The sequence below is a fragment of the Oncorhynchus tshawytscha genome, linkage group LG20 (assembly GCF_018296145.1).
Source record: "Oncorhynchus tshawytscha isolate Ot180627B linkage group LG20, Otsh_v2.0, whole genome shotgun sequence".
Lineage (NCBI taxonomy): Eukaryota > Metazoa > Chordata > Actinopteri > Salmoniformes > Salmonidae > Oncorhynchus > Oncorhynchus tshawytscha.
This window is the reverse complement of record NC_056448.1, coordinates 38,481,644-38,542,591: the sequence shown is the minus strand read 5'-3', so window position 1 is coordinate 38,542,591 and position 60,948 is coordinate 38,481,644. Positions and strand designations below refer to the sequence as shown.

Here is a 60,948-nt window from a genome sequence, read left to right as displayed (position 1 = left end):
TCCGATGTAAAACTCACTAATGTCATGATTTGACTTAGTTTTCCCCCTAGTCGTCTTCAACGCATAACATATGATGTGGTTAGCTGATACGTAAAATACATGTCTTGGCATGTGTCAGCAACGTCTGAGCAGGGGAACACAACCCTAGACAAACGGGAACTTGACACCTATGAAGTGGTGTGGTGCTGCCCATGGTTCTAATCTAAACGGTCAGCATAGCTCAGTGAAGAAGGTTGGGGGGAACTCACTTTCTATTCAAACCAGCTTTCATACTACTTTTAAAATGTTATTCTTTTGATATAAATGTATCCAAAAAACTTGGAAGTCAATCAATCTGCCATCATTGACACAATGGAAAATCAAATAAGTTATTATTTAAATAGCATGGGCGCCCATGCCATTTCAATATTTAAATAACTCATTTTATTTTCCATTGTGAAGAAAAACAAATGTGTACAATTTAAGGCCAAGTGGCAAACAATAATGCATGCACTAGGGATGGGAGCATGCGGGGACAGACGACGGAGTCATTGTTTTTGTGTCTGTTAAGTTGTATGTATACGTTTGTTTTTGAAATGTAAAAAAATGTATATATAATTATTAAAAAATTAAAGAAAATGTGTGTACATATACCAGACTTGAAACTTGGATGATTTTTACAAACAATTGTTTAATGTTAATAACCAGCATTAAGTACATAACCAGTGCTATTTACAGCATTCAGAACCCAGACAGACACACAAGTACCTTCAAAATTCAAATGTCTGTATTTACCAGTGTTGGGGAGTAGTGAACTACACATAGTTCTAGTAATTTAACTACATTTTACAGTATTTACATATACTTATTCACAAAGTAGTTTGGATGTAGTGAACTACTTTTTCAAAGTAACTATAGTTTTATTATGGGTAACTTCAGTGTAGCTTACCTTCTTCCAGTGTGAAGTAACTGGTAGCTTGGTAAACTATATTTGAGTAGCTTCACCAACACTGGTATTTACACAATTAGTGTAAAAAAATTAAAAGGAAATCCCAGAAGGCAAGGCAGGTACAAAGTTCCAGTATCCCACTCAAACACTTGCTCTTCCAAATAACATGCACTGTATTTGCTACAATCTCAAACATACTGTTCTTAATTTAATTATACACAATTTAAACACAGCCATAATGATTCAATCTATTTTTAGTGATCCACTCCACTCCTCAAACTATTTTGCTAACCTGTTTCCAGATCCGTTTGTGCCGTCTTGCCAACACCTATGGTCTTGTGCAGAAATAAATCTGGGACCAGGCTATTGTTTTGCCACAGGCTCATCCACAATGATGATTGCAATACAAAGAATACGATTCGATCTGTACAAGTAAACCTGCATAATTTTTTTGATGAACAATGAATGTGAATTTAAGTCTTAATATTGCAGTCAATAAATCTTTCAATCTGTCATATAAACAACACGCGATCAAACTGATGTTGTACACCAAACCGCAACTGTAATGATGGCAACCATGTACTAGCTAAAACACCTGACTCTGGTCTGAAGCGGTATTAATCGATCTTGTATCAGTTTGTGGTGGCCTGGCCGGGCTCTGAGGCGAGCAGTCAATGGTGGCATAGGCCTTGGACCATCTGAAGCGGTCTTAAGCGGTCTTGTATCAGACAGTCTGTGGTGGCCTAAGTCTGGAACAGGGTTCTGCCAAGCCTAGTCTGACCCTGAACTAGGTCTATCTTGGTTTGCCTCTCACAGCTTGGCCTTGGGGGTGCTCTCCAGCAACATCCTCATGTCCAGCAAGGCCTCCTCCAGCCTCTGGGCCATGTGGGCGGCATTGGTCTCATTGCAGCTGTTGAACGCCGACACGGCAAAGTTGATGTGTTCTGCCATGGGGTTGTAGCACACGCCATAGCCGTCGGGTGCCACGGGTCCGAAGCACATCACACAGTCAGTCTTGGCTGGCACCTTTGGGGGAGGAGAAAGAAGGGGGGAGCGGGCAAGCTTACTCCTTATGGTATGAGCATTAGCTAGTAGCCTCAGTAGCTAGACCCCCTAAGTAGCCTCAGTAGCTAGACCCCATAAGTAGCCTCAGTAGCTAGACACCCTAAGTAGATTCAGTAGCTAGAACCCCTAAGAAGCTTCAGTAGCTAGACGCTTATGTAGCTAACTTCTAATGACTAAGCTTGCTAGTGTAGGTATGAAAATGAGCTAACCAAGATGACACTTGGCTGACCCTAAGTGTCAGCTACTGACAACATTAGCTCAATAGCTAATTGTTAAGCTTGGCAACACCTGTCCCAATCGTGCAGGGCAGACAGACACGCAAGGAAAGAGTACTTCAGCACTACGGCACAGTGTTTTATCAACCAATTACGTCAGACTAGCAGTAATTCAACCAAAATGGTTTAATAAAACACTGTCACTGCATTGTCATATGGTTGTTCAGCCACCATATTGTGTTGCCAGATCGGAAAACAACAATGAGCGTCAATGAAAAGTCCCATAAGATAGCTATTTACCTGGCTAGTGGAAAGATTGTAGTGGTTGGCCACAGCGTACGAGGTGTCCATGAAGATCTCAGGCATGGAGGTCAGGTCTTCGATGGCCTGCAGCTTCAGCCCCAGAAGGTGTCGGTCTATGGCCTGGCCATGGATCGCCTGGACACAGCCAAACCATAGACATACATATTTATATCTAATATTCATGCATATTGATGATGTGTTTAGGCTATATCATTGATCCAAACACACTGGGCAAACACACTTGACTTGTGCACTTCAAACATTTCAATGTATTTTATTATAAGGGACTGATAGTGCTCAGCGAATGGTGATTTTTGAGGTCGGCTTGGTTCTTAGAAGATAATCACTTTTTAAAAATTTTGATTCGTCAAAAGTTGAGTTTTTACCAAAAAGTTATATTTTGGTTTCATCTGACCATCTGACATTCTCCCAATCTTCTTCTGGATCATCCAAATGCTCTCTAGCAAACTTCAGACGGGCCTGGACATGTACTGGCTTAAGCAGGGGGACACGTCTGGCACTGCAGGATTTGAGTCCCTGGCGGCGTAGTGTGTTACTGATGGTAGGCTTTGTTAGTTTGGTCCCAGCTCTCTGCAGGTCATTCACTAGGTCCCCCCTGTGGTTCTGGGATTTTTGCTCACCGTTCTTGTGATCATTTTGACCCCACGGGGTGAGATCTTGCGTGGAGCCCCAGGGGAGATTATCAGTGGTCTTGTATGTCTTCTATTTCCTAATAATTGCTCCCACAGTTGATTTCTTCAAACCAAGCTGCTTACCTATTGCAGATTCAGTCTTCCCAGCCTGGTGCAGGTCTACAATTTTGTTTCTGGTGTCCTTTGACAGCTCTTTGGTCTTGGCCATAGTGGAGTTTGGAGTGTGACTGTTTGAGGTTGTGGACAGGTGTCTTTTATACTGATAACAAGTTCAAACAGGTGCCATTAATACAGGTAACGAGTGGAGGACAGAGGAGCCTCTTAAAGAAGAATTTACAGGTCTGTGAGAGCCAGAAATCTTGCTTGTTTGTAGGTGACCAAATACTTATTTTCCACCATATTTTGCAAATAAATTCATTAAAAATCCTACAATGTTATTTTATGGATTTTTTTTTCTCATTTTCTCTGTCATAGTTGAAGTGTACCTATGTTGAAAATTACAGGCCTCTCATCTTTTTAAGTGGGAGAACTTGCACAATTGGTGGCTGACAAAATAGTTTTTTGCCCCAATGTGTGTGTGTGTGTGTGATATATAATATATATATATATATATATATTGAATGTACTATGCGGATTGAATGCTGGAACACAGAAGAAAACAATTAATAAAATGATGGTAGTGACTGTCCATTACTGCTAATCCCTTATTAACCATCATTTATTCACATTACTTTACATTTCAGTTGTGTATATTACATTGGTGTAATTTGATGACTATTATTTCATTCAGTCATCATCTCATCTCTACAGAGTTGCTGCCTATGCTGTCTGACAACATCACTATTTTAGTAATTCTTCAAAGTAAATAAGGCACACTTTTATGACTTCTGAATACTAACTATCAATCACTTAGATCACGTATTTTCAGGAAGAGATACCTTGAAGTAGCTGCTTTCTATACCTCTCCATTACACATTCTCTGTGTCTGCTCCACACCACTGAGGTATAGTAATCTCCACACAGACCGGACGAGTAGGCGGGCGCGCAATGGATTATGGTCATTGTAGTTAATTACCATGTTTTCTGTGCTAAACTATGTGGAATATTGGCCTCCCTACTACATTGCCTAGTTCGGGCTTGATCTTATTTATCTCTACAGAAACTACAGCGCAATGTGCGCATTGAGCTCACAGAAAAAGAAACAAACTAAATTCAAATGATTAAACCAACGTTTGTCAATTAGATGTTTAAAAAAACTAAAACTACCTACAGTAACTAACTATCGGTTAACCGCTCAGCACTAGTGAGTGCAGTACTCTGTCACTGATGAAGGTTAAGTAAATAGGGTGCCATAGGGTTGGGGTCAATTCCATTACAATTCTCCTCAGTGCTTTTCAATTAGGAACATATGGAATATGGTTTAATTTCTGAATTGACTTGTTGGATTCAAACTTCTAACTTGTAATATCTACTGAGTAGATGGAAATCTACTGAGTGAGAAAGTTTCCATTCTGTCAGAACATCTTATGGTTAAATCTCATGTATCCTATGGAGAGAAGGGCAACGGTCTGGTTTCAGTCAACAGATAAGGTAGGACAGCCGTGGATTAGGCAGGAGTGAGGAATGTGGGCCAAGGCAGGGCCATGACTACACAGAGGAGAGGCACCACTGAAGTTCCTGCCTAGCAACAGTTTCAAGCAGACCACCATAGTCCCTATGCCCAAGAACACTAAGGTAACCTGCCTAAATGACTACCGACCCGTAGTACTCACGTCCGTAGCCATGAAGTGCTTTGAAATTCTGGTAATGGCTCACATCAACACCATTATCCCAGAAACCCTAGACCCACTCCAATTTGCATACCGCCCAAACAGATCCACAGATGATGCAATCTCTATTGCACTCCACACTGCTCTTTCCCACCTGGACAAAAGGAATACCTACGTGAGAATGCTATTCATTGACTAAAGCTCAGCGTTCAACACTATAGTACCCTCAATGCTCATCACTAAGCTCAAGATCCTAGGACTAAACATCTCCCTCTGCAACTGGATCTGGGACTTCCTGACGTGCCGCCCTCAGGTGGTGAGGGTAGGTAGCAACACATCTGCCACGCTGATCCTCAACACTGGAGCTCCACAGGGGTGTGTGCTCAGTCCCCTCCTGTACTCCCTTATTCACCCACAACTGCATGGCCAGGCACGACTCCAACACCATCATTAAGTTTGCAGACGACACAATAGTGGTAGGCCTGATCACCGACAATGACGAGACAGCCTATAGGGAAGAGGTCAGAGACCTGGCTGGGTGGTGCCAGAATAACAACCTATCCCTCAACGTAACCAAGACCAAGGAGATGATTGTGGACTACAGGCGAAGGAGGACTGAGCATGCCCCCATTCTCAACGACAGGGCTGTAGTGGAGCAGGTTGAGAGCTTCAAGTTCCTTGGTGTCCACATCAACAACAAACTAGAATGGTCCAAACACACCAAGACAGTCGTGAAGAGGGCACGACAAAGCCTATTCCCCCTCAGGAAACTAAAAAGGCTTGGCATGGGTCCTTAGATCCTCAAAAGGTTCTACAGCTGCAACATGGAGAGCATCCTGACGGGTTGCATCACTGCCTGGTACGGCAATTGCTCGGCCTCTGACCGCAAGGTACTACAGATGGTGGTGTGTACGGCCCAGTACATCACTGGGGCTAAGCTGCCTGCCATCCAGGACCTCTACACCAGGCGGTGTCAGAGGAAGGTCCTAAAACATGTCAAAGACCCCAGCCACAGACTGTTCTCTCTACTACCGCATGGCAAGCGGTACCGGAGTGCCAAGTCTAGGACAAAAAGGCATCTCAACAGTTTTTACCCCCAAGCCATAAGACTCCTGAACAGGTAATCAAATGGTTACCCGGACTATTTGTATTGTGTGCCCCCCCCCAACACCTCTTTTACGCTGCCGTTACTCTCTGTTTATCATATATGCATAGTCACTTTAACTATACATTCATGTACATACTACCTCAATTGGCCCGACCAACCAGTGCCCCCCGCACATTGGCTAACCGGGCTATCTGCATTGTGTCCTGCCACCCACAACCCACCACCCGCCAACCCCTCTTTTACACTACTGCTACTCTCTGTCCATCATATATGCAGTCACTTTAACCATAGCTACATGTACATACTACCTCAATCAGCCCGACTAACCGGTGCCTGTATATCGCCTTGTTACTTTTTCACTGTTGGTTAGAGCCTGTAAATAAGCATTTCACTGTAAGGTCTACACCGGTTGTATTCGGCGCACGTGACAAATAAACTTTGATTTGATAGATATGCAAGGAGTTGACTCCACCCAGTAGAGATTCTACATATGTACTTGTGTAAACATGTCATTGTCTTATGCAGCTGTGTGACCCAGTGGGTGAATAAACTTGGTTTGAGCTTTACTAGTCGTCCGTGAGTTTCTTTGTTTGTCAGCCTGGAATCTAAAGGGAATTGACCCCAAGCCTGTTGTGCGGGTATCTATCCTTTCTATTAGACAGCACTCACTCACCATGTCAGTGTATGCCCGGTGGGCTTTCACAGCCTTCTCCAGTAGGGTCACTTTTTCTATCTTCTGTTTGGCTGGGTCGTCCATGGCCTTGACGAAATTAGCAGAGTCGATGGAGCAGGAGCGGATGGTGTCGGTGCGACCCAGCTTGAACATACGCAGAGACGCGCTCTCATAGGTGGCACAGCACCGCTGATACATCCTGAGAGAGAGAGAGCGATCCCAGTTATATTGCATTGGTACAGTTTAAGGCTAGTAGGAGTTAGGTTAGGGAATATTTTTCTCTTTGGAGATCCTACTACTACAAAAGGAGGCTTACTGGATATCCTATCCTAAAACATTGCCATCTAGTGGTCTGAATATTGACATTCTTATCAACAATTCTCTATTTTATGAACAAGTCTTATAAATTGATGTATTCTTTCTATGTTCCCCCTGTTGATGCTTATTATGCATTAAGGTTGAACCAAACAAATATCACGTAACAAATATAAATGAAATAGGAAACAATTAAATGTCAAATTTAATTAAACAATAATGTATGTTTTTTTGTTGTTGAATTTGACCCCCTTTTTCTCCCCAATTTCATGGTGTCCAATTGTTGTAGTAGCTACTATCTTATCTCATCGCTACAACTCCCGTACGGCTCGGGAGAGAAGAAGGTCGAAAGTCATGCGTCCTAGTAGCTACTATCTTATCTCATCGCTACAACTCCCGTACGGCTCGGGAGAGAAGAAGGTCGAAAGTCATGCGTCCTAGTAGCTACCATCTTATCTCATCGCTACAACTCCCGTACGGCTCGGGAGAGAAGAAGGTCGAAAGTCATGCGTCCTAGTAGCTACCATCTTATCTCATCGCTACAACTCCCGTACGGGCTCGGTAGAGACGAAGGTTGAAAGTCATGCGTCCTAGTAGCTACCATCTTATCTCATCGCTACAACTCCCGTACGGGCTCGGGAGAGACGAAGGTTGAAAGTCATGCGTCCTCCGATACACAACCCAACCAAGCCGCACTGCTTCTTAACACAGCGCGCATCCAACCCGGAAGCCAGCCGCACCAATGTGTCGGGGGAAACACTGTGCACCAGGCAACCTTGGTTAGCGTGCACTGTGCCCGGCCCGCCACAGGAGTCGCTGGTGCGCGATGAGACAAGGATATCCCTACCGGCCAAATCCTCCCTAACCCGGACAATGCTAGGCCAATTGTCCGTCGCCCCACGGACCTCCCGGTCGCGGCCGGCTGCGACAGAGCCTGGGCGCGAACACAGAGTCTCTGGTGGCACAGTTGGTGCTGCAGTGCAGTGCTCTAGACTACTGCGCCACCCAAGAGGCCAACAATAATTATGTTTGCATATAATAATAGCCTAATATATTTAATATGCCATAAACTATTGTTTAACAGTTTCACACAATTCATTCTAATTAACTTAATAATTATGACACACCCCTCACTATTGTCATTGGTTGCACTGTTTGTCATCATAAGCTGGTTCAAGTATTCATGACATTACCCTGAAGAAGGCACAGTGATGCCGAAACGTTTGTGATTTACCCAATAAATTGGGAGTTTATATACTGTGCGACTCTTTCTATAGTTTATTCGCCATTAGTCAGCACCTCCACCCAAAATCATCTTTCTGGGTGTGCGCCAGCTCATGTTTTTTATTAAACTCACCATCAGTACGACCAAGAATATGATTTTCGCGACGCGGATCCTGTGTTCTGCCTTTCAACCGGGACAACAGAATGGATCCTATGCGGCGACCCAAAAAAACGACTCCGAAAAAGAGGGAAACGAGGCGGTCTTCTGGTCAGACTCCGGAGACGGGCACATCGTGCACCACTCCCTAGCATTCTTCTCACCAATGTCCAGTCTCTTGACAACAAGGTTGATGAAATCCGAGCAAAGTTAGCATTCCAGAGGGACATCAGAGACTGTAACGTTCTTTGCTTCACGGAAACATGGCTCACTGGAGAGACGCTATCCGAGGCGGTGCAGCCAGCGGGTTTCTCGACGAATTGCGCCGACAGAAACAAACATCTTTCTGGTAAGAAGAGGGGCGGGGGTGTATGCCTTATGGCTAACGAGACATGGTGTGACGAAAGAAACATACAGGAACTCAAATCCTTCTGTTCACCTGATTTAGAATTCCTCACAATCAAATGTAGACCGCATTATCTACCAAGAGAATTCTCTTCGATTATAATCACAGCCGTATATATCCCCCCCCAAGCAGACACATCGATGGCTCTGAACGAACTTTATTTGACTCTTTGCAAACTGGAATCCATTTATCCGGAGGCTGCATTCATTGTAGCTGGGGATTTTAACAAGGCTAATCTGAAAACAAGACTCCCTAAATTTTATCAGCATATCGATTGAGCAACCAGGGGTGGAAAAACCTTTTATCATTGTTACTCTAACTTCCGCGACGCATATAAGGCCTTGCCCCGCCCTCCTTTCGGAAAAGCTGACCACGACTCCATTTGGTTGATCCCTGCCTACAGACAGAAACTAAAACAAGAGGCTCCCACGCTGAGGTCTGTCCAACGCTGGTCCGACCAAGCTGACTCCACACTCCAAGACTGCTTCCATCACGTGGACTGGGATATGTTTCGTATTGTGTCAGATAACAATATTGACGAATACGCTGATTCGGTGTGCGAGTTCATTAGAACGTGCGTTGAAGATGTCGTTCCCATAGCAACGATTAAAACATTCCCTAACCAGAAACCCTGGATTGATGGCAGCATTCGCGTGAAACTGAAAGCGCAAACCACTGCTTTTAATCAGGGCAAGGTGACTGGTAACATGACCGAATACAAACAGTGCAGCTATTCCCTCCGCAAGGCTATCAAACAAGCTAAGCGTCAGTACAGAGACAAAGTAGAATCTCAATTCAACGGCTCAGACACAAGAGGCATGTGGCAGGGTCTACAGTCAATCACGGACTACAAGAAGAAATCCAGCCCAGTCACGGACCAGGATGTCTTGCTCCCAGGCAGACTAAATAACTTTTTTGCCCGCTTTGAGGACAATACAGTGCCACTGACACGGCCTGCAACTAAAACATGCAGACTCTCCTTCACTGCAGCCGAGGTGAGTAAGACATTTAAACGTGTTAACCCTCGCAAGGCTGCAGGCCCAGACGGCATTCCCAGCCGCGCCCTCAGAGCATGCGCAGACCAGCTGGCCGGTGTGTTTACGGACATATTCAATCAATCCCTATACCAGTCTGCTGTTCCCACATGCTTCAAGAGGGCCACCATTGTTCCTGTTCCCAAGAAAGCTAAGGTAACTGAGCTAAACGACTACCGCCCCGTAGCACTCACTTCCGTCATCATGAAGTGCTTTGAGAGACTAGTCAAGGACCATATCACCTCCACCCTACCCTACCTACCTACACCCTAGACCCACTCCAATTTGCTTACCGCCCAAATAGGTCCACAGACGATGCAATCTCAACCACACTGCACACTGCCCTAACCCATCTGGACAAGAGGAATACCTATGTGAGAATGCTGTTCATCGACTACAGCTCGGCATTCAACACCATAGTACCCTCCAAGCTCGTCATCAAGCTCGAGACCCTGGGTCTCGACCCCGCACTGTGCAACTGGGTACTGGACTTCCTGACGGGCCGCCCCCAGGTGGTGAGGGTAGGCAACAACATCTCCACCCCGCTAATCCTCAACACTGGGGCCCCACAAGGGTGCGTTCTGAGCCCTCTCCTGTACTCCCTGTTCACCCACAACTGCGTGGCCACGCACACCTCCAACTCAATCATCAAGTTTGCGGACGACACAACAGTGGTAGGCTTGATTACCAACAACGACGAGACGGCCTACAGGGAGGAGGTGAGGGCCCTCGGAGTGTGGTGTCAGGAAAATAACCTCACACTCAACGTCAACAAAACTAAGGAGATGATTGTGGACTTCAGGAAACAGCAGAGGGAACACCCCCCTATCCACATCGATGGAACAGTAGTGGAGAGGGTAGCAAGTTTTAAGTTCCTCGCCATACACATCACAGACAAACTGAATTGGTCCACTCACACAGACAGCATCGTGAAGAAGGCGCAGCAGCGCCTCTTCAACCTCAGGAGGCTGAAGAAATTCGGCTTGTCACCAAAAGCACTCACAAACTTCTACAGATGCACAATCGAGAGCATCCTGGCGGGCTGTATCCCCGCCTGGTACGGCAACTGCTCCGCCCACAACCGTAAGGCTCTCCAGAGGGTAGTGAGGTCTGCACAACGCATCACCGGGGGCAAACTACCTGCCCTCCAGGACACCTACACCACCCGATGTTACAGGAAGGCCATAAAGATCATCAAGGACATCAACCACCCGAGCCACTGCCTGTTCACCCCGCTATCATCCAGAAGGCGAGGTCAGTACAGGTGCATCAAAGCTGGGACCGAGAGACTGAAAAACAGCTTCTATCTCAAGGCCATCAGACTGTTAAACAGCCACCACTAACATTGAGTGGCTGCTGCCAACACACTGACACAACTCCAGCCACTTTAATAATGGGAATTGATGGGAAATGTAAATATATCACTAGCCACTTTAAACAATGCTACCTTATATAATGTTACTTACCCTACATTATTCATCTCATATGCATACGTATATACTGTACTCTATATCATCGACTGCATCCTTATGTAATACATGTATCACTAGCCACTTTAACTATGCCACTTTGTTTACATACTCATCTCATATGTATATATTGTACCCGATACCATCTACTGTATCTTGCCTATGCTCCTCTGTACCATCACTTATTCATATATCCTTATGTACATATTCTTTATCCCCTTACACTGTGTATAAGACAGTAGTTTTGGAATTGTTAGTTAGATTACTTGTTGGTTATTACTGCATTGTCGGAACTAGAAGCACAAGCATTTCGCTACACTCGCATTAACATCTGCTAACCATGTGTATGTGACAAATAAAATTTGATTTGATTGATTTGATTTGCATGACATAGGTGTTTGCAGTGTATCCTTGTTGAAAACCAGGATTCACTAAATGTGAAGCCTGGGGAAGTTCATGGTAGAAAGATAGCTAAATAGGGGTGGGAACCTGCTGTAAATCAAAGGTGCTTACTAGATTAGTGTTGTATGTGCAATAGTGTGTGAGGATGGCCGGGAAATCACTGATTAAATCACAAAATATGTTGATCAATGTCGATTGTGTGTGGAACACACTTTTTGCAAAACACAATTCAGCTTTTCCTACAGGGTTTCTTCCATCTGTGCACTGTTGTAAACTAGCATACTGAACAACTCTGCAAAGTGTCCTACCCAGTCTAAAAACAGTGATGATAACACGTAGCACCAGCAGTGAGCACCAACGGCATGTGGGAGAGGGTTCTTCAAATGTATCATCCAATAAAAAATCTTGCCGCTGAAAGCCAGCGTTCCATTCAAACCGTTTTGACTAAGACACAATTCTCTAAAAGTCAAAGGGAGGCGTGACAACAATGTGATTTTGGAGGTGTGGCTACACGAGACTATTTGCAGTGTAACTGAAATAAGAACGGAAACATAATTAGCATAGTGCGTATCCTCACCTGTAGTAGGCCAGCTGTAGTCCCATCTGGATGAAGGCATCGGGGCTCATCTTGTGGGTCTTGGGGACGTTCTTGCCAAAGTGGGAGAAAACAATGACTTTGACATCCAGGTCATGAACCATTCTGGGGGGTAGATGTCACAACGCATAATATTACAGGGTACGCCTATACAAATATATTAATTCATAATTGAATACATCCAAACTATGTTTCTAAAATATATCCATAGGCCTGTATAATATTTAACCAAGGTCTGGAAAATAAGACTGGTTGATTCAGGTGTGTTAGAGCTGGGCAGAAAAAAAAAGCCGGGGCCCCCTGTAGCCCTCCAGGACCAAGGCATGTATGTAGCAGAGGAGGCTGGTAGGTGGAGCTATAAAAGGATGGGCTCCTTGTAATGGCTAGAATGGTATTAATGGAACGGAGTCAAACGTGCGGTTTCCATATGTTTGATTACAGTGAGCCATTACAGTGAGCCCATCCTCCTATATCTCTCCCCCACCAGCCTCCTCTGCTGTGTAGCTAGCTCTCACACATAGAACTAGAACACATCTTTCTATGTACCGTATATACAGTTGAAGTTGGAAGTTTACATACACTGAGGTTGGAGTCATGAACTCATTTTTCAACCACACCACAAATTTCTTGTTAACAAACTACAGTTTTGGCAAGTCGGTTAGGACATCTACTTTGTGCATGACAAGTAATTTTTCAAACAATTGTTTACAGACAGATTATTTCACTTATCTGAAACTTTCACTGCATCACAATTCCAGTGGGTCAGAAGTTTACATACACTAAGTTGACTGTTTCTTTAAACAGCTTGAAAATTCCAGAACAATATGTGCCTCTTTGCTTGACATCAGGGAAAATCTAAAGAAATCAGCCAAGACCCCAGGAAATAAAATTGTAGACCTCCACAAGTCTGGCTCATCCTTGGGAGCAATTTCCAAACACCTGAAGGTACCACGTTCAACTATACAAACAATAGTACGCAAGTATAAACACCATGGGACCACGCAGCCGTCATACCGCTCAGGAAAGAGACGAGTTCTGTCTCCTAGAGATGAACGTACTTTGGTGCAAAAAGTGCAAATCAATCCCAGAACAACAGCAAGGGACCTTGTGAAGATGCTGGAGGAAACAGGTAAAAAAAAAGTATCTATATCCACAGTAAAACGAGTCCTATATCGACATAACCTGAAAGGCCGCTCAGCAAGAAAGAAGCCACTGCTCCAAAACTGCCATAAAAAAGCCAGACTACGGTTTGCAACTGCACATGGGGACAAAGATCATACTTTTTGGAGAAATGTCCTCTGGTCTGATGAAACAAAAATAGGACTGTTTGGCCATAATGACCATCGTTATGTTTGGAGGAAAAAGGGGGAGGCTTGCAAGCCGAAGAACACCATCCAAACCGTGAAGCACGGGGGTGGCAGCATCATGTTGTGGGGGAGGATCTGCTGCAGGAGGATCTGGTGCACTTCACAAAAAAGATGGCGTCATGAGGTAGGACAATTATGTGGCTATATTGAAGAAACATCTCAAGACATCAATCAGGAAGTTAAAGTTAGGTCACAAATGGGTCTTCCAAATGGACAATGACCCCAAGCATACATCCTAAGTTGTGGCAAAATCACTTAAGGACAACAAAGTCAGGGTATTGGAGTGGCCATCACAAAGCCCTGACCTCAATCCCATAGAAAATGTGTGGTCAGAACTGAAAAAGCGTGTGCGAGCAAGGAGGCCTACAAACCTGACTCAGTTACAGCAGCTCTGTCAGGAGGAATGGGCCAAAATTCACCCAACTTATTGTGAGAAGCTTGTGGAAGGCTATCCAAAACATTTGACCAAAGTTAAACAATTTAAAGGCAAAGCTACCAAATGGTAATTGAGTGTATGTAAACTTCTGACCCACTGGGAATGTGATGAAAGAAATAAAAGCTGAAATAAATAATTCTCTCTACTATTATTCTGACATTTCACATTCTTAAAATAAAGTGGTGATCCTAACTGAACTAAGAGGGAATTTTTACTCAGATTAAATGTCAGGAATTGTGAAAAACGGAGTTTAAATGTATTTGGCTAAGGTGTATGTAAACTTCCGACTTCAACTGTATCTACACTCTCACATGTTCATGTTCTGCTTGGCCTTCTCAATGTCCTTCTTGATCTCTGGTGTGATGTTAAAGCGTAGTTTCTGAGGCATCGGCAGGGGGACCATGGGGGTACGCACCATCTCAGACTTCTTCCTGGTAGATCACAAACATGACAGGAAACCCTCAGTTCATGGTACTTGTTAAGGGAATTAGATCTGCAGACACGATGGCGCAGATCAACATTTCCCACAAATCTTCCATTGACGTCAATAAATGATTTTACATGTCTGAAGTAGAGTTGGTCAAAGATTGACAGAAGCAGATCTCATTTGTTGCTGCTCTACACAAGAGACCGTGTTTCGTAAATTAATGAGATGACCTAACAGTGGTGCACTTACGTGTACTCGACGACGTGGTCAATCAAGGACACGATAGGCGGGCCTTCAGCAGGGGCGTGCTCATACATCAGACCACATGACCCGTCCTCTCCAATGATAAACTGGAAACAAGGGAAACGGGAAAGTGAGGAACACTTGACAACACAGACTCAGGGATTTCAGTCGAATAAGTTCAGTGTTTAAAAAAAGAAAATGCAGTACCAGTCAAAAGTTTGGATACACCTACTCATTCCAGGGTTTTTCTTTAGTTCTACTATTTTCTACTTCAAGAAGGGGAAGATACATACAGTGTGTTTGTGTATGTGTATTCTGTGTGAGTGAGTGTACGTGTGTTGCTGCTGTTCCAGCGACGGCCCCCTCCGTGGAGCATCGGTGTGTGTGTGTGTAGCGTCACCTGCAAAGTCTTGTCGAACCAGCGGTTGCCACTGTTCCAGCGACTGCCCCCACCGTGGAGCATCTGGACAGCGGCTCGGCTGTGATACAGCTCGTCTGAGACGCAGGGCATGGGAGCATCCAGACACACTGTGAAGATGCTCTTCTGGATGGCCCGCACAGAGTCTTTGTTCGTCTTATCTAAGTGGAGAAAAGGACGAACACCAATCTATTTGTTATTCACACTTACCCAAACCCAGTTGTAAACACAGTTCTAATCTAATTTGACTCCAGTTCTAAACCACTGCTCACCTCTGGCCCAGTTCTTCCACATCAGCACAGTTGAAGTGAATAGATTCAAAGAGAGGAAACCACTATATTGAGACACAGCCCCTTTCCCTGTGATGGGTTCTGACTTCTAAACTTGAAAAAAATTAAATATCCTTATTCATGTCACTGAGGGAGAGAGGGGAATGTAGAATGTTTACATTCTGTCAGAACATGTTCATGCTAGACATCAGATATCCTATGGAAAGGGGAAAGGGCCACAGTCTGGTACGAGTCAACAGGAAGGCCGTGAGTTGGGGAGGATTGAGGAATTTGGGCCGAGGTCAGGTCAGATGAAGTGAGGAAGAACAGATATCACTAAAGTCCTGTCTAGCAACAGAGGTGTATTGGCTGTCCAGATGTGTAAGGAGGAGACTCAGCGTAGGAGGAAGGTTTAAATACCAGTGCTTGTGTAAATATGTCTTTGTCTGTTCAGCTGTCTGACCCATTGGGTGAATAAACTTGGTTTGAGCTTTCCTTAGTTGTCCATTAGGTTCTGACAAAGTGAGTAAAAACTAACACCTGCCTTTGCACCACCTCATATACTTGTTTTCTCACCCTTGATGAGGTTGTTGTAGGCCTTGCCCCAGCTGTTGCGTTGGTTAGAGGTGAGGATGCCGATGGGCTCCTTGTTGGTCTGCAGGGACGAGCTCCAAACCTTCTCCAGTTGCATGTACAACTGGTCCACCGTCAGCGGGGTGCCATCACTATTGTACACGTCCAGGACAAAGAACTGATGGAGGAGAGAGAGAGAGAGAGAGAAAGTATGTATTCACAATCAACTTGTAGACAGAAGAAAATGCTCAACCTGGGTCATGAGCCAAACGGTCTGAAACAGGGTGAGACTACTTGGCCTTGTGCAATAAAAAAAAGCTCAGTTTTCAGATGCATGTTTCCTGTAGCGTACAATAACGACCACCACCCTGATTTGGCAAGGTGTACAGTAGCTGTGATGTCTAAACAATCAACTGCATCAGAGTTAGAGTGTGCAGATGAATTATTTTCTTTGTAATTACACGTCGACAAAGCGTGAAATAAACACCTTTGGACTTCACTAAATTCCATAGGTCTTTCTTGGTTTACCTGGAAGTTGTGCACCACAGTGATGTGAGTGGGAGGCCTGGAGCGATGGGCATGGTTGACCACCGAGTCCCTCTTCAGGCCGGGGACGCGACATGAGGACAGGACCTGATAATACTGGTTCATACACAACTGCTTCCCACCCAGGTACTCCACTGGTAACGTCTCACTGTGGACCGAGCAATGAGAGGTGGATGGTCAAACATACATTTACGGACTCATTGAAGTTCTTCAACTATTAAGAGAGACATTTTCTTGAACATTCAGTCATAAGGCTTACATGATGATCCCATAATTATGACAACAGTAACGACAACTGATGTCAACTTGTGGCAATAAACTTAAAAGATGAACTAAAGATGCTCCGCCATTTCCCGGTTGCTAAAATTTGAATAGTTCACCTAATTATTTTTTTATCTTTATTTAACCAGGCAAGTCAGTTAAGAACAAATTCTTATTTTCAATGACGGCCTATGAACGTTAACTGCCTGTTCAGGGGCAGAACGACAGATTTGTACCTTGTCAGCTCGGGGGTTTGAACTTGCAACCTTCCGGTTACTAGTCCAATGCTCTAACCACTAGGCTACGCTGCCGTATCATTGTACCATCTAAACCGCTGTGAAATATATTTTTGTTATTGTATTTTCAGCTGGTGTACAAAACCCAAAGTAAAAGAGTTCAAATAGGAAGCATATAAACAGAGCACATGGAACAGATCTACTGCTTCTTAGACTTGCTGTCAATGAGATAGAAATGTGAGTTATAGACCTGTCAATGTGATTGTTTTTCTTAGGTAGCTCAAAAGTTATATATTGCAGCTTTAACACAGTAATTAAACTGTGATCTCTAAGCTAGATAAAGCAGTCTGCTGCCAACCAGACAGAGCACACACACTTGAGATTGTGCGTGTGTGTGTAATATATACATATAACACACACAATCTCAAGTGTGTAATATATCAAATCAAATTTTATTTGTCACATACACATGGTTAGCAGATGTTAATGTGAGTGTAGCGAAATGCTTGTGCTTCTAGTTCCGACAATGCAGTAATAACCAACAAGTAATCTAACTAACAATTCCAAAACTACTGTCTTATACACAGTGTAAGGGGATAAATAATATGTACATAAGGATATATGAATGAGTGATGGTACAGAGCAGCATAGGCAAGATGGTATCGAGTACAGTATATACATATGAGATGAGTATGTAAACAAAGTGGCATAGTTAAAGTAGCTAGTGATACATGTATTACATAAGGATACAGTTGATGATATAGAGTACAGTATATACGTATGCATATGAGATGAATAATGTAGGGTAAGTAACATTATATAAGGTAGCATTGTTTAAAGTGGCTAGTGATATATTTACATAATTTCCCATCAATTCCCATTATTAAAGTGGCTGGAGTTGAGTCAGTGTCAGTGTGTTGGCAGTAGCCACTCAATGTTAGTGGTGGCTGTTTAACAGTCTGATGGCCTTGAGATAGAAGCTGTTTTTCAGTCTCTCGGTCCCAGCTTTGATGCACCTGTACTGACCTCGCCTTCTGGATGATAGCGGGGTGAACAGGCAGTGGCTCGGGTGGTTGATGTCCTTGATGATCTTTATGGCCTTCCTGTAACATCGGGTGGTGTAGGTGTCCTGGAGGGCAGGTAGTTTGCCCCCGGTGATGCGTTGTGCAGACCTCACTACCCTCTGGAGAGCCTTACGGTTGAGGGCGGCGGTGATACAGGCGGTGATACAGCCCGCCAGGATGCTCTCGATTGTGCATCTGTAGAAGTTTGTGAGTGCTTTTGGTGACAAGCCGAATTTCTTCAGCCTCCTGAGGTTGAAGAGGCGCTGCTGCGCCTTCTTCACGATGCTGTCTGTGTGAGTGGACCAATTCAGTTTGTCTGTGATGTGTATGCCGAGGAACATAAAACTTGCTACCCTCTCCACTACTGTTCCATCGATGTGGATAGGGGGGTGTTCCCTCTGCTGTTTCCTGAAGTCCACAATCATCTCCTTAGTTTTGTTGACGTTGAGTGTGAGGTTATTTTCCTGACACCACACTCCGAGGGTCCTCACCTCCTCCCTTTGTATTCAGTCATGTTACCAGACACCTTGCCCTGATTAAAAGCAGTGGTTCACGCTTTCAGTTTCGCACGAATGCTGCCATCAATCCACGATTTCTGGTTAGGGAATGTTTTAATCGTTGCTATGGGAACGACATCTTCAACGCACGTTCTAATGAACTCGCACACCGAATCAGCGTATTCGTCAATGTTGTTATCTGACGCAATACGAAACATCTCCCAGTCCACGTGATGGAAGCAGTCTTGGAGTGTGGAGTCAGCTTGGTCAGACCAGCGTTGAACAGACCTCAGCGTGGGAGCCTCTTGTTTTAGTTTCTGTCTGTAGGCAGGGATCAACAAAATGGAGTCGTGGTCAGCTTTTCCGAAAGGGGGGCGGGGCAGGGCCTTATATGCGTCGCGGAAGTTAGAGTAACAATGATCCAAGGTCTTTCCACCCCTGGTTGCGCAATCGATATGCTGATAAAATTTAGGGAGTCTTGTTTTCAGATTAGCCTTGTTAAAATCCCCAGCTACAATGAATGCAGCCTCCGGATAAATCGTTTCCAGTTTGCAGAGAGTTAAATAATTATATATATATATATAAATAATTATATATATATATATATTTGGTATAGTTATAAATAAAGTATAAACAAATATATTATACAGATATAATAAAAATAATCTGATTCATCCTCACTGTTTTAAAATATACACTGGGTGTTCAAAAGAGAGGTCAAACGATTATGATTTTTCAAACAACGATACCGATTATTGGAGGACCAAAAAAGCCGATACTGATTAATCGGACGATTTTTATATAAAAATCATCCGATTAAATTGGTATCGGCTTTTTTGGTCCTCTAATATACATATATTGTTGTAATTACAAAAATTACAACAAGACAATTACAACAATACTGATTGAACACTATTTTAACTTAATATAATACATCAATAAAATCAATTTAGTCTCAAATAAATAATGAAACATGTTCAATTTGGTTTAAATAATGCAAAAACAAAGTGTTGGAGAAGAAAGTAAAAGTGCAATATTTGCCATGTAAAAAAAGATAACGTTTAAGTTCCTTGCTCAGAACATGAGAACATATGAAAGCTGGTGGTTGCTTTTAACATGAGTCTTCAATATTCCCAGGTAAGAAGTTTTAGGTTGTAGTTATTATAGGAATTATAGGACTCTCTCTCTCTCTATACCATTTGTATTTCATATACCTTTGACTATTGGCTGTTCTTATAGGCACTTTAGTATTGCCAGCCTAATCTCGGGAGTTGATAGGCTTGAAGTCATAAACAGCGCAATGCTTGAAGCACAGCGAAGAGCTGCTGGCAAACGCAGGAAAGTGCTGTTTGAATGAACGAGCCTGCTGCTGCCTACCCCACCGCTCAGTCAGAATGCTCTATCAAATATCAAATCATAGACTAAATTATAATATAATAACACACAGAAATACGAGCCTTAGGTCATTAATATGGTAGAATCCGGAAACTATCATTTCGAAAACAAAACGTTTATTCTTTCAGTGAAATATGGAACTGTTCCGTATTTTATCTAACGGGTGACATCCATAAGTCTAAATATTGCTGTTACATTGTACAACCTTCAATGTTATGTCATAATTATGTACAATTTTGGCAAATTAATTACGGTCTTTGTTAGGAAGAAATGGTCTTCACACAGTTCGCAACGAGCCTGGCGGCCCAAACTGCTGCACAGAATGCAAGAGAAGTGACACAATTTCCCTAGCTAAAATAAATTCACATTAGAAGGCATTATTAACTAAATATGCAGGTTTAAAAAATATATAGTTGTGTACTGATTTTAAGAAAGGCATTGATGTTTATCGTTAGGTACACATTGGTGCAACAACAGTGCTTTTTTTGCAAATGCGCTTGTTAAATCATCATCCGTTCGGCAAAGTAGGCTGTGATTCGATGATAAATTAACAGGCACTGCATCGATTATATGCAACGCAGGACAAGCTAGATAAACTAGTAATATCATCAACCATGTGTAGTTAACTGGTGATTATGTTAAGATTGATTGTTTTTTCCAAGTTAAGTTGTTAGCTAGCATTAAACTTAACTTGGCTCCATGCTGCACATGCGTAACAGGTAGTCAGCCTGCCACGCAGTCTCCTCGTGGAATGCAATGTAATCGGCCATAATCGGTGTCCAAAAATGCCAATTACCGATTGTTATGAAAATGTTAAAATCGGCCCTAATTAAATCAGCCATTCATATTAATCAATCGTCCTCTAGTTCAAAACATTAAGAACACTCTCCTAATTTCAAGTTGCACCCCTTTTTGCTCTCAGAACCACCTCAATTCGTTGAGTCATGGACTCTACAAGGGGTCAAAAGCGTTCCACAGGGATGCAGGCCCATGTTGACTCTGGAAAACCCAGAAGCATTGCAGCTCGACACAAACTGGTGAGCCTGGCACCTACTACCATACCCCGTTCAGAAGCAGTTAAATCTTTTGTCGTGCTCATTCACCCTTTGAACGGCACGCATACACAATCCATGTCTCCATTGTCTCAAGGCTTTAAAAAAAAATCTTTAACTTGTCTCCTCCCCTTCATCTACACTGATTGAAGTGGATTTAACAAGTGACATCAATAAGGGATCATAGCTTTCACCTGGTCAGTCTATGTCATGGAAAGAGCAGGTGTTCATAATGTTTTGCATTGTCAGCGTATAGGCACTATCAATGCTAACTTTCAAACACTAACTTCTTAGCATTTGTGGCAGAACTTCAATGCAAGTTAATGGTATTTATTTATTTTTAACCATTTTTGTAATCCATGTCCAAATCATATATAAGTAACTTAATTGAGCCACAAATGTTAAGTAAGCGTTTGAAACAGTGACCAGCTAAATGAAACCAAAGCTTAGATTGCTGTCATACCTTACATACCGTGCCTTCGGAAAGTATTCAAACCCCTTTACTTTTTCAAAATGTTACGTTACAGGCTTATTCTAAAATAGATTTAAAAAAAGAAAATCCTCAGCAATCTACACACAATACTCCATAATGACAAAGCGAAAAAAGCTTTTTTGAGAATTTACCAAATGTATTATAATAGAAAACAGAAATACCTTATTTACATAAGTATTCAGAACCTTTGCTATGAGACTCGAATTTGAGCTCAGGTGCATCCTGGTTCCATTGATCATCCTTGAGATGTTTCTACAACTTGACTGGATTCCACCTGTGGTAAATTCAATTGATTGGACATTATTTGGAACTGCACACACAACCGTCTAGAAAAAGTCCCACAAGTGACAGTGCATGTCACAACAAAAACCAAGCCATGAAGTCTAAAGAATTGTCCGTAGAGTTCAAAGACAGGATTGTGTCGAAGCACAGATCTGGGAAAGGGTACCAAAATATTTCTGCAGCATTGAAGGTCCCCAAAAACACAATGCCCTCCATCATTCTTAAAATGGAAGAAGTTTGGAACCACCAAGACTCTTCCTAGAGCTGGCTGCCCAGCCAAACTGAGCAATCAGGGGAGAAGGGCCTTGGTCAGGGAGGTGACCAAGAACCCGATGGCCACTCTGACAGAGCTCTAGAGTTCTTCTGTGGAGATGGGAGATGGTACAACCATCTCTGCAGTACTCCACCAATCAGGCCTTTATGCTAGAGTGGCCAGACAGAAGCCACTCCCACATGGAGTTTGCCAAAATGCACAAAAGACTCTCAGGCCATGAGAAACAAGATTCTCTGGTCTGATGAAATCAAGATTTAACTTTTTGGCATGAATGTCAAGCGTCACATCTAGAGGAAACCTGGCACCATCCCTACGGTGAAGCATGGTGACGGTAGCATCATGCTGTGGATATGTTTTTCAGTGGCAGGGACTGGGAGACTAGTCAGGATCAAGGGAAAGATGAATGGAGCAAAGTACATAGAGATCCTTGATTAAAACCTGCTCCAGAGCGCTCAGGACCTCAGACTGGGGCGAAGGTTCACCTTCCAACAGGACCACGACCCTAAGCATACAGCCAAGACAATGCAGGAGTGGCTTCGGGACAAGTTTCTGAATGTGCTTGAGAGGCCCAGCCAGAGCCCGGACTTAAACCCGATCGAACATCTCTGGAGACCTGAAAACAGCTGTGCAGCGACACTCCTCATCCAACCTGACAGAGCTTGAGAGGATCTGGAGAGAAGAATGTGAGAAAGTCCCCAAATACAGGTGTGCCAAGCTTGTAGTCTCATACCCAAGATGACACGATGCTGGAGTCACTGAAAAAAGGTGCTTTCAGGGCCTGAATACTTATGTAAACATTTAAATACATTTTAGAATAAGGCTGTTACGTAACAAAATGCGGAAAATTCAAAGGTTCTGAATACTTTCCGAAGGCACTGTATATACATTGTAGAATAACAGTGTGGACATCAAAACTATTAAATAACATATGGAATCATGTAGTAACCAAAAAAAAGTGTTAAATCAAAATATATTTTATATTTGAGAGATTCTTCAAAGTAGCCACCCTTTGCCATGATGACAGCTTTGCACTCTTGCACATTCTCTCAACCAGCTTCATGAGGTAGTCACCTGGAATACACTTAAATTAACAGGTGTGTCTTGTTAAAAAGTAAATTTGTGTAATTTCTTTCCTTCTTAATGCGTTCCAGCCAATCACTTGTGTTGTGACAAGGTAGGGATGGTATACAGAAGATAGCCCTATTTGGTAAAAGACCAAGTCCATATTAGAACAGCTCAATTAAGCAAAGAGAAATGACAGTCCATCATTACTTTAAGACATGAAGGTCAGTCAATCTGGAAAATGTCAAGAACTTTGAAAGTTTCAAGTGCAGTCGCAAAACCCATCAAGCGCTATGATGAAACTAGCTCTCATGTACATTAGACCAGTGGAAATCTGTATTTTGATATGGTGAGTCCAAATTTAAATGTTTGGTTCCAACGCAGTGTCTTTGTGAGACGCAGAGTAGGTGAATGGATGATCTCTGCATGTGTGGTTCCCACCGTGAAACATGGTTTGCGCTCAGTGGGACTATCACTTGTTTTTCAACAGGACAATGGACACAGTATATGTTGGAACTCCTTCAAGATGGTTGGAAAAGCATTCCAGGTGAAGCTGGTTGAGAGAATACCAAGGGTGTGCAAAGCTGTCATCAAGGCAAAGGGTGGCTACTTTGAAGAATCTCAAATAAAATATATTTTGATTTGTTTAACACTTTTTGGTTACTACATGATTCCATATGTTATTTCATAGTTTGATGTCTTCACTATTATTCTACAATGTACAAAATAGTAAAAATAAAGTTTTCCAAACTTTTGACTGGTACTGTATGTATGTATGTATGTATAAATGAAATAGTTCCTGGTTAGCCAGTTTGGCTAAATATAATCAGGGTTAGCAGGATTAGGGGCAGGAAATCAGATCCTGGTACAATCTGAGTCAATTTAACATGGCTCTTCCCTTGTATTGGATTTTGCCCTCTGATTATATTGTGTCGTTAAGACAAGGAGCACTGGCACTCACTTGTCAATCATTGTCTTGAAGTCCAAAACGCCAGCGATCAGCTTGGCAGCAAACCTGGGTGGAGAGATTTGAGCAGGATGATGTTATTAACAAGTTCAAATCAAACTTTATTTGTAATATACTCCGAATATAACATGTGTAGACTTTACCGTGAAATGCTTACTTACAAGCCATTAACCAACAGTGCAGTTCAAGAAGAAAGTATTTACCAAGTAGACTAAAATAAAAAGTAATAATAAAAAGTAACACAATAAGAATAACGAGGCTATATACAGGGGGCACCGGTACCGAGTCAGTGTGCAGGGGTACAGGCTAGTTGAGATAATCTGTAAATGTAGGTGGGGGCGAAGTGACTATGTATAGGTAACAAATAAACATTGGGTAGCAGCAGTGTAGGGGGCAATGTAAATTGTCCAGTGGCAATTTTTATGAATTGTTCAGCAGTCTAATGGCTTGGGGTAGAAGCTGTTGAGGAGCCTTTTGGTCCTAGACTTGGCGCTCTGGTACCGCTTGCCATGTGGTAGCAGAGAAAATAGTCTATAATTTGGGTGACTGGAGTCTCTGACAATTTTATGGGCTTTCCTCTGACACCACCTATATTATAGGTCCTGGATGGTAGGAAGCTTGGCCCCAGTGATGTACTGGGCCGTTCGCACTACCCTCTGTAGCGCCTTACGGTCAGATGCGGTGCAGTTGATGCTTGGTCAATGCATTTGAGTGAATGGGTACGAAATATGCTTCTAAAAATGTTATGGATACTTAATTGCTTGTTATTTTAATTCTCAAACACTATTCTAGGACACTTGGGGCATAAGAAACAAAATGCGCAAAAATAGTTTGATGGATCTTTTGAATCGGACCTTATTGCTTTTATCTTAATAAAATAAGATAAAAGCTGAAGTAAGAAAGGTATAGAAAAGTTCAGGAAAACATCAGGGATGATCATCAAACAATCTTTGTGAATGATCGTTTGTGGAGAATCAATTCATTTCCCTCAGTTATTCTATGCAGATTCATCACTCACAGCTTTCATTATATGCACAAAACAGAAGACGCGTACGTGTTCCTGAGAATCCTACCTTTCAGGAAAGGTATTCGCTCCAACCATTGTAAATCTAGAGCCGAATTCGTAGTTAAAATTATTTAAAGATGCGCCAGAAAATGCTTTTACTGCTCCGTTAGTCCCAGCCAGAGATATCAAAGGTTACTCAGGTAACCACGGTTCTATGAACTGAGCGGCAAATTCAGATGAGTAAAACAAGGCATTCATTGGGGTTATTGCTGGGAGCCAACAATTAAATTGGCGAGAGATGCCTGGACTAAATCATAAAAAATATTGCAAGTGTGATATTCTGAACAGTGCACAACATAATTGCAGTGAGATATAATAACAGAAAAAAACATATAAACTAGTAGAAATTACATAAGAGTTAGGCTCGACAAAATTGATTCACTGTTTAACGGATTTTCCCCCCAGAGAAGTGAGGCGAGCGAAAAATAAAATAAAATACATGAAGTGAATAAGGAAAAACAGTACGTTACCACATTGTCCTAGGCTCTTGTGCAGGCTCTAGGACTAATGCGAGCTTCAAGAGTTATATTATTCCATGTGAAAACGTACACTATTTGTCTTTAAAAAAATGCAGATGTTACAATGTTGCTATAACCATGAAAAATTAAACACAATGGGAAGTATAACTTGTGACAGTTTCTTTATTCCTGAGACAAAACAAAGTGCAATCCAATTTCATAATTTAATGTGATGTATAGAGTAAGAGAAGATCATTAACATTTTTTCTAATTCAAGAGTAAATGACAAATAATAGTAATCAAATTAAGATAAATGTATAATAATGAGTTATTATGTCCTGATCTCTGGCCAGTCAATTGGTTAAATTACATTGTTGTTTCGTCTATTAAATCGTTTCTAATAGATCTGAAAATGATGCAATAACCATGAATTTAACCGACTGTTTGTTTATAATGAGGGACATCCCACATTTAACCTGGACACATAAATAGTAGGAATTTGCACTGGCTTCAGTCATTACGGTGTGAGCGTTTCACTGTCCAATCCAAGGCTTGAACATGTTCTGAGGCTGTTTGGTCTCTTGTGCATCAACTTGGGAAAGCCTCAAGGGAGAGAGGACAGTGCATTATAAGCAAAGCCCTGCATATATTGCCCAGAAATAACAGGGGTGTGGAGAAAAGGCAGGGCATCCGTTAAACAGTGATTCAACTTTGTCCGGCCTAATACATTTGATAAAACCCCCCAGGGGATTATTTGCGTGATCAATGAGGTGAAAACAACATGGTCTTAGCTCAGACAACAAGCCATTTCTCTGCCATGTCAATAGGCCATCTAAATCCTTTATACATGTAACCTATGTCAACAGGGGCCCATGTGCTGCAGTGCTTACTTCAGTGATCCGTTACTGCACCTTTATTTATATATATTTTCAGAGAGAGAGCGAGAGAGAGGGGGGGGTGCAGTCTGAAGGGTAGTGTGTACAAAGGTCTTATGAATCTCAACTGACCCCATAGTGAAATGTCACCCAATTGGCAATATTGTAATGGAAAGGTGAATGGTAGCTTGAGTTCACATTAGCAGGTGAATGACACAGGGCCCCGGTTTTGTGTCATGGTGACATGTCTGTTACATGAAAATTCACACTGAGTGATATGTGAGTAGAAATGGTGTTGGAGAAAGTGTGAAGGTTGTAACACAGGAGCAATGACTGCTAACACTAATACACGACAGCAGTGCAAGAGAGGACTGTATTTACATGACAGTATGGGTGCGTTCGTTAATTCACTCTGGCTACCTACTCCGATTTCAGAGCACTCTCGTCTGAGTGTGCCAGAGCGCAGAATAACTGATGAATTTATGGAAGCTCAACACCAGTTGAATATGCCCGGTGTCATTAAACATTGGCAAAAAAAGCGCAATTAAATTGTTGCCAGCAGCACAGATAATCACCAACGCTCTAGATAACAAGAAAATGGCCTAGCCAGCTCTCACATTTGTGTCTGGCAGTAGCTTGCAAGCCTGCCAACATTAGCCAGTTAGCTTGGGTGCTTGACTGCCGTTGTGAGGCCAGAACGCTTGGATCAACCCTCCTCCTCAACCAGAGCATCCAGTGTGCGCTCTGAATGCTCTGAGAGCAAAACGCTCTGAATTTACGAACGGACAATCTGACAACGCTCTGAATTTACGAATACCCAGAGGGCACTCTGACACTCCAGAGTGAATTTACAAACGCACCCTAAGTTACCTAAAGTATAGCTGCAGGTGTAGACCTTACAGTGAAATGTTTACTTACGAGCCCCGACAGTGCAGTTTCAAAAAATATGGATAATAAGAGATAAAAGTAACAAGTAATTAAAGAGGAGCAGTAAAAAATAACAATACAGGGGGGGCCGGTGCAGAGTCAATGTGAGAGGTGCACCGGTTAGTTGAGATAGTATGTACATGTAGGTAGAGTTAATTAAAGTGACTATGCATAGATGACAACAGAGAGTAGCAGTGGTGTGGAGAGGGTGGGGCAATGTGAATAGTCTGGGTAGCCATTTGACTAGATACAGTACATACAAGGATTCTGTAACAAAGGTGTTTCTAATGGTAAAGATGGTAACGATGTAGCGGTAGTGGTGAGGAATTTGTACAAAGCTGAGTGTTATGATTGTTCCTACTGGCATCTATGTGGGGAGGACTTGGTTCATCTCACCTCATCTGTCCCTGGCGGTCGCTGAACTCCAGGCGGGGTAAGACCACCCCGGGACTAGAGTGGACCACTACGGGCATCCGGTAGTCCAGATAGGCTGTAGTCAGCCACCAGTCTGACAGCTGGGGAGAGACAGAGAGAGAGAGAAAAAGAATGGCCAAATGAAGAGATGCATTACAAAAAAATACAAAATAAGAGTGAACCATTCTCAACTTTGCCCTTGACACGTTATTTTAATCTGGTCTTGTCTAAAGAATGTTCCTGTTTAATAACAATGTATCTCTGTTCTGTTTTGTGGAATTAATCCATGGTACAGGTTTCTAAATCATAGATAAAAGTGGCATTCGATTTTATTTTAACAATAGCAGGTGGCTATAACCATAGGCCACTTGTACAACAACACCAAATTGCTAGCTTTGCCTTTGAGTAGGGCTGGGCGATATGGCCAAACTATCATATCACTGTATTTTAATACAGGGTTAGGGTTTGATTTCAGCCAACTCACCCAGTTCTCAGTCTTGCGGGCCCTTCTCTCCAGGCCCTTCTGCAGCCTCTCCCCAACCCCCCCAGCCTTCTGGAACTCTGCCAACAGCTCCTTGGTGTGGCTCAACTCCTCCTCATCCACGATGGGCTCCAGGGTGGCCAGGTAGCGCTCGCACGTCTGCTGGAGGGAGGGCACTGGGAGCTTGGGGAGGCCCTCCTGGTGGCTCAGGTAGCGCCCGGGGATGCGCGTGGGCGCCACAGGCCTAACCAGGCGGCCACAAGGTTTCACCTTGTACCATAGGTCCTTAGCCTGGGAAATAGTGAGTAAGGTAGGGGAAATACTGGTCAGAGCCTGAGGATCAATTACTGTAATGTAGTTAGTTATATTGTATTCTGTAGCCATGTAGACATGAAAACACTGGTCAGAGCCTGAGGATCAATTACTGTAATGTAGTTAATTATATTGTAATCTGTAGCCATGCAGACATGAAAAAACGTTCTCTTTAGCCTGTACTACTGTATGACTAGTAGCTAGGTATTCTGCAGTAATTACATGTTGACTACCAAAGTTGGTATCGAAGAATTTAGCTCTGCGAAGACGATATGACTACCTACTGGTTGTCATAGGCAATAGCCATCGGCTAATACACTTCCCAACAAACCAATGAAGGAAAGAATGGGGAAAGGTGAAGAGAAAGTGATATGATTTTTTAAAAATTGTGACACGGTCACACGACATGTCAGAGCTGTCAGAGACATTCAACATATAAAAACAGCAAATTGCGAAAGGCTAGCTATAGCCAAGAATTAGGTAAACAAATGAATTAGCCAAATAAAATAAAATTGAAGCTATTTTTGCATGAATCCAAAATCCAAAAATAGCTTCAACCCCTATCTGACAGCACAGCAACAATTTTATTTTGTCTGTTTAATCTATGGTAATTACATTTGTATATATATATATATATATATTTTTTTTATTACTTTCGCTATTTTAAATTAAATGTCATATGTGACCTGTTACAGAAAGATGGGATTATGACTAGGGTTGCAAAGGGTCGGAAACTTTCCATGGGAAATTAAGCCTGGGAATATTGGGAATTTTTCATCAAAAAACGTTAGCTTATAACAGTGAACCTTTTTTGTGGGATACACATAAGGCAAGTCTAGGTCTTGTGTCATATTTTGGTAAACTATCCCCAATTCAATGGAATTGCAGCCCTCCGCATGCACAGTGCATTCTTCTATCACATGTACAGCTGATTCTCTAGATCTTGCACACTAATGAGATGCTATTAAGCTCACACTACTATGTCTGAGCCAGGGACCGCTTTCTGGTAAAAAATTTACAGACTGTATCACAATTCCAGTGGTTCAGAGGTTTACATACAGTGGGGCAAAATAGTATTTAGTCAGCCACCAATTGTGCAAGTTCTCCCACTTAAAAAGATGAGAGGCCTGTAATTTTCATCATAGGTACACTTCAACTATGACAGACAAAATGAGAAAAGAAAATCCAGAAAATCACATTGTAGGATTTTTTATGAATTTATTTGCAAATTATGGTGGAAAGTAAGTATTTGGTCAATAACAAAAGTTTATGGAACATATTGCACTTTTACTTCTCCAACACAATTGATGCCAGCTAAACGCACCAGGTCTCCAGTGCGCCTTCACAGCCCAGTTCATTCTGTAGAGCAGGTAGAGAGTTAAGTTCCTTAGTGTCCACATCACCAACAAACTATCATGGTCCAACCACACCAAAAGAGTTGTGAACAGGGCACAAGAACACCTATTCCACCTCAGGAGACTGAAAAGATATGGCATGGATCCCCAGATCCTCAAAAAGTTCTACAGCTGCACCATCGAGAGCATCCTGACCAGTTGCATCACCGCCTGGTATGGCAACTGCTCGGCATCCAACCATAAGGCGCTACAGAGGGTTGTGTGTACTAGAGTTCGACCGATTATGATTTTTCAACGCAGATACCGATACCGATTATTGGAGGACCCCAAAAAGCAGATACCGATTAAATTGGCCATTTTTTTAAATGAATTTATAATAATGACAATCACAACAATACTGAATGAACACTTATTTCAACTTAATATAATACATCAATAAAATCAATTTATCCTCAAATAATGAAACATGTTCAATTTGGTTTAAATAATGCAAAAACAAAGTGTTGGAGAAGTAAAAGTGCAATATGTGCCATGTAAGAAATCTAACGTTTAAGTTCCTTGCTCAGAACATATGAAAGCTGGTGGTTCCTTTTAACATGAGTCTACAATATTCCCAGGTAAGAAGTTTTAGGTTGTAATTATTATAGGACTATTTCTCTCTATACCATTTGTATTTCATATACCTTTGACTATTGGATGCTCTTATAGGCACTTTAGTATTGCCAGTGTAACAGTATAGCTTCCGTCCCTCTCCTCGCCCCTAACTGGGCTCGAACCAGGAACACATCGACAACAGCCACCCTCGAAGCAGCGTTACCCATGCAGAGCAAGGGGAACAACCACTCCAAGTCTCAGAGCGAGTGACGTTTGAAACGCTATTAGCGGACACCCCGCTAACTAGCTAGCAATTTCACATCGGTTACACCAGCCTAATCTCGGGAGTTGATAGGCTTGAAGTCATAAACAGCATAATGCTTGAAGCATTGCGAAGAGCTGCTGGCAAAATGCACGAAAGTGCTGTTTGAATGAATGCTTACGAGCCTGCTGGTGCCCACCATCGATCAGTGAGACTGCTCTATCAAATCATAGACTTAATTATAACATAATAACACACAGGAATACGAGCCGTAGGTCATTAATATGGTCGAATCCGGAAACGATCATCTCGAAAACAAGACGTTTATTCTTTCAGTGAAATACGGAACCGTTCCGTATTTTATTGAACGGGTGGCATCCATAAGTCTAAATATTCCTGTTACACTGCACAACCTTCAATGTTATGTCATAATTACGTAAAATTCTGGCAAATTAGGCGGCCAAAACGGTTGCATATACCCTGACTCTGCGTGCAATGAACGCAAGAGAAGTGACACAATTTCACCTGGTTAATATTGCCTGCTAACCTGGATTTCTTTTAGGTAAATATGCAGGTATAAAAATACACACTTCTGTGTATTGATTTTAAGTAAGGCATTGATGTTTATGGTTAGGTACACATTGGAGCAACGACAGTCCTTTTTCGCGAATACGCACCGCATCGATTATATGCAATGCAGGACACGCTAGATAAACTAGTAATATCATCAACCATGTGTAGTTAACTAGTGATTATGATTGATTGTTTTTTATAAGATAAGTTTAATGCTAGCTAGCAACTTACCTTGGCTTACTGCATTCGTGTAACAGGCAGGTTCCTCGTGAGGCAGGTGGTTAGAGCGTTGGACTAATTAACTGTAAGGTTGCAAGATTGAATCCCCGAGCTGACAAAGTAAAAATCTGTCGTTCTGCCGCTGAACAAGGCAGTTAACCCACCGTTCCTAGGCCGTCATTGAAAATAAGAATGTGTTCTTAACTGACTTGCCTAGTTAAATAAAAACATTTAAACGGCCAAATCGGTTTCCAAAAATACCGATTTCCGATTGTTATGAAAACGTGAAATCGGCCCCAATTAATCGGCCATTCCGATTAATCGGTCGACCTCCAGTGTGTACGGCCCAGTACATCACTGGGGCCAAGCTTCCTGCCATACAGGACCTATATATAGTAGGTGGTGTCAGAGGAAGGCTCCAAAAATGGTCAAAGACTTCAGCCACCCAAGTCATAGACTGTTCTCTCTGCTACCGCACGGCAAGCGGTACTGGAGCACCAAGTCTAGGTCAAAAAGGCTCCTTAAGAGCCAAGCCATAAGACTGCTGAACAATTAATCAAATGTCCACCCGGACTATTTACATAGACTCCCCTTCCTTCCACTTGTTTTGTACACTGCTGCTACTCGCTGTTTATTATCTGTGCAGGCACTTTACCCCGACCTACATGTACAAATGACCTCAACTCACTTGTACCCCCGTACATTGACTGGGTACCGGTACCCCCTGTATATAGCCTCATTGTTATTTTATTGTTACTTTAGTTTATTTAGTAAATATTTTCTTAACTCTATTTCTTGAACTGCATTGTTGGTTAAGGGCTTGTAAGTAAGCATTTCACAGTAAGGTCTACACCAGTTGTATTCAGCGCAAACACCAGTTGTATTCAGTTGTATTCAGTGTCAAATAAAATTTGATTTGAAATGACAGTGAAAAGGAGAGTAGCGTTTCCCGAAACTTGGTTCCCTGGACACCAAGGGGTGCATGTTTTGTTTGTCATAGCACTACACAGCTGATTTAAATAATCATCAAGCATTGATTATTTGAATCAGCTATCTAGTGCTAGGGCAAAAAACAAAACGTGCACCCCTTGGGGTCCCAGGACCGAGTTTGGGAAATACTGCTGTACAGAATAAACATATTCCAAAATATGCATCCTGTTTGCAACAAGACACTAAAGGAATACTGCAATAAATGTGGCAAAGCGACAACTTTTTGTCCTGAACAGTGTTATGTTTGCGGAAAATCCAATACAACACATTACTCCATATTTTCAGGCAGAGTGGTGGCTGCATCATGTTACGGGTATGCTTGTAATCGTTAAGGACTGGGGAGTTTTTCAACATGAAAATAAATGGAATGGCGCTAAGCACAGGCAAAATCCTAGATGAAAACCTAGTTCAGTCTGCTTTCCATCAGATATTGAGAGATGAATTCACATTTCATCAGGACAATAAGCTACAAACACAAGGCCAAATCTACACTGGAGTTGCTTACCAAGAAGACAGTGAATGTTCCTGAGTGGCCGAGTTACAGTTTGGACTTAAGCTGTGGAAATGCAGTATAAGGCGTGGCGCTCCAGAGAAGGTGAGGTAGGAGTAAGCACCAGACAGGAGTGCCTTGAGTGGGGGAGAGGTCACCAGGTCAGTGGGGGCCTGACTGGAGCTCCAGAGAGGTCCAAGGAGGGAGAGATAGGAGTAAGGCCCAGACAGGGGTAGCTCAAGTGGCAGAGACATCACCAGTGGCTGCCTGGAGGTCAGGTAGGCCACAGGTAGGCCCCAGGGAGAAGGTGTGTGAGCTGGACTGAGTGGCAGCCCCTGGAGGCTGCAGGTCGGTCCCCTGTCTCAAATGTCCCTGGTGGCAGAGAGCTGGCTGGACTGAGTGGTGGCCCCTGGAGGCTGCAGGTCAGTCCCCTCTCCCTGGGTCAGCCTCAGCCCTCCTCGGCCCTCTCCCAAATGTCCCAGGAGCAGGGGGCTGGCTGGATGGAGTGGGGCCATCTGGAACCCCAGCTACCCCTGGCCCTCCAGAGCTCGATCACTCAATAAATGGCTGGTAAAGGGCGGGAGTAACCATGACCCTCTTTAGATAGGGGTGACAGGGTAGCCTAGTGGTTAGTGTTGGACTAGTAACCGGAAGGTTGCAAGTTCAAACCCCCGAGCTGACAAGGTACAAATCTGTCGTTCTGCCCCTGAACAGGCAGTTAACCCACTGTTCCTAGGCCGTCATTGAAAATAAGAATTTGTTCTTATTAACTGCCTAGTTAAATAAAGATAAACCTTTTTTTAATTTTTTTTTTAAAGATAACCAAATGGTAACACTGCAAAAGCTGGACTGTAATTGTTCCATTAATTCAAGTCATAAACGTAGATTGTTTTTTAATTAAGCCAAAAAGCCCAAAAGTAATTGCCGTGGATTGGCGGGAATAAGTCCCTCAACCAATTGCAGTTGGTTGATGAACGTCATATGGGGTGGACGCTATTGAAGTTATGGACGTATTTATGTAAATTCAGTTTAAATGAATTGAAAATAGCCAAATTCAAAAAAATACAAAAGCATTTGGCTTACATTGTTTTGATGAGGTCCCTGAACCAATAACAGTTGGTTGAATTCATGCAAGTGATATGGGGTGGAAGCTATTGAAGTTTAAAAAAACATTTTAAAAAATGTATTCAATTGAAAAACAGCCAACGTTTTTAAAAATAAATACTAAAGTAATTGCGAGGTCTCTGAACTAATCACTGCGGTTTGTATTCATGTAAGTCCTATAAAAGGTGGAAGAATTTCTCTGTAAAAAGATTTTTTTTAAACAATTGCTAAACAATTTGCAGTGGATTCGAGGGAAGTCTCTGAATCAATGTCAAATTGATTTGAGAGCGATATTTTACGTGGTTGTGAAGCTATAGACATGTTTTATTACCACGCAAAAGTAGGCGTTGCAGTGTTAAGACCGTCAGCGGAGGAGGGCAACGGTTTAGCTACATTTTGACTCCAAAAACAACCGAAACCGAAGTGCAAAAACAAGGGGTGTTACTTGTTCGCTTATAGTCAGCTGATTAAGAATGTCATTTATACCATTCTTGCACGTTTTGTTTAATTGGTATTAAACGAGGAAAGTCTGAATATGTAATATAATTTTAACTGCAGCAACGATATCAATAAGGCAAATCTCCAGCTTGACTTTGCCCCGACTAGTTAACGTGTTACACATTGCTTGACACACACAGCGAGGCTGTAATTGCGTAACATTAGCTAGCTAGCTACAGTTACTTGACTCAATGCCCATTGTTTTCGATATATAACTAGAACACACCCTACGAACACTTGTTTTTCCCTTGCTAAACCGTTTTTCGGGCTACAAGGGAGCTATTCTAGCTAACGTTGTTGATTGTGTACTCACCATCGTCCTGGCTACAATGCCCAACATTCTGGATGATTCGGAAAGATCCGCCCACAAATGCCCGGTGCTCAAAGTACAGGAATGAATCGGTTTCTCATTCCCAGCTGAACTCCAATGAACGGACCACAAAGCGTATTCAAGGGCGAATAGTTACTTCAGGAACACCCTTCAAAACAACAACGCCAAAGATAGTACTAGCTAGGGCAGTTACAGCTTCACTACGTTGACACCTTTTGGTAACATGATCTCCTCGCCGGTCCCAGTTCCATTCACCAGGGGCGATAGCAAATTTTAATTTTGCTCTTTTCATTTTGTGAAAGCAAAGAAGAGCTGCTTTCCCTCACTGGCATTGGCAGTGTGTTTAGCTAAACTTTTGTGAAATAATCAGATTTATAATTATAAACTAGATGTCGTTCTTTAGCTCTTAAAGGGTTTACTTTACTATTCAAAGCAAAGCATTTACATATAGTCAATGTTAAATTTAGTAAAATAATTGGTGTAATTACTTTGATAGACTACAACTTTATTATTTTGGATTGTGGCGCAGTTAGATCACAAAAAAATATCTCAACTAAATTTGTTGCCTGTGAACTTTAAGACAGAAATAGGACAAAGAACATGAAAATAAAAAGCAGGATAATGTGGACAACACTGTTAGGAACGCAAAGCTACTCTGAATCGTTCATGCTGTGGGTTTCAGATAAATAGATGCACGATTTACTTTTGTAAAATGTTCAATGTAAATGAAGTTATATTTTAGTTGAATGATGATGTCAGTCAGTCTCCTAACCTGTTACGTTAATTCTCATAGCCTATACACTGAGTATATAAAACATTTAGAAGCGCCTTCCTAATATTGAGTTACACCCCCATTTGCCCTCAAAACAGCCTCATTTAGTCTGGGAATGGTCTCTACAAGGTGTCTAAAGCGTTCCACAGGGATGCTGGCCCATGTTGACTCCAATGCTTCCCACGGTTGTGTCAAATTGGCTGGATGTCCTTTGGGTGGTGGACCATTGATACACATGGGGAACTGTTGAGCATAAAAAATCCAGCAGCGTTGTAGTTCTTGACACACAAACCGGGAGCCAGGCACCTACTACCTACCCGGTTTGTGTGCCCATTCACCCTCTGAATGGCACACTATCATGTCTCAAAGCTTAAACATCCTGTCTTCTCCCCATCATCTACAATGATTGAAGTGGATTTAAAAGGTGACATCAATAAGAGATCATAGTTTTCACTTGGATTCACCTGGTCAGTCTATAGCTAGGTTTCCATCCAATTGGCGAAATATTTTCATGCGAAATTTTACGCTCATCCGCATAAAGAAAATATGCGCGTTTTCCAATTAATGGTGTTTCCACCAAACGGTCTTGTTGCAGATAAAAACATCAGTGCGTGATGACCTAGTGCACACAATACTTACTTTTTTCGCTCAAATTCAATGTGTTTCCGTAGCATTTTAAATGATTGTTTTTGCGTTAAATAGCAAATGCGCCTACTCAGGTCTTGACAAGTGCGCTCTAGCCAACGGTTTGTAGATACAGTGCGGGTAGTCTAGAGTACATAATGAGATTATTATGGGTAAAAGTGACAATATTTTTATTTGTCAAACCGCAGTCAAGCATCGATCATCATGTCATGAAAGAAGCATCAAGATCACCGTGCACTTTCACCACCCTGTGAAGTTCATAATACCTTATTATTTAATATGTTAATAAACTGTTTCCCAAATCGTAGTGGGAGGACCACGCACAATGTCATGGCGTGACTCCAAGTTTACTTCGATATGATGTTTGTTTTATCAGTATTTGTGCATAAAGGCATTTCCACCGCCATTTCTCGCGTAATACATTTTACCAGCACAAAAAAAGATTCCACCATGTCAAACTAATCTGTCGGCATTTATACAATTGTACCGAAACGTGTTGTTTTCTTCAAAGCTGTAGTGATTTGTTTTATTATGATATGACTTCACTCGCATAAAAACTGGATGGAAACGTAGTTTATGCTCCCGAGTGGCGCAGATCAGACGTTGTGTAGATCAAATCAAAACACGAAGTGAGAACACTGCCCCCATGCTGCGGAAGGAATTATACCGCGTGTCTCAATTATCAGGTAGTAAAAAAATATAGCGAATCCCGAAGCGTACTGCAAGGAGCCGCATCTTTTGTGACGAAAAACGACATTACAACACTCCAAATCTTGCGTCTGCATTAAATATGCGTTCAGACAACTGCGACCTCGGAAATCTCTGACTTCCGAGTTCGGTTCGTTCAAGTCAATTAGGAACTCGGTGAAAACGAGCTCCGACTGGGAAAAATAGTTTTGAATGGTCATCCAACTCTGAATTCCAAGTCGGAAACTGGCGTCATTCTAGAGCTCCGACTTGAAGATCACCTATGTCATGATTTTACCTCCTTTTTTTCCGGAGTTGCAAGTTGTCTTGAAAGCACCAAGAGTTTGTAGAAACTTACGCTACCATTTGTAAATAAATAAATAAAATGTTAACCTTTATTTAACTTTGCAAGTCAGTTAATTAAGAACAAATTCTTATTTACAATGACGGCCTAACCCGGACGAGCCTGGGCAATTGTTCGCCGCCCTATGGGACTCCCAATCACGGCCGGTTGTGATACAGCCAGGATTCGAACTAGGTTCTGTAGTGTCACCTCTAGCACTGAGATGCAGTGCCTTAGACCGCTGCACCACTCTGGAGCCCAATAAAGGCCTCTAGTGGCGAAAAAAAATGTAGCATGTGCAGCAGGGCCGTTGAGGGCTTCCACCATGCTTCTGCCATTTTAAAGTAGTCAACTGGGTGGGGATTCCTATGGGTTGCAGCCTCAATGGCGCTGCCCATGCTGTCACAGATGCTATAATGGCACAGATATAAAGACGAGTCTGCTGCTACTCTGTTTATTTTCTATCCTGATTGCCTAGACACTTTTACCCCTCCCACATGCAGATGTAATGTTAATTACCTCAACTACATCGTACCCCTTGACATTGACTCTGTACTGGTACTCCTATATAGCCTCATTATTATTTTCTTGTGTTCATATTTCCTTTTTTTGGGCAAATATTTTGTTTGTTTTTAACTCCGCATTGTTGGGAAAGTGCTCATAAGTAAGCCGTTCACTGTAAAGACTACACCTGTTATATTCGATACATGTGACAAATAGAGGACTCAAATCCGATGCTATCTACATCTATGGTGCCTACGCACTAGTCTCTGCAGTGCCCCGCAACAACGCACGAGGGCGCGCTGCAAAAGCCGCTCGAGACTAGGGTGAAAGTTGAAAGGTGACTAATGTTGTCAAAACTTCAACCAAAGATTTGTATAACTACCCCAAGATAGACAACAACGTGTCGTTTCCAATGGGAGCAAATTAATCACAGTGGGCTAACAAGCAAGGAGGTGGGCAGAACCAAGCACGAGCTAGCGAGATCCTATTTGCGTGTCCTGGCAGGTATTTACATATATCCGTTATGGAACGCCTACTATCTGAAGTGCGCGTGCGCATTAATTTCCCCTTCTAAACAAAGCAATTTTTAAAAAACTTTGCCAAAGGGTAAAGTCTACAAAACTTAGTATGAGTCGATTTTTGGAAACAGAAAACTGTACTGAGATTAAATGTTTCATCGATGAGAAAATTTGCAGAATGTTAGCCAAAATCAATCTCGCGCCATCTTCTCCATTGGCTTCCTTTCATCACCATATTTGGTAGTGAGTAGAAACGCCAACGGGATGCTTCACATTTATACATCCGGTGAGATATCTGGCTTTACCGCAATTCTTGTAAACATGGCGGAGACTGAACACCATTCAGGTAGCTGATTTCATCGTTTAATGCTGAATTTTCTGGAATATTAAAATGAATGCAATGGTTTCTCATAAGAAAGAAGTAGAAGGAGATTCCCCATGTGGAACAATGCTGCTCGTAACTTTTCGTGAGCCAATGAATGGGTCCTGGTTAGCAATGTAGCTAGCTAGACTATTTGTTCGTGGTTAAGTAGCTATCTAATTCGAGGCGCTAGCTAGTAGTGAGCAAATTACAGAACCTTATATCTATTGCATGATGTAGATGATAGCTAGCTAAATTAATTTTGTACAATCAGCATGAGTTAATTAATGGCTAATGACTATGTTACACTAGCAATGCAATTTGCTAACCTAGCAAGAAGCTATTGGTAGAATGTGCTAATGCACTGCCACTAGCCATTTGGGCATGAAGTCAATGGACGGAAAAAGGCAATATTGTCCCCGCCTCGATGTCAGGCTGTGTCATAGTTTATACAGTGCACACTGACATTAGTTAGACTATATCAATGTGTTCATGTGCTGCTCAGTAATGACTGTTTTCATAATTTATAAAACGGGTGGGTCTAATGCTGATTGGTTAAAACCGCATTCCAGCCGGTGTCTATTCCACAAATTACCACCGGAGACAGTGGACTGCACAGTGAAATGGAACATATTAAATAGACATTAACGTCAGATTTAGCAGGTGGTCATTCGAGGAATAGTCACCGGCAGGAATGCGGTTTTAACCAATCGGCATTCAAGATTAGAACCACCCGTTGTATAATTGAGTGATAATGCCCGCGAAGCCAGTCTTTGGAGGATATATTGTCATGGGTGTTGTTTGGCCCGACGCATCTAGGGTTGCTACCCAAGCCGGCTGGTCTATCAGTTCGGTTGCTAGAGACGCTACCTAGTCTCTATGGATTCGACGTTCTAAATGTTCTATTGTCATACTGCTTGGCATCGTTCTTATCCCTTGCTTGATAGCTAGCCAACTACGGCTAAATTACAAGTCAAGTCAAAAAAATGCACCCAGAATAACAACAAAGTATTTGCATTTGTTGAAGCTGTTTTCTGGTGACACTTATTTGGATACATCATAACAATGAGCTAATGAGGCGAGATTTCACATGGCATAGCAAATGTGCTCACTCGTCAGGACACGGTTGTTCAGAGGAGCTAGCCAACAACACCGCTAATACAATTAGGGCACCCGACTGACGTAGCGCAGCCGTTGACCCTGGTACAGACCCTGGTTCGATTCCAGGCTATATCACAACCGGCCGTGATTGGGAGTCCCATAGGGCGGTGCACAGTCGTTAGGGGTTGGCTGGGGTAGGCCATCATTATAAATAATTAGTTCTTAACTGACTTGCCTAGTTAAATAAATAAATCACTCAAACTGAAGCTGGAAAGTCTGCAAAATATCTGCACTTAATTTCGTTGTACCTTTTTTCAATTGACATTTCTTTGTATATATCCATAGAAATTATGCCAGGTGATTCAGGATTTCCACTCGCTGAGACACTGCCTGTCTGTCTTGTCCCAACTCCCGACACATTCATTACAATGGGACTGCTGGAGATCTAATTTGAATGTTGAAACAAAGTTGCAAATGTCAGAGACAGACAGCAAGGTTCATACAAATCTCTGCTGTTGAAAACCTAATGATAGTCTAAAAGAAATGTGAGATAATGTCTAGATGCTTTTTATAGTGGAGATCAGGTTTATAAATTGCCTGGCTGGGCTGATGATCCAGCGGATTGCACAGTCAGATGGAACAGAGTAAATAGGAATTTTAACGTGTATATTTAGCTGGTGGTAATTTGTGGAATAGACACCGGGTGGAATGGGGTTTAAACCAATCAGGATTAGACCCACCTGTTGTATATAGATGATTGCTAGCTACTTTCATTTTGTACAATCCGCATGAGACAATTAATGGCAAATGACACATGTTACAAATGTTACATTAACTACGTAACTTTTAATAGTTAGCTAGCTATTGATATAATGTGCTAATAGCCATTTGGGCATGAAGTGAATGGATGGAAAAAGGCAATATTGTCCCCGCCTTTCCCTTTCGGTGTCAGTCTGTGTCATACATGATGCCATAGCTTTATACAGGGCACACTGACATTAGTTAGACTATATCAATGTTTTCATGTGCTGCTCGGTGATGACGAAAACAAATCTGTATGGATGGCGTGCCAATGCTTGATGAGTATCCCATATATGGGTTGCATGGTGCAGGTGTGAGTCACTGTAGACCTTAAGTCCTTGAAATCATTTTTTGGGTGTATTTGGTTGCAACTGGAAAACTCCCCTGCACTCGACGATGTTAGATTGTTTCTTTTGCCCGGTCACTTTACTGAGTGGACCAAAGACAGGTGAAAAAACAAGCTTGTTTTGCCTTAAGTTAGAAACCCAGAACATGAAATCATTCAAAGTGCGTGTGTATTGTGTGTGATGTATTTTTGTGTGTGGTTATTCTTAAACGTTTATTTATTCCAGAGGGATTACTCAAACAGAATTTGTTGGGGAGGGCTGAAGCGGACAGTATTGTATTATGTCTCAGAATCAGGCCTCGAACACAGTGCAGCATTAGAAGTAGTAGCAGAAGTTGCTCCTACAGAAACAGGGTCAGAGTTTGGATATGGTAATCTGACTGTTTGGTTAAAGGGATAGTGCAAGATTTTGGCAATTAAGCTACTTTTCTACTTACCCAGAGTCGGGTGAACCCATGGATACCATTTTTATGTCTCTGCGTGGAGTTTGAAGGAAGTTGACGGTAATTTCGCAAGCCATTGCTAATTAGTGCAATGACTGGAACAGCTAGCATGCAACTCAAGCTATTGGGACACAGCTGACATGCCATGACTCAATTCCCCTTCTACTCTTCAGGCTCCTCCCCCGAAGATGACACACCACCGATCCCTGTCTGTCAGAACTTCATGGTGCCCAAAAAGGAGATCAGCATGTTTCCTGATATGGGGAAGTGGAAACGTTCCCAGGTACGCCACCTATGATAGGTTTAGAAATGAATCTATTGCCCAGAGGGTTTAGACACCCACTACATGGAAATGGAAAAACTCCAGGGGCCTGTTCATTAGGCACAAAATGGAAGTAAATTGACTTAAATGGGGAGGGACTACTGGGATGAACTCTTTAGTTTTCCATTGTAAAAGCTTTTTAAAAGTATTCTGTTGCGTAGTCTAATGAACACAACCCAGGTACTCGGCATGCCTCAACCCAGATAGTCATGTTCAAGTAGATTAGTCTTTATTATCCCAACCGAATATACAAAAGGTATATGAAACCTGTTATGACAGCATTGGAGAACTACAAGAGTCAGGTCCTCCATTCAGAGTACTAACCATATCTCTCTACCCTTCCCTCTTCCTCAAAGGCGTATGCTGATTACATGGGATTCATTCTGACGCTGAACGAGGGAGTGAAGGGGAAGAAACTTACATGTGAATACAAAGTGTCTGAGGTATGTAAGCACCCTTTCTAACACTAGTAACTCGTGATGTAGTGACATATCTTCAGATGGAAACCAGGTTTATTACACATTGTTCATTTAAAGCCCCCATGCAGTCTGTTTAAATCATCACTGTGTCTAAATCATGGTGTTTATTAAGTGAAAATAACTGTTCTATAAACTATTTTTGTATATACAGTGCCTTTGAAAAGTATTCAGACCCCTTGATTTTCTACATTTTGTTACATTAGCCTTATTCTACAATTGAAGGAATAGTTTTTTTTTTCTCTTTGTCAATTTACACACTACCTCATTTTTATTTATTTTTTATTTAACCAGGTAGACAAGTTGAGAACAAGTTCTCATTTACAATTGCGACCTGGCCAAGATAAAGCAAAGCAGTTCGACACATACAACAACACAGAGTTACACATGGAGTAAAACAAACATACAGTCAATAATACAGTAGAAAAATAAGTCTAAATACAATGTGAGCAAATGAGGTGAGATAAGGGAGGTAAAGGCAAAAAAAGGCCATGGTGGCAAAGTAAATACAATATAGCAAGTAAAACACTGGAATGGTAGATTTGCAGTGGAAGAATGTGCGAAGTAGAAATAGAAATAATGGTGTGCAAAGGAGCAAAATAAATAATTACAGTAGGGGAAGGGGTAGTTGTTTGGGCTAAATTATAGATGGGCTATGTGCAGTGATCTGTCAGCTGCTCTGACAGCTGGTGCTTAAAGCTAGTGAGGGAGATAAGTGTTTCCAGTTTTCATAAGTCCAAAGCAAAAACAAGGGACATTTTTTGGGCGGATAATTTATAGAAGAAAAAAAAATCTGAAATCACATTTACATAAGTATTCAGATCCTGTACTCAGTACCTTGATGAAGCACCTTCGGCAGTGATTTCAGCCTTGATTTTTCTTGGGTATGACGCTACAAGTTTGGCACACCTGTATTTGGGGAGTTTGTCCGATTTTTTTTTTTTTCTCTGCAGATCCTCTCAAGCTCTGTCAGGTTGGATGGGGAGCGTTGCTGCACAGCTATTTTCAGGTTTCTCCAGAGATGTTTGATCATGTTTAAGTCCGGGCTCTGGCTGGGCCTCTCAAGCACATTCAGAGACTTGTCCCGAAGACAGCCAAGACAATGCAGGACTGTGTGCTTAGGGTCATTGTCCTGTTGGAAGGTGAACTGTCACCCTTGTCTGAGGTCCTGAGCACTCTGGAGCAGGTTTTCATCAACGATCTCTGTACTTCGCTCCTTTCAATGGCTGTATATTTTAAATATTTTGTTTCCCCTTTACCCTCCTTTAGCCATTTAAAATGCTCAATCTGATCGTGTGGGCGTGTTGATACAAATTTAAATATATTTACATACACGGCCCAGATTGGCAGATGGGATCGTCTAGACACTAAGGGAAGGGAAAGGGGGATACCTAGTCAGTTGCAAAACTGAACGCATTCAACCGAAATGTGACTTCCGTATTTAACCCAACACCTCTGAATCAGAGAGGTGCGAGGGGCTGCCTTAATCGACGTCCATGTCATGTGTGCCCAGGGAGCAGTTGTTGTTGGAGGTTAACTGCCTTGCTCAAGGACAGAACGGCACATTTTACGACCTTGTCAGCTCAGGGATTCATTCAGCGACCTTTTGGTTTAATGGCACAACGCTCTTAACCGCTAGGATGCCTGCTACCCTGTTTTCTAGAGCTTACCCCTACAAAGTAGGAAGATGCATATGAAAATAAAAGATGACTGCTCGTTGGTCAGACTATTCAGATCAGAATGTGATGTTATGCTGTCGGTCAAAAACTCCATCACACCCGAACAGGCTGTAATTCCATCCCACCTGAATAGGCTGTAATTCCATCCCACCTGAACAGGCTGTAATTCCATCCCACCCGAACAGGCTGTAATTCCATCCCACCCGAACAGGCTGTAATTCCATCCCACCCGAACAGGCTGTAATTCCATCCCACCCGAACAGGCTGTAATTCCATCCCACCCGAACAGGCTGTAATTCCATCCCACCCGAACAGGCTGTAATTCCATCCCACCCGAACAGGCTGTAATTCCATCCCACCTGAACAGGCTGTAATTCCATGTGTAAAAAATACATGTAAATCCATTTATATTGTATTCTTGCCTTTCTTAGCATCACATACACGGACTACTACTGTCCCTCCTTTTCATGAATTATGGAGTAGTTTGGGAGGTGAAGTGGGAGGGCCATCTACGGCCATAGCGAAGCTGACTTGTCAGTCAGTGTGAAAGATGGGCAAATCCCCCCTCCATAATGGGTCTCAGGAGGCAACCTTTCTTTCCATCATCAGGAAGACCGAGAGGGACACAGGGAGAATGGGGTCATATCAAGCGACAATGCCTTGTGCTGTTGTTGGTACACAAACAAGAAGTACTCACCCCCTTTGTGTTCTTTTCACATTTATTTCCCTTAGAGCCTTGAGAAGTAACAATTGATGGCAAATGTATGAATTAATTTGAAATAAAAACATAACTTGATGATATTGAAGTATACCGCCTACCCGAGTCAATACATGGTGGAAGCACCTTAGGCAACAATTACAATTACAGTTTTGAGTCTTTTTGTATAGGTCTTCACTAACTTTGCATGTCACCTGAATAATAATGAACTATCCTTCTTGGCAAAATTGCTGAAGTGCTAATAAGAATCAAATGTATCCAAATAACAGTTAAATATGTTAGCAGGGTTTTTGTGAATGTTTCAGTGTGTCTGTTCTCATTTCAGACCATAGAGAAGCTTCTGGTTCTGTTGGGGACTCTGGACCGCTGGATAGATGAGACCCCTCCTGAAGACCAGCCCTCTCGCTTCGGCAACAAGGCCTACAGGACTTGGTACGCCAAGCTCGACCAGGTAACACTCACACACACAAAAGGTTTCTACTATTCACAAGTGTTTTAATAAAATTGTTTGTGTGTGAGGTTTTGTTGTGATATGCAGTCGCTCTGAGTTTCTGCTAAATGACACATGTAAAAAATGGTGTGTGTAGGAAGCAGAGGGCCTGGTTGCAGCAGTCATCCCAGAAGACAAGGCAGCTGCGGCTCCAGAGATAGCTGTGTATTTGAAGGAGGCGGTGGGCAACTCCACCAGGATAGACTATGGAACAGGTAACACCCAGACAGACACGTCCCTAATGTGTGTGTGTGTGTCCCTGTTTCACATGCCCACTAGAGGGCACTGTTGAATCACAAATCCCGTTCTTTCCCTCTTCAGAACGCTGTCCTTTACAAATATATTCTGCCTTTGACTTTGGTATTGCCCACTACAACTCTATTCGTAACAATAGGACATACTTCTATTCATCACATCTGCGTGTGTGACTATCCATGAATGACACCGGTTGTTGTTGTCAGGTCACGAGGCTGCCTTTGCCATCTTCCTCTGCTGTCTCTGCAAGATCGGAGCTCTCAGGGTAGATGACCAGTTGGCCATCATTTTCAAGGTGTTTGACAGGTGAGACAGGCACTGTTTTATGTGTGCACAATCTGTAAATGATTGTATGTGCCTCGTATGGACTATAAATGAAACTACAACTTTCTTTTTAAAACCCCACCAGGTATCTGGTGGTCATGCGCAAGCTTCAGAAAACCTACAGAATGGAGCCTGCTGGCAGCCAGGGGGTCTGGGGGTTGGATGATTTCCAATTTCTACCTTTCATATGGGGCAGCTCCCAGTTTGTAGGTAAGAGGCCTACTCCACTAGCCCAGGCAAAGCCTACTTCACCCATGCACAGCGGAAGTATTTTAAAATATGTGTCATGCATAAGGGCTATACTGCTGTGTGCCAAGGGAAAGAGTGACACCAAGTGGTCGGTGTGTCTAATTACAGTTTTTTTCTTTTTGTCCTCTGCTTCCTCCTCCCTTTGTCCCAGACCACCCCACGTTGGAGCCCAAGCACTTTGTCGATGAAAAAGTTGTCAACGAGAATCACCACGACTACATGTTCCTGGAGTGTATCAAATTCATTAATGAGGTGAGAGGGACATTTAGGCAGAAGGAAAAACAGAAAATGGGTGTTCCGCAGGGTTCAGTGTCCATGCCACCACAGTTCAGTTCATACACACAATGAATTGTGTGTGATGCGGGTTGTGAATTTATATTTTCTCCCTATTGCATTCTATGGGGATTTCTAATGTGTTAATTGAATCACTGAATTGATTTGAGTTGACTGAATTTTGGTTCACAAAACTCTGATCATCATTTTGTGAGACAGAGGAATTGGACTTATGTAATTTTACAAATCTTTTTTTCAATACATTTTAGTCATTTAGCAGAGCGACTTACAGTTAATGCATTCATCTTAAGGTAGCTAGGTACGACAACCACATCTCAGTCATAGTGACTAAAGCAGCTATAAGCAAATTCAGTGTTAAAGTAAGGACTGATTTGTGTAAGCCATTCCACCGACAAGACACACACACACACACACACAGTACCCCATATCCATCTTTAGAAGAGGGTGTGTTGGGTGGTGGCAGAGAGAGGGGAATGTGATTTTGAGACTGTGGCAGAAAAGGAGGGGAAGGGAGGAGGTGTTGCTATGTCCTGTTCCTTCCCCCAAACGGCAAAAAGCTGCTGCAGCTGCGGGGGGCCTCCCTCTTCCTCTCCTGATCTCTTTCTCTCACTTTTTCTTCTCAATTCAATTCAAAGGGCTTTATTGGACCGTAAACATATGTTTACATTGTCAAAGCAAGTGAAATAGATAATAAACAATACAAAATGAACAGTAAACATTAAACTCACAACATTTTCAAAGGACTAGAGACATTTCAAATGTCATATTATGCATATATACAGTGTTGTAACAATATGTAAGTAGTTAAAGTACAAAAGGGAAAATAAATAAACATAAATATGGGTTGTATTTACAATTGTGTTTGTTCTTCACTGGTTGCCCTTTTCTTGTGGCAACAGGTCACACATCTTGCTGCTGTGATTGCACACTGTGGTATTTCACCCAGTAGATATGGGAGTTTATCAAAATTGGGTTTGTTTTCTAATTCCTTTTTGGGTCTGTGTAATCTGAGGGAAATATGTGTCGCTAATATGGTCATACATTTGGTAGGATGTTAGGAAGTACAGCTCAGTTTCTACCTCATTTTGTGGGCAGTGTGCACATAGCCTGTCTTCTCTTGAGAGCCATGTCTGTTTTCGGCTGCCTTTCTCAATAGCAAGGCTATGCTCACTGAGTCAGTACATAGTCCAAGCTTTCCTTAAGTTTGGGTCAGTCATAGTGGTCAGGTATTCTGCCACAGTGTACTCTCTGTTTAGGGCCAAAGAGCAAACTAGAATGCTATATCTTTAAAAAATAAATTATTTCCAATGTGTCAAGTAATTATCTTTTTGTTTGGTTGGGTCTAATTGTGATGCTGTCCTGGGGGTGTGTTTGTGAACAGAGCCCCAGGACCAGCTTGCTTAGGGGACTCTTCCCTAGGTTAATCTCTCTGTGGGCGATGGTTTTGTTAAGGAACGTTTGGGAATTGCTTCCTTTTAGGTGGTTGTTGAAGTTAACACAGCTTTTCTGGATTTGGATAATTAGCGGATATCGGCCTAATTCTACTCTGCATGCATTATTTGGTGTTTTACTTTGTACACTGAGGATGTTTTTGCAGAATTCTTCATGCAGAGTCTCAATTTAGTGTTTGTCCTGTTTTGTGAATTCTTGGTTGGTGAGCAGACACCAGACCTCACAACCATAAAGGGCAATGGGTTCTATAACTGATTCAAGTATTTTTAGCCAGATCCTAATTGGTATGTTGAATTTTATGTCCTTTTCATGGCATAGAAGGCCCTTCTTGCCTTGTCTCTCAGATCGTTCACAGCCTTGTGGAAGTTACCTGTGGTGCTGATGTTTAGGCCGAGGTATGTATAGTTTTTTGTGTGGTCTAGGTCAACGGTGTCTAGATGCAAACAGTAGACATTTGACTTCAGATTCTAGTAGGGTGAGGCCAGGTGCTGCAGACTTCTAGTGCCCTCGCCAATTCGTTTATATATATGTTGAAGAGGGTGGGGCTCAAGTTGCATCCCTTCTCACCCCATGGTTCTGTGGAAAGAAATCTGTGTGTTTATTGCCAATTTTTAGCTGCACACTCGTTGTTTGTGAACATTGATTTTATAATGTCGTATGTTTTTTTTCCCAATACCACTTTCCATCAATTTGTATAGCAGACCCTCATGCCAAATTGAGTCACATGCTTTTTTGAAATCAACAAAGCATGAGAAGACTTTGCCTTTGGTTTGTCGTATGGTAATTTGTTAAAAAGCCAATTTGACATTTGCTCAGTACATTGTTTTCACTGAGAAAATGTACGAGTCTGCTGTTAATGATAGTTCCGAGGATTTTCCCAAGGTTGCTGTATATCTAGTTATTGGGGTCAAATTTGTCTCCACTTTTGTGGATTGGGGTGATCACTCCAAATATTGGGTAAAATGCCAGAGCTGAGGAGGATGTTTTAAGTTTAGCCAATTGGGATTTGTGGTCTGTATATTTGATCATTTCATTGAGGATACCATCAACACCACAAGCCTTTTTGGGTTGGAGGGATGTATTATGTCCTTTTTAATTCATTCAATGTAATTGGATAATGCAGTGGGTTCTGGTAGTCTTTAATAGCTGAGTCTAAGATGTATAATTGATCATGTATATGTTTTTGTTCTTTGTTATAGCAACAAAAAGATTGGGGAAGTGGTTTATCTGTACATCTCCATTTTGGATAGATAACTGTGGTTAGATTATATGGGTTCTTCAATTACATTGAGCTGACGTGCTGTTCCTTCTTTTTCCGTAGTGTATTTCTGTATTGTTTTAGTGTTACACCATAGTGAAGAAGTAGACTTAGGTTTTCTAGGTCTCTGTTTTTGGTTGGATAGGCTTTTTTACTGTGAAGTTTACACTTTCACTATTACACTGAAATGTTTTGTCCAGGAAGTTGTCTCAGTTGGTTGGTAGGTCTTCATCTATAGCATTTCTTAATATTGTGTCGTTTGACACCTCATGATTGAGTATTGCTCCGTTCAAGTAGACTGAACGCTCTCTGAGACTCTGGGTACACAGTACTACTGCCAAGGGATGAGCTGTAGGTGTACCTACCATAGGAGTCTTACAGACCCAGGGTGCGACAGATCTGCAGGAGTTTTTGTTGGTGGTTTTGTCTTGGAGGGCATATTTGGGAGGGAATACAGTCACCTCCAGATAAGTGTTTGTCCCCCTGGTGGGGGGGGGGCAGGGGGGTTTATATATGCAGGTTTCTTTTGTGTATGCATGTGTGCCTTTTTAAGCACATTTCTCTCTCCCTCCCCTGTTTGTGTGTGTGTTGTATGGTCTCTCAGACAAACTGTTGTTCTGCTTGCATATTTTCTCTCTCTCACGTGCGAATGCTCACATGCTGACACAAATGTGCATATATGTACACAGTCTCAGCCTCTCTGGGAGGTTGTGTGTAGTGTACAAAACTCACTAGAGTCATTTCCTTCCCCACATGCTGTTGTGAATCACTCCTTCCTTCAGGGTACCCTCACTAGACCCCACCCCCGTCCCTCTCTGGTGGAGGCCCGGGGGAAGCCAGGGGCTAGGGTTGGGTTCCTGCCCCGGTCACAAGCCGTCCTCTGGGTTTTGGTGGGGGGGAGGTGCTGTGGAGGGAGACTGTGTCCCAAACACTACCACTACATTCATTCATTCATTCAGAGCCCCTATTGCTCTCTTTGTCTCTGTCTTTCTTTCTTCCCTTGGGGTAAATATAAGGGCACACACACAGAAAGAAAAAAGAAATGCACTCTCCTCACTGGCACCCCAAAAAGTATGAGATGGACAGTGGAACAACTGTTGACCTGTCTGTCATTATGTCTTGTAATGTCTTAGGCTTATATATTCCTTACTGGCTGGTTAGCTAATGGATGAATTAAACATATATTTCACGCTCTCCTCCTTTCTCTTTCTCTCTCTTCCCCCTCCCCCTCTCTCTTTCTATATTACCCCCCCCCACACACACACACACACTCTCTCTCCCCTCCCCTCCCCTCCCCCAGATGAAAACTGGTCCGTTTGCTGAGCATTCCAATCAGCTGTGGAACATCAGTGCTGTCCCCACCTGGTCCAAAGTCAACCAGGGCCTGATCCGAATGTACAAGGCAGAGGTAAGAGGAGACACACCCCACAGAGTGAGAACAATCTAAATCTACACTTAAAAGTGTATGATGAACCTTGACAGTGGGTCCCCCTAAAATAAAAGGTAAACGATAAAGAAAATGGGTCCCATAACATTAACAGTTAAATTGCACTTGGTTTCTAACACGTTTTGAAGATGTATATATTTTAGTTAACACAGTATCCTATGACAACCAAGATATAAACAGTGGAGTCACAAGTCAGTCAGGTTACAAGGTAGTTGTACTTATCCCATTAAGATATTTGAGTCATACTCTCCCAAATCAAGGGGTAAATGTCATTAGTTGAAATCAGACTTTGCTTTTGAAAGGTGAATTTTGTCACCTGGATTTCCCCAGTGGCAGTTTGAGGTATTACAGACTAGGGATTCAATTTCATGTCAGGGGTCATGAAAGTAGTTTAATCATTAATGTTTACAGAATTTCACTCAAACAGAAGTGTAGTCCTCCCAAGTGGAACAGAATAAAGAGACTTATAAATAAATCGTATTTATTAATATTCAAATATAACTTAAGACATAACGCTATCTTGAAGTGTGATTATAAATGTAAATGTGTTCTGAAGAGTGAGTAGGCTAATGATTCTATTGATAAGTTAGAGGCAGGAAAGGGTTAAACAAGAGAGGAACTGAGAGAGCGGAACAGTGTCAGTATGTGTGTGAGAGTATCGCTGGCCCCACCCCCTTCTCCTGCCTGAGCCCACATCCTGTGTTTTCAAGAGTGGGCCTGCTAGTCTTCCCAGAGCTGAGGGGCCAAGCTGTCTGCTAACACCCACCCACCCATCCCCCCCATCCTTCCCAGGCTCGCATTCCACTCTCCCTCCCCCGGCCCCACATAGGGAATCAGCTCTGTCTCTCTCCCTCTTTTCTCTGGTTCTCTCTACCGCTGCCCTGCCTCTAGCCTGCTGCTTGCTTCCCTCCTCAGCCCTTTCGCAATTTCTCAACTTCTGCTAGGGCACAACAACAAAATATGCAACTCTCAGACAAGACGTTCTGTTCAAATGTTTATCCTGACCCTGGTGGACTTCTTTTGGGGTGTTAATTTACAGACGTTATAAAGTCAATTGACAAAGACTGAACAAATGTGGATTGAAGAAGTACTTACCTTTTTTAGAGACCTCTGATACTTGATACCAGTGTAGCATGTCACGGTGGCTGTTGTATGAACCATAAATCAACTAAAAAAGTTATTATTGGGAATTGTTATGCTATTACCATGTAATGTGTTTGAGTATTGAAGTGGATAGGTAGTGCTGAGTGATTAGGTTGTTTTAGTACAAAAAAATAACAGTACATTTTTTTTTTTTTTACTGCTCATCACTTAACCATTTATTTATTCACATTACTTAATCAAATATTTCAGTTGTATATATTACATTTTGTTTGATGGCTTTTATTTCATTCCAACTCAGGGTGGCAGGGTAGCCCAGTAGTTAGAGCGTTAGACTAGTAACTGAAAGGTTGCAAGTTCAAATCCCTGAGCTGACAAGGTACAAATCTGTTGTTCTGCCCCTGAACAGGCAGTTAACTCACTGTTCTGAAAAGCGTGTAGGCTAATTGAAAATAAGAACTTGCGTAGTTAAATAAAGGTAAGATAAAATAAAAATATAATCTTTATTAAATATGTTTTTTTTTAACCTTTATTTAATTAGACCTATACTGTCTGACAAAATCACTGTTTTAGTAGTTCTTCAAAGTAAATAAGGCATACTTTTATGAATTCTGAATACTAACTATCAATCACTTAGATCATGCATTTTCAGGTAGAGATACATCGGGAAGCAACTGCTCTCTATCCCTCTTGATCCTCTGCCTCTGCCCCATACAGACTGAACAAGTAGGCACGCAATGGATTATGGTCATTGTAGTTAGTTTAGCACAGAAAACATGGTAATTATGTTTAATATTGGGCTTTTGGAAACTACAACTCCCTACTACATTGCACAGTTCGGTCTTGATTTATTGCTAGAGAAACTGCAGTGAGAAAATGAGCATGGAGCTCACAGAAAAAAACGAAATGGAATTCTAATTATTGAACCCACTTCAGTCAATTACTTGTTTAAAAAACAGTTAATCGGTGAGCACTAATACTAGGTAAATACTGTAAAATAAAGTGTTACCCAAGGTTGCGCAATAATAATTTTGATAATAATAATTTAGCATTTTCTGTGGATTCACATAGTTCAGTGGCTCAAAGTAATAAACAATCAGTCATTTCCAATGGACGGCGGCACAAGGAGACATTGAATCATTTCACTCTTGGTGGCTAGAGATGTAGTGTATAAAAAAAAAAAAAAGTCACACTATGTTCTCAACATTTTAATGGTAAACAAACACTTCGGCACACTGCATTCTTCAGGGCTGCAAATGATCAGCGACGCAACATTGCGTCAGAGGAGAGAAGCTCTCGCTAGCAAACTTTGACACAATGCTTGATAGACTAGTTTTAGACCAGTTTTACAGGCTGTTCCGAAGATACAACCACAGAGATTTTGGCAATGTGGTACTACCAAGTAGTAAGCAGAAGCAATGTTAGTCATCTGTTCGAGGTCAAGGTGTTTCTTTATTTATATATTATTTATTTTAACTAGGGACTAGTGGTCAATTTGGAATTGGGCAACTCAATCACCCCAACAGTCTATCACCTTTAGGAGTGTGAACTACCTGCCAGGTGAAAGCAGTCTCCATTTAATTGTTTTCAATGGTGATCACACGATTGTAGAAACAGGCATGGATTTGAAAAATGACTGTACTCAAAAACTCCCATTTTATTTTTCAAAGTTTCATATGCCAGCGATCTGAGTGTGAAGTTAGCTGGTTCGCTGCCGCACAACGTCACGCCCACTAGCGTTTCTTCTCCACAATGAGCCTGGATTAGTTTTCCTACCTGATGCCTTGTAGAATGCGAACACATTCTGACCCTTCTAATTGGCCCCAGATTCCAATGGGTTGTGCCAGAGCCATCATTGGTTTGATACTCTGATTGGTTAGAGACGATCCAATGATAAATTTGTTTCGTACAACAGCCCTGATTTTGAGACGTCCATGGAGAGTATAAATACCAATGTCTTGTCGGGTCTGGAAGTGGCTAGCTAGCCACACGAAAGGCAAATACAACTCTCAATGGTTAGACGAATGTAAATGTGACCAAATTGTCACAGCCAGAGGTAACTGAGCCAGGACTGGCAGCTGTGGATGAGATGAAAGATGACCTGATAAGGGTTAATGGTAGCTGTCCTGTGGTAGCTCCAGTCTCTGAAGCATTTATGCAAATGATCAGCGATGCAAATTTGCGATAACAATCAATGATTGGAAGCTCTTGCAAGCAAGCTTTGACACCTTGCTGGATAACAAATCCACCAACTTGCTTTTTTAGAGGCTGTTTGGAAGAAACACCCATGAGTGGAGATTTGTGCTTTATTTCAGGACATAGACCACCTTATGTGAATTGCACGAAGTTGCTTGCTCTAGACAAGTCCATAGTTTGGCTTTGGTTGGTGTGTATGGATGATGCTAAACCAAGTTTGCACTAGATGAAGTAAAGCAGTGTCAAGTTGTACCATTTCTGTTCTTCATCACTGGTCTTCTATTCGCTTTATGTATTTCTCACAGGGTAAACAAATATCTCAAATGTCTCATCTCTGATACCTAATCTCTTTCTTTCCTGTCTCCATCTTTCTTTTTAACCCCCCCCCATTTCTCTTTCTTCCTTATCTTTCTCTCTCTTTGACCATCTTCTTTTTATCTCTCTTCATCCTTGTAAATTCCCTCCCTTCTCTCTTTCTCCTTGTCTACTCCTAGTGCTTGGAGAAGTTCCCTGTTATTCAGCACTTCAAGTTTGGCAGTCTCATCTCCATCCAGCCTGTGAAGCCCTGACGGCCATCCAAAGAAACCATGTGTGTGACGGAGAGACCAAACTCCCAACATCCCTTGAGGATGAACGCCCGATCCTCACCCAAGAAAGATCCCCAAATTCATCCCTAATATTAGCACAGACACCAACCCCAAAATCTGTCTCTTTCGAGAACAAATACCCTCCCCAAATTGCCAATGACGGCACCATGATCATCAGTGACTCAATTCGGTTTTGTTTTGTTGTCTTTCTGTCCCCCTGAAGATTGAAGCGTTTTTGTGTGTATGTGTGTCTCTGTGTGTGTAAGCGTGTTATGGAAAGCTGTCAGTCATTCTCAATGCAATACTGAGAGTGTGTGCACCTTTATTAGTGTGTCTATTTATTTCTATAAATGTACGAATGCTGACCAGGGTTGTGTTCATTAGGCACCAAATGGAAGAAAATGGACTGAAAGAGGGGACTAACTGAACCTGTCCAATAAGTAACACATTTTTTGTTTTCTGTTGCGTAATATTTTGGAACGTTTTCCATTGTGTGCTCTAATGAACATGCCCCTGGTGTAGCAGGGATAGGTTAGCCTTGTTGGATAAACATTGCCGAGAAAAGAGCTTGGCTTTACTGTGAGTGGCCTGATGTGTGTAGCTCCTACCCCATACTCGACACTTGAGTCCTTGAGACAGAGCTGTTTGTTTTTTTTACAACTGGTTGTGATATAAATGTGTTTCTCTGATTATTTGAGATATTCTAAATTCTTTAGCAGTTCTGATTTTTGTTTTGAGTGTCCACTGATGTTTTGGCCAACTGTTTTCAGTTTTGTTGCATAATGTGTCTGTCATTATTGCCTGTATGATCATCTAAGTTGTAAGTCATATTATAATAATTTGTTAATTTTGGTGTTCGGTCATTATTTCGTTGAAGCTGGTGGTTGGTTTTGAAAATGTCAACGTGGTTCTCAAAGAAGTTATTAAAATGAAATAGGGTTAGAAATTAAACATAAAAATGTGAGTATACCCTTTTGACACTATTGTACCAACCAGACCTGTACCGTGCTGGCTTGGTCATCTTTCTTTCACATAGGCCTGGTCTTTTCCAACACTGTTCCAGCATCCATGGTGGATGTGTAACCATGCCAGAGCAGTACAGCTCCTCTCAGCTTGGGTCTGGGTCTGCTCAGTATTGTGAAAAGGGTTATCGGTATACCACTGATGGTACACAATTATCAACCAGACTTTGGTATATTGGGGCTCAGTAGGTCACCAGTAACAACACAGCTACCTTACACGTGTAAAGGGATGAAGAATATGTACATAAAGAGATGAGTGAATGAGTGATGGTACAGAACGGCATAGGCAAGATGCTGTAGATATATCGAGTACAGTATATACATATGAGATGAGTAATGTAGGGTATGTAAACATTATATTAAGTGGCATTGTTTAAAGTGGCTAGTGATACATTTTTTACATGTATGGCAGCAGCCACTCAATGTTAGTGGTGGCTGTTTAACAGTCTGATGGCCTTGAGATAGAAGCTGTTTAACAGTCTGATGGCCTTGAGATAGAAGCTGTTTTTCAGTCTCTCGGTCTCTGCTTTAATGCACCTGTATTGACCTCGCCTTCTGGATGGTAGGGGGGTTGTTGTCCTTGATGATCTTTATGGCCTTCCTGTGACATCTGGTGGTGTAGGTGTGCTGGAGGGCAGGTAGTTTGCCCCCGGTGATGCGTTGTGCAGACCTCACTACCCTCTGGAGAGCCTTACGGTTGTGGGCAGGGGGCAGCTGCCGTACCAGACGGGGATACAGCCCGACAGGATGCTCTCGATTGTGCATCTGTAAAAGTTTGATTGCTTTTGGTGACAAGCCGAATTTCTTCAGCCTCCTGAGGTTGAAGAGGCGCTGCTGCGCCTTCTTCCCCCACGCTGTCTGTGTGGATGGACCAATTCAGTTTGTCCGTGATGTGTACGCCGAGGAACATAATTTTCTACCCTCCACTACTGTCCCGTCGATGTGGATAGGGTGGTGCTCCCTCTGCTGTTTCCTGAAGTCCACGATCATCTCCATGGTTTTGTTGACGTTGAGTGTGAGGTTATTTTCCTGACACCACACTCCGAGGGCCCTCTTCTCCTCCCTGTAGGCCGTCTCGTCGTTGTTGGTAATGAAGCGTTGTTGGTAATCACTGTAGTGTCGTCTGCAAACTTGATGATTGAGTTGGAGGCGTGCGTGGCCACGCAGTCGTGGGTGAACATGGAGTACAGGAAGGGCTCAGAACGCACCCTTGTGGGGCCCAAGTGTTGAGGATCAGCAGGGTGGAGATGTTGTTACCTACCCTCACCACCTGGGGGTGGCCCGTCAGGAAGTCCAGTTGCACAGGGCGGGGTCGAGACCCAGGGTCTCGAGCTTGATGACCAGTTTGGAGGGTACTATGGCGTTAAATGCTGAGCTGTAGTCGAACAGAATTCTCACATAGGTATTCCTCTTGTCCAGATGGGTTAGGGCCGTGTGCAGTGTGGTTGCGATTGCATCATCTGTGGACCTATTGGGGCGGTAAGCAAATTGGAGTGGATCTAGGGTGTCAGGTAGGGTTGAGGTGATATGGTCCTTGACTAGTCTCTCAAAGCACTTCATGATGACGGAAGTGAATGCTACGGGGCGGTAGTCGTTTAGCTCAGTTACCTTTCTTGGGAACAGGAACAATGGTGGCCCTCTTGAAGCATGTGGGAACAGCAGACTGGGATAAGGATTGATTGAATATGTCCGTAAATACACCAGCCAGCTGGTCTGCGCATGCTCTGAGGACGCGGCTGGGGATGCCGTCTGGGCTTGCATTCTTGCAAGGGTTAACACATTTAAATGTTTTACTCATGTCGGCTGTAGTGAAGGAGAGTCCGCAGGTTTTGATAGCGGGCCGTGTCAGTGGCACTGTATTGTCCTCAAAGCGAGCAAAGAAGTTGTTTAGTCTTTCTGGGAGCAAGACATCCTGGTCCGCGACGGGGCTGGTTTTCTTTTTGTAATCCGTGATTAACTGTAGACCCTGCCACATACCTCTTGTGTCTGAGCCGTTGAATTGCGACTCTTACTTTGTCTCTATACTGACGCTTAGCTTGTTTGATTGCCTTGCGGAGGGAATAGCTACACTGTTTGTATTCGGTCATGTTTCCGGTCACCTTGCCCTGGTTAAAAGCAGTGGTTCATGCTTTCAGTTTCGCGCGAATGCTGCCATCAATCCACGGTTTCTGGTTTGGGAATGTTTTAATAGTTGCTGTGGGTACGACATCGCCAATGAACTCGCTCACCGAATCAGCGTATTCGTCAAAATTGTTGTTTGACGCAATGCGGAACATATCCCAATCCACGTGATGGAAGCAATCTTGAAGCGTGGAATCAGATTGGTCGGACCAGTGTTGAACAGACCTGAGAGCGGGAGCTTCCTGTTTTAGTTTCTGTCTATAGGCTAGAAGCAACAAAATGGAGTCGTGGTCAGCTTTTCCGAAAGGAGGGCGGGGGAGGGCCTTATATGCGTCGCAGAAGTTAGAATAACAATGATCCAGGGTTTTACCAGCCCTGGTAGCACAATCGATATGCTGATAGAATTTAGGGAGTCTTGTTTTCAGATTAGCCTTGTTAAAATCCCCAGCTACAATGAATGCAGCCTCAGGATATGTGGTTTCCAGTTTACATAGAGTAAAATAAAGTTAGTTAAAGTGATAATAAAGTGATGTCTCTCTGGAATGCTACCCTTGCTCGGATTTCATCTACCTTGTTGTCAAGAGACTGGACATTGGCGAGTAGTAAGCTCGGGAGCCGTGCGCGATGTGCCCGTCTCTGGAGCCTTACCAGAAGACCGCTTCTTCTGCCCCTTTTACGGTGTCACTGTATTGGATTGCCGGCTGGTATCCGATCCATTGTCCTGGGTGGTGGGCAAAACACAGGATCCACTTCGGGAAAGTTGTATTCCTGGTCGTAATGATGGTAAGTTGAAGTTGCTCTTATATCCAGTAGTTCCTCCCGACTGTATGTTATAAAACCTAAGATTACCTGGAGAGGTAGAGAATGATATTTTTAAACTTATTTCTTTCATCACATTCCCAGTGGGTCAGAAGTTTACGTACACTCGATTAGTATATTGTAGCATTGGCTTTAAATTGTTTACCTTGGGTCAAATGTTTCGGGTAGCCTTCCAAAAGCTTCCCACAATAAGTTGGGTACATTTTCGCCCATTCCTCCTGACAAAGCTGGTGTAACTGAGTCAGGTTTGTAGGCCTCCTTGCTCGCACATGCTTTTTCAGTTCTGCCCACAAATTTTCTATGCGATTGAGATCAGGGCTTTGTGATGGCCACTCCAATACCTTGACTTTTGTCATTTTGCCACAACTTTGGAAGTATGCTTTGGGTCATTGTCCATTTGGAAGACCCATTTGCAACCAAGCTTTAACTTCCTGACTGATGTCTTGAGATGTTGCTTCAATATATCCACAACTTTCCAGCCACATAATTTTCCTGCCTCATATAGCCATCTATTTTGTGAAGTGCACCAATCCCTCCTGCAGTAAAGCACCCCCACAAACATGATGCTGCCACCCACGTGCTTCACAGTTGGGATGGTGTTCTTCGGCTTGCAAGCCTCCCCCCTTTTCCTCCAAACATAACAATGGTCATTATGGCCAAACAGTTCAAATAAAATGTATTTATATAGCCCTTCATACATCAGCTGATATCTCAAAGTGCTGTACAGACACCCAGCCTAAAACCCCAAACAGCAAACAATGTAGGTGTAGAAGCACGGTGGCTAGGAAAAACTCCCCAGAATGGCCAAAACCTAGGAAGAAACCTAGAGAGGAACCAGGCTATGTGGGGTGGCCAGTCCTCTTCTGGCTGTGCCAGGTGGAGATTATAACAGAACATGGCCAAGATGTTCAAATGTTCATAAATGACCAGCATGGTCAAATAATAATAATCACAGGCAGAACAGTTGAAACTGGAGCAGCAGCACGGCCAGGTGGACTGGGGACAGCAAGGAGTCATCATGTCAGGTAGTCCTGAGGCATGGTCCTAGGGCTCAGGTCCTCCGAGAGAGAGAATTAGAGAGAGCATACTTAAATTCACACAGGACACCGGATAGGACAGGAAAAGTACTCCAGATATAACAAACTGACACTATCCCCCGACACAAACTACTGCAGCATAAATACTGGAGGCTGAGACATGAGGGGTCAGGAGACACTGTGGCCCCATCCGATGATACACCCGGACAGGGCCAAACAGGAAGGATATAACCCCACCCACTTTGCCAAAGTACAGCCCCCACACCACTAGAGGGATATCTTCAACCACCAACTTACCATCCTGAGACAAGGCCGAGTATAGCCCACAAAGATCTCCACCACGGCACAACCCAAGGGGGGGCGCCAACCCAGACAGGAAGATCACATCAGTGACTCAACCCACTCAAGTGACACACCCCTCCTAGGGACGGTATGAAAGAGCCCTAGTAAGCCAGTGACTCAGCCCCTGCAATAGGGTTAGAGGCAGAGAATCCCAGTGGAAAGAGGGGAACCGGCCAGGCAGAGACAGCAAGGGCGGTTCATTACTCCAGAGCCTTTCCGTTCATCTTCACACTCCTGGGCCAGACTACACTCAATCATATGACCCACTGAAGAGATGAGTCTTCAGTAAAGACTTAAAGGTTGAGACCGAGTTTGCATCTCTCACATGGGTAGGCAGACCCTTCCATAAAAATGGAGCTCTATAGGAGAAAGCCCTGCCTCCAGCTGTTTGCTTAGAAATTCTAGGGACAATTAGGAGGCCTGCGTCTTGTGACCGTAGCATACGTGTAGGTATGTACGGGCAGGACCAAATCAGAGAGATATGTAGGAGCAAGCCCATGTAATGTTTTGTAGGTTAGCAGTAAAACCTTGAAATCAGCCCTTGCCTTGACAAGAAGCCAGTGTAGGGAGGCTAGCACTGGAGTAATATGATCAAATTTTTGGGTTCTAGTCAGGAATCTAGCAGCCGTATTTAGCACTAACGGAAGTTTATTTAGTGCTTTATCCGGGTAGCCGGAAAGTAGAACATTGCAGTAGTCTAACCTAGAAGTGACAAAAGCATGGATTAATAGTTCCATTTTTGTTTCATCAGACCAGAGGACATTTCTCCAAAAAGTACGATCTTTGTCCCCTTGTGCATTTGCAATTGCTGAGCGGCCTTTCAGGTTATGTCGATATAGGACTCGTTTTACTGTGGATATAGATACTTTTGTACCTGTTTCATCCAGCATCTTCACAAGGTCCTTTTGCTGTTGTTCTGGGATTTTTTTGCACCAACGTCTGTTAATCTCTAAGAGACAGAACTCGTCTGAACGCGTCTCTACTTGCGTATTATTGTTTGTACAGATGAACGTGGTACCTTCAGGCGTTTGGAAATTGCTCCCAGGGATGAGCCAGACTTGTGGAGGTCTACAATTTTTTCTGAGGTCTTGGCTGATTTCTTTTGATTTTC

The 60,948-nt window shown here is 42.6% G+C and overlaps 2 protein-coding genes across 2 annotated transcripts; one reads left to right on the top strand and one right to left on the bottom strand.

The window, feature by feature from the left end:
- Positions 1–650: 650 nt before the first annotated feature.
- On the bottom strand, positions 651–35,361 carry crata (carnitine O-acetyltransferase a). The gene is made up of 13 exons (XM_024381595.2): positions 35,110–35,361; positions 28,403–28,690; positions 27,901–28,019; positions 24,173–24,226; positions 16,578–16,743; positions 16,053–16,227; positions 15,190–15,368; positions 14,796–14,896; positions 14,431–14,550; positions 12,299–12,421; positions 6,715–6,913; positions 2,509–2,646; positions 651–1,954 (listed from the first exon to the last, which is right to left on the bottom strand). Exons 1-13 carry the CDS (start codon positions 35,134–35,136, stop codon positions 1,739–1,741), a joined length of 1,905 nt encoding a protein of 634 aa, XP_024237363.1. The 5' UTR covers positions 35,137–35,361; the 3' UTR covers positions 651–1,738.
- A 3,480-nt stretch (positions 35,362–38,841) lies between these two features.
- On the top strand, positions 38,842–55,343 carry ptpa (protein phosphatase 2 phosphatase activator). Its single transcript, XM_024381596.2, has 10 exons — positions 38,842–38,942; positions 41,822–41,931; positions 42,327–42,413; positions 45,169–45,294; positions 45,431–45,548; positions 45,795–45,894; positions 45,998–46,122; positions 46,313–46,413; positions 50,466–50,573; positions 54,404–55,343. The coding sequence occupies exons 1-10, from the start codon at positions 38,861–38,863 to the stop codon at positions 54,476–54,478; spliced, it is 1,032 nt and encodes a 343-aa protein (XP_024237364.1). The 5' UTR covers positions 38,842–38,860; the 3' UTR covers positions 54,479–55,343.
- Positions 55,344–60,948: the final 5,605 nt, after the last annotated feature.

What these genes read in the sequence shown, in the direction of transcription:
- ptpa (XM_024381596.2), top strand. Translation starts at nt 38,861, where the DNA reads ATGCTTCACATTTATACATCCGGTGAGATATCTGGCTTTACCGCAATT. An exon ending in GGAGACTGAACACCATTCAG is followed by an intron (nt 38,943 to 41,821) that starts GTAGCTGATTTC and finishes TCTACTCTTCAG; the next exon opens with GCTCCTCCCCCGAAGATGAC. An exon ending in TCCGAATGTACAAGGCAGAG is followed by an intron (nt 50,574 to 54,403) that starts GTAAGAGGAGAC and finishes GTCTACTCCTAG; the next exon opens with TGCTTGGAGAAGTTCCCTGT.
- crata (XM_024381595.2), bottom strand. Translation starts at nt 35,136, where the DNA reads ATGTTGGGCATTGTAGCCAGGACGATG. An exon ending in GACCACGTCGTCGAGTACAC is followed by an intron (nt 14,551 to 14,795) that starts GTAAGTGCACCA and finishes GTGATCTACCAG; the next exon opens with GAAGAAGTCTGAGATGGTGC. An exon ending in ACCGGGCATACACTGACATG is followed by an intron (nt 2,647 to 6,714) that starts GTGAGTGAGTGC and finishes GGCTGTGTCCAG; the next exon opens with GCGATCCATGGCCAGGCCAT.